This window comes from Urtica dioica, chromosome 9 (genome assembly GCF_054948205.1).
Source record: "Urtica dioica subsp. dioica isolate 48M chromosome 9, U.dioica_male_clone48M_v1_H2, whole genome shotgun sequence".
Taxonomy (NCBI): domain Eukaryota; kingdom Viridiplantae; phylum Streptophyta; class Magnoliopsida; order Rosales; family Urticaceae; genus Urtica; species Urtica dioica.
In genome coordinates, this window is record NC_142764.1 from 8006915 (window position 1) to 8079003 (window position 72089).

The window sequence follows — 72089 nt, forward strand, 5'->3', positions numbered from 1 at the left end:
TGCTCCTTTCAAATAGCACAAGATTTGTTCTAATGCTGCCCAATGGTGAACTGTCGGAGACGCCAAGAACTGGCTTACTATGCTAACAGAGTATGCAATGTCTGGGCGAGTTACAGTGAGATAGTTTAGTTTGCCGACCAATCTTCTGTACCGTTCAGGATCCTCCATTGGTTTTCCCTCCTTCGTAAGATGCATGTTGGGAGCCATTGGGGCACTACACGGCTTGACCCCTAATTTTCCTGTCTCGGAAAGCAAATCAAGTACATACTTCCTTTGTGTTGTCAATGGTGCCCACAAGAAGAGTTGTAATCTTTATTTTGTACATTTGATGTAATAAAGTCTCATGAAGACTCTTGCTTGTAATTGCCTATTCATTCATTAATAAAGTTGAAACGTTCATTCATTCTTTCCTTGTTTGAAGCTTTATGATAAAACCTTAGTCTTTTAGTCCACAAACAAACTTAACAACTTACGAAGAGACAAATGTAGATTTGCATGAACAAACTCCTCGTAGTTTGCTTAAAACGATATATTCGCAATCTTAGGGTCAAAGGACTATTGACCTCAGTACGATTGTTAGAAGAATCTATGATGTCTGGTTATGAGGCATTGAGAGTTGGAGACTCTATAGTTCTTCTAGGTATCTTCCGAAGGTACTGAATTGACCAGTGCACTTCTAGAGACAATATAAGAACAAACCATTTAACCTCTTATGTCTCGAAGTCACTATGTATGAATTGCATCATGCTTACCTTAATCCTGAAATGAGACATGCCATTTCACACCTTAGTATTCTCATTTGAGAAAGTCAAAGTTCGGACTCACTATGTGATTCCGAACAAGGCCTACTGGTGAAGTACTAAGTTGTGAGTATGTCATGAGTAACTTTGTGAAGTTCTCATAGATATGGAATTCATGTACAAGATTGCTGAAATGCAATGTATGTCACCTCATGCTTTGTTCCTTGGAGTGTGAATAAATGAACTGGCCAGTGTCCAAATTGAGTCCTGACTCTTTTGGATGAAACAATGTGACTTGTTAGCTCCTCGTCAATACATTGTTTCTAACTTATTCACAAGCGACAAAGGAGTTGAGGAAATAACAGCTAGAAGGGTAAAATGGTAATTTAGTAAATCCCGACTAGCTGATGACATTCATGAAGGGTAGCATAGATAATATTCAGTGGATCCGCTCATCATAATTAGGTCGAATTCTTGAGTAGAAAATAAATTCATTTGAACCGAGAGATTTTCAGTGTCAACTCTTTAGTGGAGTCAGTTGGCATTAAGCTAAACTTGGAAAAGGTTTGTGAACTTTTGAGTCCAAGTGTTTAGCTCAAGCTTTGTTCATTTGGGTCCATGAGGTCACTGTCACGAATCACATCGATAGGAATAGTTAAACTGGAAGCTAAGTCAAAACAAGAACGAAAATAGTCAAAAGGGTATTTTTGTCTTTTGAGACATAGGATGAAATGAATGTCAATAAATTTTTTGACAAGTTCATTTGATGACTTGATGTCACTCGGGCATGACTTGATCATTGGGCCTTGTGAATTAATTTCATTTCATAAGAATTTTATTGAAAATTCTTAATGGGCTTTTCTCATGTTGTCATGAACAAATGAAGAAGCTTCTAGAAGCTCCTTCTAGATGAGAGATGGGCGCCCAAAATACCCAAGAGAAAGAGAATATTTTGTGCATAAATGTATCAAGATACTTGCCAAAAGAAAAAGAGAAAACAAATTAGCATATGGATGCACATGGGATTTCGGCCAAACAAGCCAAGAGAAAGTCAAAGGCATGGAATAAAAGAGGAAACTAATCCCTTGTGGATGTGCATGAGGTGGGCGCCTATGTTGATAGGAATGGGTAATAAAAGATTGCTCATAAAGGCTTGGAAAATAAGAGGAAACTACTTCTTTCCAAGGCCAACCCCTCTCCTATAAATAGGACCCTCATTCCTCTCATTCTAGACATTCAACATAAGTTAGAGATTGAGAGACTCTCTCTCTAGACATTGTTGGCCGAACTCCTCTCTCTCTCTCTTTCTAGTTTATTTTCGATTTTCTTGTTTTGGCACCTAGGTCCTCACTCGACCTAGTGTTTAGCTCTGCGACTTCGAGACTCGTTCTTAAGTCGTAGTGTTTAAAAGTGTCCACTCACTAATTCCTTTATTTCGAGTGATTTAGTGATAGAAACTTTCGTGGTTGCTCGAGGTGCCGAGGAAAGAAAGAGAGACGTGCTGCGAGGGGAGACGAGCGTTGCAACTTTCTAAGAGCTTCTCAAAGATCAAGCTTCAAGAAAGGTTAGTAAACTTCTTAGCTCATGTTAGTTTTTAATTACATGTACTTGCACTTGTCTAGGTTAGTAAAAACCGTTTTTACTTGTAAAAGAAAATTTTTAAAATTCCGCCGCTTCCCGAAGCGTTAATTATTTTCTTAAACCCTAGATCGATTCCAACACTTTGTGATAAGTATATACCTTTTCTGCTTCTCGCTACTTTGATGCCTAAGAAGTATTTCAGCGTACCCAAGTCCTTCGTGTGGAACTGATTGTGGAGAAAGGTTTTAAGAGACGAAATGCCGGTAGTATCACTTCCTGTAATTACTATGTCGTCAACATAAACAACTAGGAGAATGACACCGTCTTTCGGTTTCCTAAAAAACACGGAGTGGTCAGACTTGCTCTTTAAAAGCCCAAACTGTTCAAGGGCCTGGCTGAACTTTCCGAACCAAGCACGAGGACTTTGTTTCAGCCCATACAATGCTTTTCGAAGATGACACACTCTGCCATACTCCCCCTGAGCAACAAAAGTCGGTGGTTGCTCCATGTACACCTCTTCATGTAGGTCCCCATGTAGAAACGCATTCTTAATGTCGAGTTTGTGCAGGTGCCAATCATGGGTTGCCGCCAAGGAGATGAAAAGGCGAACAGATGTCAACTTCGCGACCGGAGAGAAGGTATCGGAATAGTCAACGCCATAGGTCTGGGCAAAGCCTTTGGCGACTAACCGGGCCTTCAATCGAGCAAGTGTTCCATCCGGATTCATTTTGACCGTTAAGACCCATTTACATCCAATTGCTCGTTTCCCTGAAGGAAGAGTAACCAGCTCCCAAGTACATTGTCATCTAAGGCATTCATTTCCTCTGTCATTGCTTCTTGCCAACCTGGATGGTCTAAGGCTTCACGAACAGTTTTAGGAATTGTGATGGAGTCAAGGGATGAAACAAAGGCATATGAAGAGGATGACAAAAGATTATATGAGATAGAGGAAGAGATGGGATAGGTACACTGGTGCTTACCTTTGCGTAATGCAATGGGAAGATCTTCGGTCTGAGGTGGATCTGACGATGAAGGACCCGGCGTAGGACATGTCGCTGGAGGATCGATGAGTGTGTGTGGTGTTGGGCGGATGCGTCGAGTGTAAATGATAGGTTGTCGAGGAAGAGGAGGTGGCGCAAGACTGGGAGCAGGTTCGGTGGTGTTCATGGAGTTAGACGCTAATTGAGGGATGACTTGTGGGTCTTGTGGGTCTAAAGGTGGTGAAATGTCTGGTGAAGTGACTGAGTAGACTAAAAGGTCATCATTCTCAGGTGGAGGCAAGGCTGGTCTCTCGGATGTGAAGTATGGTAAGTGTTCCTGAAAAGTTACATCAATGGAAACGTGTGCTACCGAAGACGAGAATACCCCAAAAACACGCATTTTAAAGACTTTGGATCTAATTTTGTGAGACCTGGACGAACATCCCGAACAAAACATGTGCTACCGAAGACTTTTGGACTAACCGGGGAAAGGACTTTATTGGGAAACAAAATTTTGTATGGAATGGCACCTCGAAGGACGGCGGATGACATGCGATTAATGAGAAAACATGCGGTAGAGATGGCATCAGCCCAGAAACATTTTAGAACATGTGTTTAAAATAGGAGGGCACGTGCTGTTTCGAGAAGATGTCTGTTTTTGCGATCGGCCACTCCATTTTGTGATGGTGTATCGACACAAGAGGTTTCATGAAGAATACCATGTTGCGCCATATAGTTTTGAAAGTGACCGGACGTGTATTCCTTGGCATTATCACTACGGAGAGTGCGAATAGAGACGTTAAATTGAGTTCGAATTTCCGCACAAAGAGTACAAAATATTGAAAATAATTCAGAACGGGATATCATTAAAAACAACCAGGTTACACGAGAAAAATCATCAACAAAGGTGACAAAATACCGAAACCCCGGTTTGGACGCAACTGGACAAGCACCCCAAACATCTGAATGGACTAATTCAAAGGGAACACTAGACCGTTTATTTATTCTAGGACTCGAACTAAGACGATGATGCTTAGCAAATTGACATGACTCACAGTCTAATGAAGAAACCGAGCTAAATTGAGGACAAAGTTGCTTGAGGAGAGGAAGAGAAGGGTGGCCTAGGCGACAATGTTCGTCAAATGCGGATGTGACACTTGGACAAGCTATATGTTCGGATGTGTCGAGAATGTAGAGGCCTCCAGATACATGTCATTTACCAATAATCCGTTTCGTCGTGGGATCCTGAAAAACACAAGAATCGGGGAAAAAAGAGATTGAGCAATTTAGGGTTTTTGTGAGATGGCTAACAGATAGGAGATTGAATGATAATTTGGGAAAATGTAAAACTCGAGATAAAGGTAAGGATGGAGTTGGAGTGATGGTGCCCAAGCCAATGACATTTGAAGAAGAGCCATCGGCTAAGGTGACCATGGAAGCGGAAGCATGAGATGTAAAGGTGGAGAAGAGATTGGAGTTACCTATCATATCATCTGTAGCACCAGAATCTATGACCCATTTAGAGGATGAGGACATGAGACACACATTTGTTTTACCTGATTCAGCAATGGTAGCAACATGGGAATCTGAAGACCTTAGTGATTCTTGGTACTGTGAGAACTTGGCAAACTCATCGGCAGGGACTTGAACAAAGTTGTCAGATGATGATGCAACGTGAGCGGAACGGTTCTTCTGATTCTTGTACTGGAGCTTTCGACACTCATCCTTGGTATGGCCCGGTTTCTTGCAGTAGTTACAATGAATCGTGCCTTGCTCCATGGGACGAGTGTCAGAGGCCCGTGAACCCTCTCCCGGTTTGTAGTAGGCCGAGCGCCCCGAACCATATGAGTTTCGAGATAATAGAGCACCACTAACTTGAGTAGTCGGAGGTCATTCGGTACGGAGAATACGACTAAACACCTCTTGGAGGGAAGGGATGTCTGATCCTGAGATGATTTTGTTGTCAATGGTACCCACAAGAAGAGTTGTAGTGTGTATTTATGTACATTTGATGTCATATAGTCTTACGAAGACTCTTGCTTGTAACTGCTTATTTATTAATAAAGTTGATACGTTCATTCAATCTTCCTTGTCTGAAGCTTTATGATAAAACCTTAGTCTTTTAGTCCATAAACAAACTAAACAACGTACGAAGAGACAAATGTAGATTTGCATGAACAAACTCTTCGTAGTTTGCTTAAAACGATATATTCGCAATCTAAGGGTCAAAGGACTATTGACCTCAGTATGATTGTTAGGAGAATCTATGATGTCTGGTTATGGGGCATTGAGAGTTGGAGACTCTATAGTTCTTCTAGGTATCTTTCGAAGGTACTGAATTGACCAGTGCACTTCTAGAGACAAGATAAGAACAAACCATTTAACCTCTTATGTCTCGAAGTCACTATGTATGAATTGCATCATGCTTACCTTAATCCTGAAATGAGACATGCCATTTCACAGCTTACGTATTCTCATTTGAGAAAGTCAGAGTTCGGACTCACTATGTGATTCCGAACATGGCCTATTGGTGAAGTACTAAGTTGTGAGAATGTCATGAGTAACTTTGTGAAGTTCTCATAGATATGGAATTCATGTACAAGATTGCTGAAATGCAATGTATGTCACCTCATGCTTTGTTCCTTGGAGTGTGAATAAATGAACTGGCCAGTGTCCAAATTGAGTCCTGACTCTTTTGGATGAAACGATGTGACTTGTTAGCTCCTCGTCAATACATTGTTTCTAACTTATTCACAAGCGACAAAGGAGTTGAGGAAATAACAGCTAGAAGGGTAAAATGGTAATTTAGTAAATCCCGACTAGCTGATGACATTCATGAAGGGTAAACATAGATAATATTCAGTGGATCCGCTCATCATAATTAGGTTGAATTCTTGAGTAGAAAATAAATTCATTTGAACCGAGAGATTTTCAGTGTCAACTCTTTAGTGGAGTCAGTTGGCATTAAGCTAAACTTGGAAAATGTTTGTGAACTTTTGAGTCCAAGTATTTAGCTCAAGCTTTGTTCATTTGGGTCCATGAGGTCACTGTCACGAATCACATCGATTAGGAATAGTTAAACTGGAAGCCAAGTCAAAACAATAACGAAAATTGTCGAAAGGGTAATTTTGTCTTTTTGGACATGGCATGAAATGAATGTCAATAAATTTTTTTTGACAATGTCATATGATGACATATTATATCACACGGCCATAACATGTTTATTGGGCCTTGTGAATTAATTTCATTTCATAGAATTTTACTTGAAAATTCTTAATGGGCTTTTCTTATGTTGTCATGAACAATTAAAGAAAAACCTAGAAAGCCTTTTTAGAAGGCTTTTGGCCGTCCAACCAAAGTGAATGGGAGACCAAATTTCGTGCAGCCCTTAGTGTGAAAGAGAGATTATTTTGTGCATTAATGTATTTAGATACTTGCCAAAAGAAAAAGAGGAAACAAATTTCCTATACATGGTAATGGGAATTTCGGCCAAGTAAGGAAGGGAACAAAAGAGGAAACAAATCCAAGGGCTTCTAGAAGCCTATTTGGCCGAGTGACTCTAAGGGAAGGAGAGCAATATTTGCTCATGAATATGTGATATTCAATGAAAGAGGAAACTACCTTATGGAAAGTAAAACCTCCCCTATAAATAGAGGCCTCATTCCCTTCATTTCAGACATTCAACATAAGTTAAAGATTGAGAGACTCTCTCTCTAGACATTGTTGGCCGCCCCTCTCCTCTCTCTCTCTCTAGTCAATTTCGTTTTATTGTTTTGGCACCTAGGTCCTCATTAGACCTAGAGTTTAGCTCTGCGACTTCAAGACTCGTTCTTAAGTCGTAGTGTTTAAAAGTGCCCACTCACTGATTCCTTTTATTTCGAGTGATTTAGTGATAGAAACCATCGTGGTTGCTCGAGTTGCCGAGGAAAGAAAGAGAGACGTGCTGCGAGGAGACGAGCGTTGCAAACTTTCCAAAAGCTTCTCAAAGTTCAAGCTTCAAGAAAGGTTAGTAAACTTCTTAGCTCATAATAGTTTTTATTTATATGTACTTGCTCTTTTGTCTAGGTTAGTAAAAACTGTTTTTACTTGTAAAAGAAATTTTTTAAAATTCCGCCGCTTACCGAAGCGTTAATTATTTTCTTAAACCCTAGATCGATTCCAACAGATTTGAGTCCTTGCCGTCTCGAACGTTGAAGGTAGTCCCGCAAGAAAGCCCATAATAGCCATTTGCTCCCGTTGTTGTTGTTGAACTTTCACATCGGGACTGAAGGGCAGCAACATATTAAGCTCCTCGTAGGTCTTCTTGTACTCCATGAAGTAAGCGGTGAGTGATTGGTCTTGTTTCTCAGCCCTGTAGAAGGCTTTGCACACATCGAATATGCGAGAAAGGTTTCCTTTTCCGGAGTAAAGGAATTCCAAGTAATCCATTAACTCTTTAACAAACTCACAATGGTTGACGAGACCAATTACCTCACTGTCAATGGAGTTCCTGATTTGTAGGAAAAGACGAGCATCATCGTGAAGCCATGTTTTCCGCGATTTGTCATTAGGAGCAGTGTCGGTCAGGTGGTTGTCTTGGTCGATGCTTCGGAGGAACAAACGAATGCTCTTGCTCCAATCGAAATAGTTCGAACCATTTAACTTGTGGTCCGTAATCTTCGAGAGCATGGGCACCATCTCTGAAACACCGACAATCTTTCGTTCAGTCATTCCGATTTCGAGAGTTGGGCAGCGGGTTTTGGGGGCAAGCAGCGAGACTGAAGACGATGCGACGACGATGCAAAGACGGAGGCAGATGCAACCGGTGAGAGAAACCACCAAAAAATTGGTCAAACAGGCCGAGGAGAGGTCGACGAGGCGGTGGGAAGCGGTAGAACTGAAAAACGGCGCCTGGAGGATGGCGCGTGGGCTTCACGCGCGGCGCGTTTTGTCAGCGAGTGGTGGCGCGTGGAGGAGCTTCGGCGGCGCGTGGGCGAGTTTCCGGGACGGCGACCGGCACAGACTTGGTTGAAACACGATGCTCGGGCGTTCTAGCTGGGTGGTGAGATTAAAAAATCAACGAAATAGGTGTATTTGAGTTGGGATTTCAAAACCCTAGAAAAATTGGGAATTTAGGGTTTGTTTGGGAACAAAGTCTCGGCCGAGGGATTCAAAATTCGAACCCAGAACTTGGGAAGGCTTAATTTCGGATTTAGAGAGGCTGATTTCGGATTTTAGGCTCTGATACCATGTGAAGAGGTATTTGGACAAATTTTCTGATATTTTATTCATTAGATTAGCATGGTATTTATATACAAGATGAATGCTAATAATAGTAAGTATAAACCCTAGTAATTAATACTAATTCTAGATTAATCTATAACACTAATTCTAGAATAATCTGTAACACATTTAAATGTCTTTCTCTTTGTCTCTCTTCCTTTCTATTTTAATAATTCAAACTTGAATTAACTTTGTATATTAACAATAAATTGATTGGTAATGAGACATGACATATTGTACTTATTTTCATTACTAATTTCGAGAGAAAAAAAAATTACACATTTTTTTGTTTTTCTTTTTTACGATTTTTAATATAAAGTTACTGTTCATGGTGATTTATTTTTATATCATAAATTTAATAAAATAATATATTAACTAGAAATCATAGATATATTATATATTAACAATTGATTTTTTTCTACACAGAGCCTGCTGTGTATATATGAGGTATTCGTATACACTAGTTTTGATATCGTGCTCCTAGCACGGTATCTTTTATTTCAGATCATATGCATATTTACATAAATAAAAATAATAATTAGAAGTAGTTTTGAAAATATATTTTTATGGTCTATTATTTACATTTAAATGTCTTTCTCTCTGTCTCTCTTATTTTCTATTTTAATAATTCAAACTTGAATTAACTTTGTATATTAACAATAAATTGATTGGTAATGAGACATGACATGTTGTACTTATTTTCGTTAATAATTTCGAGAGGAAAAAAATTACACATTTGTTTGTTTTTCTTTTTTACGATTTTTAATATAAAGTTACTATTCATGGTGATTTATTTTTATATCATAAATTTAATAAAATAATATATTAACTAGAAATCATAGATATATTATATATTAACAATTGATTTTTTTTTTCTACACAGAGCCTGCTGAATATTTCATTTATATTGTTCGAACCAAAACAACCATAGATAAGTCTAATTGCTATATAATGTGTAATATATGAGGTATTTATTAGGGCGGCACAGAAAAACTAATAAAACCGTAAATCGGACCGGACCGTTGGTTTTTAGACCATTGGCCTGGTTTTAAATGGTTTAAAACTTCACCATTTCGATCCGGTTTGAACTTTTAAACGGTCCGGTCCGGTCTAAAAATTTTAAATTGTGGTTTAGACTGGACCGGACCGGTTAGTATTTGAATAAAAAATATGTCTAAAACGGTTCGGTCTAAAACGGTCCAAAACGGTCTAAAAGAGAACCGGACCGGTTATTATTTAAGAAAAATATAAATAAAAAATAGGTTAAAATAAAATGTCCGATTTAAAAAGGTCTAAATCGGTCTAATGGTCCAGTCTAAAACGGTTTAAACCGGATCGAGCCGTTTTAACCGGTTCGGTCTGGTCCGGTTATTTTCTTACTTGGTCCGGTCTGGTTTAATTTTTTTAAACCGTTTAAACTGGTTTGATTTGATTTTTTGACCGATTTTATACCGGACCGGACCGTGCACATCCCTAGTATTTATATGTACTAATTTTGATGTCATGCCTCTTGGTGCGCGGTATCTTTTGTTTCGGATCATATTTATATTTACATTATTAAAAATAATTAAAAGTTGTTTTGAAAATATATTTTTATGGTCTATTATTTACATTTAAATTTCTTTCTCTCTCTGTCTCCCCTCTTTTCTATTTTTTTTTTAAATTAAACTTGAATTAACTTTGTATATTAATAAGAAATTGCTTGGTAATGAGACATGACATGTTGTACTTATTTTCGTTACTGATTTCGAGAAAAAAAAAAACGTTACTAATTTGTTTTTTTTTTTTTTTTAACGATTTTTGAGATAAAGTTTATTGTTCATTTTTTTTAGGGAGATAAAGTTATTGTTAATTGTGATTTATTTTTATATTATAAATATCATAAAATAATATATTTGATATAAATCATAGATATAGTATATGTTAACAGCTTTTTTTTTTTTTTTTGCTGAATATTTTCTTTATTTTTCTAACCAAAACATAGAGAAGTCTAATTGCTATATAATGTGTATATATGAGGTATTTATATATACTAGTTTGATGTTGTCTCTGGCGCGATTTGTACAAAAATAATTAGAAGTTATTTTGAATATATGTTTTTATGGTCTATTAGTTACATTTAAATGTCTTCCCTTTCTGTCTCCCCTATTTTCTATTTTTTAATTTTTAATTCAAACTTGAATTAGCTTTGTATATCAACAATAAATTGCTTGGAAATGAGACATAATGTGTTGTACTTATTTTCGTTACTGATTTCGAGAAAAAAAAAAAAAAAAAAAAGCGTTACCGATTTGTTTTTATTTTATTTTTTTTTACGATTTTTAATATAAAGTTATTGCTCATTGTGATTTATTTTTATATTATAAATATAATAAAATATTATATTAACTAGAAATCATATATATATTATATATTAACGATTGATTTTTTCTACAAGGAGCCTGCTAAATATTTTCCCTTTAAATTAAACAAAAGAGCCTGATTAATTGTTGTTAGGTCTTTTTTTTTTGCTTTAAAAAAAATCCCAGCTTAAAAATGACTCAACCACGATCAACAATTTTTTTGAAGGGTTTTTTTACCCAAACTTAAATTAATCACTGATCATGTTTTAGATCACCGTTTGAACTTAGAAACATGTAATTCAATTTAATACGGATGTTATGGATGATATTTGTAATTGATTATAATTAGAAAACAACTTACTAATCAATGAGCTAATAAAATAACTTTTTTTATTATATTCAATAATCATTTCTCTTCATTATCTTCACCGGGCAATATTCTTAATGGCCCAATGAACTATTCTAGCCTTTTGAAGATCGTTTTTGTTGTTTAAGTGCAATGCATAACAATTGTTATAGATAAAAAAGGCTCAATATATAGCTTATTAGTGGCCTAAATCTTGGATATCTCTAATGTTTAAAACCTTTACTTTATGTAGTGTTATTTACCTTTAAAATCCTTCTTTAATATCCATGTGGGACTTTTATTTAACTTACTTTTTTTTTTTAAATAAAATCATAACTTTTCATTAAACAGGCAAGTTCGCCTCAATTAAGGAATTCAGCCAGGGAGGCCCATAACAGTTCCAGACTTTAAAAGTATCAAACTTCGAAGAAAACTTAGCCAAATAATGGGCAGGGATATTGCTTTCCCGCCGAATATGAGAAAACGAACAACTCTGAAACATCTCGCTGTAGTGCCGGATTTCTTCAACAATCAAACCTATCTCGTTCACCTGAGTCTTCTGGTTGTTGGTCAGCGAGATTACCTGCTGACAGTCAGACTGAATTATAACATCTCTATTGCCAAGTTGAGCCGCCACTTGGATCCCATGGAGGACAGCTCTCGCCTCTGCTTCCGGGGGTCGTAACAGCTGCGAAATGGCTTTAATCGCTGAAGCCACCAGGCTACTATCGCTTCGTCACAACACCATACCTATTTTACACCTCGACGTTGCCATGTCGATAGCAGCGTCCATTGTAACAACCACGAAGTTCTCGGTCGGTGGTGTCCATTTCCTCAATCTGTCTTTATCCAGCCCTTATCCTCGCTTCAATTTATTACTATTAGCGAAGTCCATCAGATAAATAGCGCACCCCTCCACTAGTTTCGCTACCGACCATCTCTCACATTTCATCACGACATTGTTTCTATTGTTCCACACATGCCAAAAAAGCATAAGGAACACCTCCAGCTCCTCTCTCTTCATCTCCCGGGTGAGTCTTGCCATCCCTTCGATGATATCATTCGATTCGCATATTTGTATCCCATTATTTAACCCCGCAAGCTTCCATATTTTGTGAACATCCTTACAACCCCACAACGCGTGAAAACTCGTTTATGATTCTCGTCCGCATCTTGGGCAGTGATCGTTGCTGGCGACTCTCATATGCTTTAGGTTGATGTTCGTTGGAATCTAATTATGACACAGTTTCCACATGAACAACTTCACCTTAGGTGGGATAGGCAGCTTCCATAAACACTTCCACCAACTAGATTCCGTGCTTGTGTCCGATGAACCGGCCTCCCCTTTCCAGCCTTGAGCTACCCAATAACCACTCTTCACATTGTACTCTTCGTCTTATTTAACTTACTTTTCAACCTCAACCAAAACATATAACACTTGTTTTGGATATTTATTTATTTTTAATTAATCAATATGCTTAAAGTCCCATACTATTTTTTTAAAATAGTTGTGTACTTACATTGTATATAACTATATATATATATATATATATATATATATATATTTACATAATTTGTTACTTTACGTGCATTATTTCTTTTTTGGATGTAGATTTCAGTCGGGCAAGACTCTTAAAATCGCAATCTGCAACAAGTGAAAGTCGGCGTTTCCGCTTACGATTCGTTTAATATGACAATGACTGTTTACCTGCACAAATGAGTAACCTCACAGTATTTACGATTAATTGAAGTACACTTTTCATCTTTTTATTGTAGAAATTTTTTAATTTACTTTGCACAAATTTGTAATATAAGTCTTTGACTTTTATCGATATATTTCTTTGAGCAACCCTTTATATATAAAAAGGTAGAGATATATATTTATATTATATAACTTAGAAAAAGTCGTTGTAACCAAGGATTTGAATACTGTTACCAATATCGTACCAAGACTCAGATTTTACTGGGTTACCGGGAGATATCCTTGGTTTACCGGGGTATCCAGTGAAGATAAAGGTAAACCGTACCGGTGAACTTACCATTATCTACGTGATTTACCGATAAATATCAGACTTACCGAGATGGTATTCAGTGAACAAATATTTATAAAAACTCGTACATAACATAGTAATGAAATAGTTTCATTATATTATAACACATGTCATATATATATATATATATATATATATATATATATATATATCTTAATAATAATAATATGTATTAAATATTAGTAATATCTAATCTATTATATTTAAATACTTTTATCAATCTTTTAAAGTTAAATTATCACACATGATACATTTTTTTATTTTATGTTTGATAAGTAATTATTATATTGTTAAATAATTAGATAAAAAAAAATTAAAAGTTTATAACAATTAAATTTGTAATTGTGAATAATACTCAGCCAAATTAAGAAAAATAATAAAAATTAATTAATAAAAGGAAATAAATATTTTCAATCGCCCGCGGACATGGCCCAGGCCCAAAGACTTCAACTCTCTTCTCGAATCCTAAAAAAGACTACAAATTCTTTCCTGCCATTTGATAGAGATACCAATCCTTGGCAATCAATTTTTTTTTTTACTTTATTTTCAACCATTAGATTAAGCATAATCTTACGGTGTACAAACATTTGAGAATTGAAATTTGAAAGTATGAAGAACCTACTCTGAGTCACGAGTCAGAGTTTTTGACAAATAAAGAAAATCAATTATGTTCTTTCCATAATCTCCGACAGTTCGGATACGCGCAACGCAGCCGGAGGCGACAAAGAGGTGGCGGAGCCTCTCAGTACTAGATCTCTCCATAATCTAGAGATCGTCGCTGTCAATTTTCATCACCATCCTCTTCGATTTCAATATCTATCGTCATCGATCTCCGTCGAAGATCGCCGTCTATCGTCATCACCACCGCCATCTTCTTCTTCTTCTTCTTCTTCTTCTTCTTCTTCTTCTTCTTCTTCTTCTTCTTCTTCTTCTTCTTCGGTTGGAGTATTTTTGTTATAGAATAGTGGGTTAAATATTTTGACACTTCGTTGCCTTCTCGTTGCAGATCATGACTGGACTTCAAATATTTTATTGCATGTTTAGATGAGGGATTCAAACTTGATTTGTAGCTAGGTTTTTTTTTTTCTGCTATAAGTGGATTAAATTTTTTGAAGGCACGATTACAATTTTTGAAATCATGTACTTTGACTAAAATCATGTAACCTATTTATGTGTTTTAAAACTGGATTAACAAAATTGAAGGTATGATTAAATTTTTTGAAATTTTGTTGCCTAGCTTTGACGATGGAATTAGTTTTAAAGCTATTTGGTAAATATAGAAAGTGCATTAAAAAAATTAGTGGATGATCTAGATTGAATATTTTGAAATCCTGGGAAAACAAGTTTACCAAAACATTAAGGGAATATTAGTATTTTTACACTATAAGTGGTTAGACTGCACTCACTTATGAAACCTTGACTATTTTACTAAACACTTAGTTTGGATTGGCTAGTTCGTATAAAAAAATCATATTAAAAAAACAACTCAACTCATGCCTACGTCTCCATAATATGACGCATGCATCTTGCTTGAATTTGGACTATTTTCTTAATTTTTAGAAATTTTGATTAAAATATTAACGTAAGAGGTTTAGATAAGTTATATTATTAATTGATTATATCTAAATAATTTACAATAAAATGAATTAAATGAGTATAAATTTTATACTCTTCATAGTTCATATATATATATATATATATATATATATTATTTTATATGAAAGTTATCGATATAGCAATCGATATTCGGTATACTTGTGATTTTGAATCGGTATAAATATATAGCGGTATTAAAATTCTTCGACACACATGTTCTCAAGGCGGACCCACTTTGAGTATGGGAGCGGCTCAGACCACCCTTTATTTTTTTTTGGGAAAATATCTATAAATACCTCATTTTAATATGGTCATTTTTAGAAGGAGGAATTAGATCAGTAGCCCAATAATATATCATTTTTTTTGAAAAAGTAGCCAAAAATTCATTTTATTAAAAAAATAGCCCATTAACGTGCAATAAATTAAACTAACTAAAGAGTATAATTAATGGAATAATAATAATAATAATACAAATATAGAATAATGGAATTATACAAATATGTAATAGTACAAATTTAAGGGTAGGTGGTGTTAACAATATTAATTAAATAGTATTTGTGAAAGTAGGAAGACAGTTTGCAATTATTTTGATTATAAAAATATATAACAACGAAAATTAAGAGCGTTTAAATTATATATATAAACCAATTTTTCTAACTCGTGATAAGTTGCATCAATTATTTTTTTATGAACATTCGAGTGTAGATTTTACTGGTTCTCTTACAATTTTTATGTGATGACTAATTACGGTCAACCTATTATTTTTTATCAAGTGTTTAATTAATCGTTCGATTCAAATTATCACGAATCAAGACAAATGTTCGGTCCCAAATCCGTGTCTAAATATTTGTGGACCATTCAAAACTATTTGAAAAATAGATAAATTGTACAAAATAAAAAATAAATTAAGGAAGATCAAATCGTACTTTTAGATCCGCCCGTTCGTTTTGTTCCGAAAGCATATTGTTTTGAATATATATATATATATATATATATATATATATATATATATATATATATATATATATAAGAAGAATTTTTTGCAACTAACCAATCCCCTAAATCCTTATAAGATTCTAGCCAAAGTTTTCTTTTATTAAAAAAATAGCCTGCAGTAAATTAATTAACTAAATAGTAAATTTAATTTATTTTTTAGTTAATTTATTTATTGCGGGTCTGGTGGGCTATTTTTAAAACAAATAACTAGGTAACTAGCCATATTTACACTGTCACATTATTATATAGCCACATTTTTTTATAAATACTAGGTAAATGGCTACAAACATGACGTGACATTCTTGATTTGCCATTTCATTGTAATAAAATGGTGGAATATTTACGTCTATTTACGCGTGTAAATATATGGACGTGATCATTTATCTAGTATTTACGAAGGTTGGCTATATAGCATGAAAGTGTAAATATGGCTATATACCTAATGAACCATTTTTTGTTTTGTTTTGTTTTTGTTTTGTTTTAAATAGACCTTAAAAGAGTTTTTAAAATGAGGGTTGGTTATTGGGCTATTAGTTTAATTGGCCATACATTTTACTTTTTAATTTAAATAGATAAATTTATTATATGATTTTTTTTTTTTATATATTTTTGACCATCCTCAACTTGAATTCTTGGATCCACCCATGCATTTTATACTTAACTTTTTTGTTAGAGGGACAATGTGTTTAAGTGTTTGTATTTTTAAACGGTCTGGTCCGATCTAAAAGTTTTAAACCGCAGTCAAGAACAGACCGAACCGGTTAGGATTATGTCTAAAACGGTCCAATAGAGGACTAGACCAATCATTATTTAAGAAAAATATAATAAAATAAGTAGAAAACGGTCTTTCTAAAAGGTCTAATAGTATGAAACAATCCAAAACCGTCCGATTTAAAATGATCTAAATGGTCTGAAACGGTCTAAACTGGACCGAACTGTTTTAACCCGTATGGTCCAGTTTGATTTTTTTTTTGTTATTTGGTCTAATTCACTTTAATTTTTTCAAAACTGCTTAAATTAGTCAGATTTAATTATTTATTTATTTATTTATTTTTTACTGGTTTTAGACCAGAGACTGTGTACATCCTCTAATTATATGTATCTTAAGTTATAATATTGGGTAATTTAGTAAAATAGCTAACTTAAACGTTGAGAATTGCTAAATAGCCAAGGTTTGGTAAATATTAAGTAAATAGCCAATTTTATATATTTACAAACGTAAATACTAAGTAAATAACCACTACCATATTAAGCCACATCATCATTTATGGCTATTTATCTAATATTTACCAAACCTTGGTTATTTAGCAATATCAAACGTTTTAAGTTGGCTATTTTTCTAATTTTTTTTTGTATAATATTATCATTTTCATAAAATTGAGGTACAACTACTACGAAGTACAAACACAACACTCTGAAAACTAAGGGCATGTTTGGTTCTCCTCTCAAAAACTGTTTTTGAGTTGAAAAAATTGAAAACAAAAATTGAAAACATGTTTGGTTTAAGTTTTTGGAAAAAATTTTCAAAATTTTTTGAAGTTGTTTTGGAAAAAAGTAAAGAAAACTGAAAACAAATAAAAGGTGTTTTTGAAAAAAAATTTCTTCTCTTCTCTCTTCTTTCTCCTCATCTTCTCTTTTCATTCTTTCAAAAACAAAAATGAAAACTATACCAAACACTTTTTTCAGTTTTTTCACTTTCTCAAAAACAAAAATGAAAACTGTACCAAACAGCTTTTTGAAAATAACTATAAAACAGTTTTTCAGTACAACTACAAAAATTAAAAAACAGAAAACAAAAACTTTTTGAGTTAACTAACAAACACAACCTAAATGTACACAACATTCTACTTAAACCCAAGGTATACTATATATACGCTTATTTTCCCTATTTTGGAAGGAGGCCAAATGTATATCCCTGTTGTAGGTTTCAGTGAAGATTTCTATTTATTTGGTGTTAATATCTCAGTGTGGTTCAATCTTTGAGTAGCATCTGAAGATGCCTTCTTCAAAGGGGAAGAAACAATCAAAGAGGCCGTCAGAGGTGTCGGGTTTGGGACCATGTTCATCGCCTCGCACACCATCAATGGCACTTTCCGTGGATTTAGAAATCAGCGATGAGTGTCTTCTGCAAAACCTCGAAATGGCTTCCGATATATATCCTTCCCTGATTGGGAAAACTGCTTTCGTCGGCCGAGTCACTGATATCGGACACAACTCTAGAGGAAACACGATTTGGCTCTCCGAGTCCGCCATGGTCTCGTCTTCGTTCACCCATGCTTCCTTGGTCTCGGTAATATATAATCTTGGCCCTTATGTATTTGGAATCATAAATTTAGCCCGGCTTATCTGAAACATTATAATTTTTGTTTTATGATTAGAAGAAACTCAATAATACATTATATATGAGCTTGTATATGAGTTGAAGGAGCTCAAACTGTTTCACCTAGCGGACCTTGTTCAAGACTGGTCAAGCATGATAAATGTTTAAGTGTGGTTCAAATTTTTATTTTATAATAGCTGATTTAGCTCTGCAAATCACTTTGCCTTGTTCGAATTCTAGCTCAATCACTTTAATCTGTGAAAACTTCTTAATGTTTTTAACCCAGACATTTTTCTCTTTATATGATAATGAGCATTAAATTATTTTTCGCTATATTGATGTCCTTTCTTGATACCGGTCACAATACAGAAGTTTACTTTGCAGGTCTCATCTCCCTCGAATAGTAAACTTCCAGGCAGCTTTCCTCTCAGATCATTATCTGATGGATTCGCTAAACATATTGGCGTTCATTTTCTTGACCGATTAACTGATGAAGCAGGGAACTTTTTTGCCCTTGCGAAAATTTGTTCCTCTATTAAGGTTTGGCTGACATTATCTGCAATACTTTTTGGTCTTCTTATAGTATATACCACCTTTCTTTTTCCTTCACAAAAAAATGCAATGAAATACAGTACTTCAGTGCAAAGAAAAGAATGAATAAAAAGGTATTTTGGACGTAATTGTTTTCTATTTTACTCAAACAAGCAGAAGCGTATTTGACCTTTCGCCTTTCAAATTTGATATCTTATCATGCATAGAATTATAAAATATAATGCCCAATGTGTTTCATTACACTAAAGTTTTGTCGCGAGCCTAACTATTATTTTAACAGAATTGAGTCCTTCGGACATTTTTTTCACTAGTAGATATGTCTCTTTTGTTTATATATAAATACATAGTAGTTCTAAATTAGCATCATCCCAGGTTTCCAAGAATGAAGTGAGATTATCTTCAGACCTGGCTAGCACAATGGGATATCCTACTCTAGGTGGTCCTGTATTTGTATATCCCGTGCACTGTGAAAATCTACTCATCACCAAGGCTATACCTCTTTCAGTATTCGAGTGCGGTGAACTGTATTTAGAGCTAGTCCACTCTCAGGCATCAATAACGACCAACGTTTCTTCGAGAATTTCATCCGAAACATCTTATGGCCTCGCAAATGGAGCAGTTGGATCTGCATCCCCCAGGACGCCGATGAATCAGATAAAGGCTAGCTCTTCTGTAAAAAGGCAGTTAGCTTCACCCATCGGTGGAACTACTGTCAGTACGCTACCCAATTCAAATGGGCAGTCTATCGATTCGTCTGACATCACGAAGCTATTAGGCGACGACGGTTCTGCTAAACAGCTTCTCGATAGATGTGCCGCTCATTGGTTGTATAGTCGTTGTCTACTTCGTGGAAATCTTGTCACAATACCCGTTCTTTCTGAACTGTGTACTTTCCGAGTGGATGGTGCTAAGAGATTGTTAAAAGAGAGAGCAAAGTATAATTTAACGTACGGAAGTGAGAGCGATTTGCCACCTGAAGTTTCTGAACCTCCCAAACAATTTATTGATTCATTTGTTGTGCAACGTGAGACAAAAGTATGTTTAGCATTAGAAAATCCCGAAAAACAAGGGCCAGCCCGGGTTCACTTTGATATAACTGATGATAAAGCTGACATTGGAGAAGAAAACTCGAAACTAGGCGGACTTTCTAAAGAATATGGAATACTGCAGGATATTATTGTTTCCTTGTCAACAAACTTTTTTTCGAGGTATGTTATATTTCTTGTATGGCATCTAGTCATCTCAGATTTCTGCCGTATTCAGTTTGTACTTAAATTGTTACTTTTATATTTTATTTTATTTTATCACTGGGGTGACTATGTAGTTATGGTCTCCGGAACACGAAGGGAGTTCTTCTTCACGGCCCGCCGGGCACTGGAAAGACTAGCTTGGCTCAATTGTGTGTCCGTGATGCCGGTCTCAAGATTTTCCCCTTATGTGGGACCGAGCTTGTAAGTAAATATCACGGAGAAAGTGAGCGGTCCTTGCATCAAGTATTTGAGGCAGCTCACAAAGCTGCACCAGCTGTGGTAAGTCCTCTTTGTCCCTCTTACTATTCTATATCTAGTGTGACCATCACCACCGTGTAATTAAACAAAGTCTTTCATTTCTGTTGCATTTGGTCTTTTGTTTTTTGTGTGCACAAGCCTCTAGTACAAAATATATATGATAGAAACATTATTGATGAATTCTTGTGGACTTTTAATTTATTTTTTTATTTGTATTTTATTTTTCCCTTGTTTCTATAGTTGTCTGTGAGTGAATTGTCAATATTTTTCTTTAAAGCCTTTGTTCTGTAAAAATAATAGCGGAGAGTCAAACCATAGTTTTTTCGTTGAAAGAACTTGAAGGAACAGTGATTGGCTAATATATCGTTTAAGCCCTCATTACAACGAATTGACGATTAGATTGTTTCTTTTCCTACATTTTATTTACTTAGTTCTCAATTTTTTTTTTTTTTTTTTTTTTTTTTTTTTTTTTTTTTTTTTCTCTTGAGCCTTTACACTTTCGAGCCCTAAATTTGAAAATGTTTTTATTTTTTTCCGTGGATATGACTACTGGATTGAAACAAAGTAAATAAACTAGCTCTCTTATAAAATCTTTGGTAAAAGTTCCAGAATAGATTGGATAGTGATACATATGAACACACACTAAATCTCAGATCTGAAAGAAGCATCACCTAGTGTCGAACAGTACAATGAACCTCTGTTCAGAAACTCTGAATTTGGCCCTGGAAAACATCTGATTACCATTTGCTGCTGTCAAGTTGTTTGAACCACTGTCAGTTCATGCATCAGATGTATTCTTTATTAATAGGTTTAATTTGCAGGTATTCATCGATGACGTGGATGCCATAGCACCGGGAAGGAATGAAGGAGGAGACGAACTATCTCAGAGAATGGTTGCGACGTTGTTGAACCTTATGGATGGGATTGGTACGACTGAGGGTATACTTGTAATTGCCACTACCAGTAGACTTGATAGTATTGACAGTGCTCTTAGGCGACCTGGAAGATTTGACAGGGAAATTGAAATAGGTGATTTTCAGCCCCTTCTTTGTTCTATAATGATCTCAACAACAGACAATTTCGAGGAACAAAATCTTAATATACTACTAAAGAATCTCAAAACAAATTCAAATGGAAGATTTTATCATATTTCCCTTAATTAACTCAGAATATTTTGAGGAACATTTTTCATTCATAAGGATTCTCAACACTTAATGTATGACTATCAAGCTAATATTATTTAATCTCACACTTTACATACCCTTAATGTGATTTCAGGTGTTCCATCTCCAAAGCAGAGGATAGATATCTTGCGTTCTCTTCTAGATGATATGAATCATTCCCTTTCAGAGAGTCAAGTTGAAAATCTTGCTCTTACAGCGCACGGTTTTGTAGGCGCCGATCTGGCCGCTCTCTGCGAAGAGGCAGCAACGATTTGTCTCAGACAGTATATTAAATCCCAGGAAACATCAAAAGATTCTGATGTCGTAGACGGGTCTTATTGCTTAAACGATAGTGGAGACAACTTAAGTTATTACTTCGATTCTTCATCTTCATCAATGTCAAATGGAATGACATCATATGAGAACATTAATGGTGTTGCAGAAGAATTTATGTTAAAAATAGGCTTTGAATGCTTTGAGACTGCCAAAACGAAAGTGATCCCCAGTGCAATGCGTGAGGTATGCTAAATCATTGCATCTTTAGTCATCTAGCTAACAGTTACATAGGTCCATTTTCCAATTTTGTTAAAGCAACAATTTTTTTTTGTACCGCTCAACCATCCTACCATTAGTAGCATATTAATAGTTTCACTGGGATTACATTCCATTAACTGTGAATTACTGTTTGCCTAAGTTTTTTCGAACAGGAATATAATATATTTATCTCTTAATGATGCCAAATTTAAATGGTAAGTTGGTCTCTTCATTGCTTCCTACCTTCACTGATATGATATTCATCGCATTTGATTAAAATAAATTTGATTTTCTTTCTACCATTGACAGTGTTATCTTGCTAATATTGACATGACATAATTGCCACAAACAGAAGACAAATGAACTCTCTGTACATCATATTTGCTGAGCTACTGAAATTCAGAGAAGCTTTGGTGTATGAATGTTAACATAGAATATTGTTCCTCATACTTCAGGTAGTTCTTGAAGTTCCAGAGGTGCGTTGGGACGATGTGGGGGGTCAAATAGAGGTAAAGAGACAGCTCATAGAAGCAGTGGAATGGCCTCAAAAGCACCGGGAAGCTCTGAAGCGGATAGGGACTAGGCCTCCAAGAGGTGTCTTGATGTTTGGTCCACCTGGGTGTAGCAAGACCCTTCTTGCAAGAGCCGTTGCTTCTCAGGCACGCTTGAATTTCCTCGCGGTCAAGGGCCCGGAGCTCTTCAGCAAATGGGTTGGGGAATCCGAAAAGGGGGTCAGAAATCTCTTTGCTAAGGCCAGGGCAAACGCACCTTCTATCATCTTTTTCGATGAAATCGACGGTCTTGCTTCTATCCGCGGCCACGAGAACGACGGGGTTTCCGTGCCAGATAGGGTTATGAGTCAATTACTGGTTGAAATGGATGGTTTGTTACGAGAAACACCGACCTCCTTGTCGCTCTCTTTGTCTTTTATTCTGATTGGAGATTCTGTTTACTTCAGGTTTGCATGAAAGACTTGATGTAACTGTCATCGCTGCAACAAATCGGCCGGACAAGATTGATTCTGCTCTCTTGAGACCAGGTTTGTTTTGGTTGAGCTTTTGTCTACATCTTTCAACCCGGCAGCTGTAGTAAATGACATGTTTGTTATTGGGCAGGGCGTTTTGACCGGCTTCTCTACGTGGGACCTCCGAACGAGGGTGACCGTGCCGAAATATTTCGCATACATCTACGGAAGATACCTTGCAGTTCCGATGTGAGCATCGAGGATCTCGCTTCTCTTACACGAGGCTATACTGGAGCTGATATTTCATCTGTCTGCCGTGAAGCAGCTTTTAACGCTATGGAGGTTGGTTTTTCTTGTCATTTTACATCTCTTTTTTTATTTTTATTTTTATTTTTTTGAGTCATTTTACTTGGATTTTTTCAAAGAGAAATTATCCAATTTGTCACCAATTTCATAATATTTTCCCACTTTCCATCAAGACTAATTTGGTCCAAAATACCACCGATATGTCAACAATGTTGACATCTAATAGTGAAAGGCAAAAATTAGACCTGTACATCGGGTTGAGTTATTTGGGTTTGTACATTTCATGAACCCGACCCGAAATCTTCGGTTTGTCATTTTTACAACCCAACTCAAACCATTTATGGTACTGAAAACAAACCAACCCGAACCGATATTAATTGGGTTGGTTTGGTTGGATTTATTTGGGGTGGTTTAAGTCGGGTTGTTCGGGTTAATTTGTCACAACAAATGTACAAAATAGAATAGTTGAATCAAATTCATAAAAAAAAAACCATGCAAATAAATTATGTCTCATCTCAAATTTAACACCATAAAAATCTAGACGTGAAAAATCTGTAAAGTAATAAAAAAAAAATGAGTTGTTGAAACTAATAAAGATATACGTACAAAATAATTAATTAATTTAAAAATGTATTTATATTCTTATTTTAAAACCATAAAGCATATAGTGTATTTTTTTTTATTTTACCTTGATAGCATTTTTCATTCTTTTAGAGAATTTTATTTTAACGGGATCGGATTGGTTTGGTTCAACCCAATCTCATGACGATCAAAAACCAAACCAACCCGAAACACTTGCGGGTTGGGTTGGTTTTAACCCAAAATTTTTCGGATTGTAATGGGACGGGTTAGAAAAGAGTACGGTTTGGTTTGGGTGATCGGATTGTTTGGTTTCTGTTCTCATGAACACCCCTAACAAAAATAGATGTCAACATTGTTGACATAGATTGTGACATTTTTGGTCAAATTAATCTTTTGGTGGAAAGTGAGAAAATATTATAAAACTGGTGACAAATGGGACAATTTCTCTTTTCCAAATGTCCCTTTTGTGATCGTAGCATTTTGTCAAAATGCCATAAATCATAAAATGCCAGGACCTATTTGCGCCAAAAACCCTTGTTATTTTATTTTATTGTACTCTCTCTCTCTCTCTCTCTCTCTCCTGATGAATGAGGTTTTATGCTACCAGGACAACGAAAATGCTTCAGAGATAACAATGCAGGATTTGAGGATAGGTATAGAAAAAGTTCTGCCATCGACGTCTCATATTTCATACCCGGAGTTATCAAAAGAATTTGAAAGGCTTGTTCTTTCCACCTGAGAATATGCATATAATTTTGGTTTCTGCTGACTATAATTATTTTGGTTTCTACTGAGTTTATAATTATCTTTACAGTTACGTCATTGATGCTCTCATTTATTCAAGAAAGAAAGAAGGAAAGATAGAAGAAATTGATATACGTTACTAATTTAGTTATCTAGGTTTGTTTTTAGGGAAAGGAGTTTCAATTACGGAATTAGGGTTTTAAATTATGCAATTAGATCTTTGAATTATGCATTTTTATTTTTCAGAATTTAAATTAATTAATTAGGGTTTATTTATGTATATATGGTTTTGGGCCGGTTCCATTATATTGTAAACTTGGATCTATTTAGGAGACCTTAATCAATTACCAAAAATTTACAAAAATTTAGTCTAGATTGTCCCGGTCCTAACAATATGGTCCTAACAATATAATAATTAAAGTCTAAAGTCACAGTCATAGTGGGTATTTATTTTAGGCTACCTATTATGTTACTCCGACATGAAAACACTGTGCCAGCTTCAAATTGAGCTGAGCCGATTGTAAGGCTACTTCTAATAACTTGCTGCTGAGGAGAGGTCGGCAAGTGTGAAATCCAATGGCGCCACTGGTAGCTGTGATAGACCCTTCACATAGGGGTAGATCACTAATTACTGTATCAGTTTTTTTATTATATATATATTTTTTTTAGTTTCTATGTAGGATGGCAATTTGGTCCGGACACGAAACACGAAACGGTTACGACACGATTTAAAGCGGATTTGGATCTCAATAAATGGATCGGTTCTTAATTGGGTCGAACACGCTAACCCAATTAAATAATGGGTCAAAATGACACGATTACGATAACACGATTAAAATCCGATTAATACGATTATTAAATGGTCGACACGAAACACGATTACGACCTGCACGAATATGACCCAATTAATACGATTACGAGTAATAGTACGATTACGACCCAGTTAAACATGATTAATATTATGTATGTAAAATTATTAATTTATAACTATAAACATAAAATCAATATTCAATTAGTTGTTTTCAATTACTGATTTAACTAGTATGTCTAATGGGTGTTCTCATAATCACAATTTACGATCACAATAACAATAGTCTCGTAAAAACATATCGTATTCCAGTTTATTCGATTTAAATTAAATTCAATTTATGTCGGACAATTACAATTCACATACACAATAACAATAATCTCATAATAATGTTTTGTATTCAATTTTATTTGATTTCAATTCAATTATTATCGAACAATCACAATTCACAATAACAATAATCTCGTAATAACATATCATATTCAATTTTATTTGATTTTAATTCAATTCATATCAAGCAACCACAATTCACAATCACAATAAGAATAGTATCATAATAATGTATCATATTCAATTTTATTTTATTTCAATTCAATTAAATTCATATCGAACAATCATAGTTCACAATTCACAATCACAATATCAATAGTCTAATAATAACGTATCATATTCAATTTTATTTAATTTCAATTCAATTCAATTTATATCGAACAACCACAATTCACAATCACAATAACAATAGTCCCATAATAACATATCATATTCAATTTTATTTGATTTCCATTCAATTCATATCGAACAATCACAATTCACAATTCACAATCACAATATCAATAGTCTAATATTAATGTATCATATTCAATTTTATTAGATTTCAATTCAATTCATATAGAACAATCACAATTCACAATCAAAATAATAATAGTTTCATAATAACATATCATATTCAATTTTATTTTATTTCAATTCATATTGAACAATCGCAGAAAATAGTCTCACAATAACATATCATATTCAATTTTATTTGTTTTCGATTCAATTCATATCGAACAATCACAACTCACAATTCACATATATACACTAACAATAGTCTCATAATAACGTTTCGTATTCAATTTTATTTGATTTCAATTCAATTTAATTCAATTAAATATCGAACAATCACAATTCAGAATTCAAATTATCCTAGAAAATTTATAAATTCACTTTACATTACCAATGATATTTTTGTATGTAATTAACAAAATATTATTATTTTATATAAATATAAACTTCTATTATTATTTCATGTAACTATGAATTTTTAGATAAATATTAAGATATTATAACCCTCCATAACATTCCCTCCTTTTTTCCAATGAAATTTCAATCTAATATTTTTATTTTGTTTTACCTCTCTTACTTTCCCTAATTTCAATCTAATTTCGCCTATTGGAAGTTAAATGAATGTCGATATCCTATCGTTGCGGCAATGGCTCGTGATATTAGCTGTTCCCGTTTCAACTGTTGCTTCAGAATCTTCGTTTAGTACCGGCGGTAGAGTTTTGGATGCATATTGTAGCCGACTTATTCCTAGCACGGTTGATGCATTAGTTTGCACTCGTGATTGGCTTTATGGTAATTACGTTTTATTTTATTTTATTTTATCATTTTAGTTTTATTAGTCTTGAATTTATTTTTGTGTTGATATATTTAACTACTTATAAAATTTATGTAGGATCAAATGGAGAAGCCGATGTTTTCATAAAAGACGTTTTGAAATTTAAGTTACATGATGAGGATGTAGAATCCGAAGGTTCAAATATTCGTATTGACTAAAACTAATCGTATGTCTTTTTTATTTGTTTTTGTGAAAGATGATTGTACTTTGGAGTTTTATTTTCCTACGACTATTATGTTTATGCTAATTTTATTTTGTTAAGAGTATTTCTTTTTCTTTTGACTATTACGTTTTTTTTTATAATTTAATCGCAATTAATTGAGTCCGAATGTCTAAACATGATTAAAACACGATTAAATAATCCATTTAACACGACTATTAAATGGTTTAATTTAAATGGTTATGAATCTGTAAAAAAAAATAAACGGTCGGATTTGGATCCAGACTTCAAACACGATTAATAAATGGTCGGATTTGGTTCTAACAATTATTTATGCAAGCATGATTAACACGATACGATTAGACTCAGTGACGGAGCCAGAAAAGCCCATCAGAGGGGGGCTAATTTGAAAAAAAAAATTCAGAGGGGGCTTGATTGTAAAAAATTTATAAAAATTGGGCCAAAAGTATAATTTTTCAAAGGAAAAAAATGTAATTTTTTTAAAAATGGGCAAAAAGTGCAAATTTATTTTTTGAGGGGGGCTTAAGCCCTTGCTGGGCCTATACTGACTCCGTCACTGACGATTACGACACGAACACGAAATTACCAATTCTTCTTCTATATTTTTATATAGTAGATCGACATAAATACATTGTGTTAATGTTATTTATTATCATGAATTTTTTGTTAATGCAATTGTTAGTTGGTACCACCAAATTGTGCCGCAACTTTACGTGATACACACTATATTTAGCTATTTCGTCCAACAAATCCATGGCGCGGCATAGTTTACATGACATAAATTCTGTAATATTACAAAATTTATCATCCTTTTGAATGCTTTTATTCTTTTTTCGCTTAATCCCAGTGATTAGGGATTATATATATATATATATATATATATATATATATATATATATATATATATATATATATATATATATATATATATATATTTGCATCCAGGATTTTGACTGATGTGGTGCATACTAATATATATGGTATATCCTTAAAAAAAAAAAAATTATATACTGTCCGTTCCGTTATAAAAACTAAACTAGCTTGTGGTCATGTTGTCTTCCTGTATTATATTTTAATTTAATCATGACTACACTAGTCATGAAGCTGGAGTAGCTCAGTTGGTTAGAGCGTGTGGCTGTTAACCACAAGGTCGGAGGTTCGACCCCTCCCTCTAGCGTTTGTTTTGTAATTTTAATCAGATTTTTGTTTTTCACTTCCATAATCCATACAATATACCATATCCGATTATAAGAAAATAAAAACCACACAAAGTCAAGGCGCGAACAAAACGTCCCAAATATCCAGTTCATATTTCACACAATATCCTTCACTTCACTGACACTTCATAGCTGGCTCGCTTAAAAAATGGCAACTTTTCAACTCAGCTCTTTAGCTCTATCATCGTCATCTTCATCTTCTTCTACTTTAAAAACCCTTCGATTCCCAAAGCCAACGATCAGGTTCTCTAGAGGGAGAAGAGTCACTATCAGAGCTGTGAGCACTGTCCCTGATAGCGACTCTGAATCTGCTGTGGAACCAAACGAACCGCCTATTAAATTAGTATTTGTTGCCGTAAGGTTTCATTGCTAACAGCTACATGTATTTAGTACTGCTTTTGAACACTACACATTTGCTCATATTAACTGATTATTTTTTGTAAAAACATTATTATTATTATTATTATTAATTATTATTGTATTTTGTTTGGTGTGCAATTTCAGCCTGTGCTGCTCCCAGATGGGAGTCTAGATATGCAGCATAGAACAGGATGTAGCGGCCAGAATCTGAGGAGGATAATGTTGGATGCAAGTATTGAGTTGTACGGACCATATGTAAGATTTCATAATCATATACATCTTTAAATTCTTTCCGTTAATTACCCCGTTATATATATATATATATATATATATATATATATATATATATTATATTACATTACAACTTCAGTATTGTTTGAAACTTATAATCTTTATCACAAAAAAGTTTTTGAATTGTTATTTTACTATCATGCTGACAATATGGTTATTGTTATGTATAAATGTGTTTTTTTTTTTTTTTTTTTTGGCGTCATACAAAATGGTACTCAGTGATTGCTTTATGGCAGTTTAGTGTTTTTAAAAATATGAATTTTTTAAAAATAAATTTATCGCTTAAAGAAATACAACATATTTTTTTAAAACTTAATTACCTGTTAATTTTAGAAAAATAAATTAATTTCAATTGTTTTTAATAATTCAATTTTACATCATACATCGTATCATTAATTAGATTCAACATTTAAACACAAATTACAAGACATACTCATCAAACCAATATTTCGTAGAATCCTTGCTCTCTCGCAGAATAAGTCACTTCATAAGCAGGAGGACTTGTCACCCAAACTAAGTCATTGAAGGTTAATTAATTTCATTTTGAAGGGGAACCTTTTCCAATTCTAACTAGAAATCACAAGCTCAAATGGGTATGCCCAAGATTGGGTATGCCTATATGTGTTAACCACTTAAGCCACCGAACTTAAAATTCTAACACACTAAAAAAAATACCGTTAAATTTTTGGAGTAGATTTTTTTTATGATGTGCTTCTAAATTATTCATAAGTAATGTCTTTTGGGCGTTGAATATATATAATTTTTTTTTTTGGATTTTGTTTAATGACCATTTTATTTATGAATATCGGCCATGTATGTCGTAACAACATGTTCAATGCACAATAAACTCTTAAAAAGGATTATTGGTTATAAAAATATTCAATGTTTTCGATTTGTTGCAGTTTAACACTCATTATTTAAAATTTGTGGGAAAAATACTTAATGTTACATTATCCTTTCTCCGTTTATAGCTGTCCGTTAAAATAGATGGAAAAACACATGTAAGCCATCTAAATGAGCAAAATTAAAAAAATAAACTTAATTTTTTATCATGTTAATAGTATTTTATTTATAATTCATTTTTATGATTTTAATGCTTTAAAAAATAAATAAAGTGTTTATAATTCTTTGTTTATTGCCTCTTACTTTAATATATATGTGATTTATTTAAAAATAAAGAGTATTCAAATTTTTTCAGTGAAAAATAGATACTAAATTAACGAAGATGCGTTGGAAAGATGATTCAGGCCGAGAAAGAGATAGAGCAATTTTCTTAAATATTCTAAAAATTATGTTTTTTATTTTTAGATTTTTATTTTGCTTATCTAGATGGCTTACATATGTGTCTTATCATCCATTTTTATGTACTAATGGAGGAAGAATATTGTAACATTGAGTATTTTTCTAGCAATTTTTAAAGAAAGAGTATTAAACTGCAACAAATCGAAAACATTGAGTATTTTTGTCGCCAATAACTCTTTTAAAAAGCCAACAATCAATAACTCTTTTATAAAGCCAACAATAACGAATAGAAAATTTATCGGCTTAACAAGTAAGCGAGTGGGTAACCTTATTTTCCTCGCAAGGAACTCACTTGCAAGAACCACCACGCAAGTTCTTCAACATCCTAAATCTCGTCAACAACGTACTCCACGATAATCGGAGGATTGTTCCCGGTCATCGCGACAAGGCAATCGCTTGTGATCGCCTTGATGATCAGACGGTGCATATTTATAAGAGAACCCCGTCCATAGCCAAGACTTCAAAGAAAAAAAATCTGTGAGACGTCTTCGTCGAGATGCAAACTGCACCTATAGCCAAAACCCAATGCAGACCAATCATCACATGCATTAACATGCAACTTGAGTATGCTCGGGTCTAGCAGCACCCAAACCACCTCTTCTAAACGCTGTTTTGGTGTCATAGCCCGTGTCAATGTTTGCCCAGATTGAAAATCCAACAACCTAGTGGATGCTACCTCTAAGACTGAGGGCAAGCCCATGCTCTCTGAGACGGGAAAAAGACACGTAAAGTAGCCTCATTAGCTCCGCAAAATTGCAGTCTGCCATACCTCTAACTCATTGTATGATAGCAAGATGCAAGCGGGTGGTATTTGTCCATAACACGCCAAAGGAAAACCCGGACATTTGAAGGAACATTTAGATACCACAATCTATCTTGTTCAGATGATGCCAGTAAAAATAGTCAGTCGTTAGAATCCAGTCTATACCTAAATTTGATAATGTAGTTGTTGTGATAATCATATTGCCCTAAGGGGATCATTGTGAGGAATGCTCAAATCCATTGGAATATGCATCGTCATGAAAAGCCCTTCGAGTTTTCATTCGTTCCAATTTCTTGTAATGTGATCAATAAAGTTGGCAACCAAAAAATTCTGATTGTCCGGTGTGGGGTTAGTAATCGGTAGAAACGAGGGAGCTCGCGGAAGCCATTGATGTTGAAAACCCATATAGATTCATCATTCCCCACGTTCCAGCTAATACCATTCTCTTCTACATATGAAGGAGCACCAACATTGTCTTAATCCTTGGTGTGAGAAAAGTCTACGTCGAATTATATTTAGACTTCAACACCCCACCCGAATCAAAAGGGAGTGACGTCGAGTACTAAGAAGTTGCTATCCTTGCTTAGGCAACATGAATTGGTTCAACAAGTCAAGCTCTTTGAGACCCAACCTAGCTATGATTCTTCGGTTTATAATTTGTGGTTATTTGAATATTCACCCACTTAAAGTCACAAGACTTTCAAGGTTCTAAAAGGGATTTTGGAAGCTTAAATATACTCATAATAAAGGTAGGGATAGCTCAGGTGACAACCTTGATGAGAATCCGTTGAGCTGCTTGATTGAAAGGACGACTGATCAACGTAGAGAGTTTATTTCATTCCTTTTCCCGATTAGATGGGAACTAAAAACCAACTCTCTAATGTATCCTTTATTTCCTAGACGATATTAAACTTCTTTGTAATGACTTGATCATGTCGCATTGAACACAAACCCAAATGATTCTCCAAAGGAATTTCCCACTTTCGTCATAGTACAATTTTAGTACGTCTATAACATAATTCCCAAGGACAGCCATCCTCAGTGCAAAGATTTGTAATGCATGAATCTAAATCCATATTTTTGGGAACAGAGAATCGTCTTCTCCGGGTCCACTACGTAGCCAATCTTAAACTTAATTTTAAGGAAGTAGCCAACGTTTGGTTTATTTTGTAATCTTACCATTTGCAGAAATAAAGGATTATTAAAGACAGAAATACCCTTAATTAAATAAACAGTTACCAAATATAAATTAATTAATAGTTTTAAAAGAAATAAATAGAAAAAAAATAATAAAACACTATAAAAAAGAATTCTTTCTATAATTGACTACAAAAATCCCTAAAAAAATGAAAAAATATATTTAGATCTTCACTGCTGATTTGACGACTAAGAGAGCTTCACCGTGGTGTTCAAAGATTGCCTCGTAGTCTCACAAATTTATTCAGGTTGCGGTTATGTAACAAATTTACTGATGTTAACACAAATAAACATAAATGCACCGACATTTAACACAATTTACGTAGGAATTGATACAAATTTACATAAAAATATCGATCCGATTGAATAAACACATATACAGTCAAATTGAAATTCCAATTCTAACTTCAATTGCAATTCAATTACCAAGTAATTATTCAGTTCCACCAAAAGAAACCAAATATACAGTCTCAAAACAAATAGAAATTTGAAATTCGCAACACATAACACAGTTTCATTAAAAAAAAAACAGAACACATAACACACCGACAATTGGTTAAATTTCGATTTCTAATTAGACAAACAAAAGATAAACACACGCAATATTCTGCAATTCAAGCAATAGCAATAAGAAAGTAAAAGTTGAACCCCAAAAAACAACTAACGTGGAGAGAGAGAGAGAGAGAGAGAGAGAGAGAGAGAGAGAGAGAGAGAGAGAGAGAGTTGTACGAATCAGATTTTTATTAGAGAGAGAGAATAAATGAATATCTCATATATATATTCAGAAGCCAATATTTTTTATTTATTATTTATTTTAATTCAAATGACTACTTAGCGCAAAAAGGGCAAAATCGAAATAAAAAAATTGATTTAATTGCCATGTTATCAAAATTTATTATTTAAACAAAAATCTTGAAACCTTGGATAGGTTGCAATTCCAATATGTCATATGGCTTAGATCCGTGGAATTTTTCTTATTGAAAGTCCTTTTTTGAAATGTCATGATTCGTTGACGAGAACTTGTTATTTATCTGCTTGTTCCGCAAAATTATAGAAAATAGAATTCGGAGTCCTTTGGATGATATCCACGCCCGTTTTTGATTCGAGAGGCTTGTAAAGAGAAAAAGTTATTATGAATTAGTTTGAGGGTGAAAACCTACCTATAAGGTCAAGAGAGAAGTTCCTCTTCTCCTTCAAAATCAAATCTTGTTGAGCTTCACAACTACTACTTCGTTTTGAATGAGCAGTCCCACTAGTGTCTAATAATGTCCTTCATCAAGTCTGGTAAAGGCAAGCGTCTGGGAAAGAACTACTTAGGCAAAAGAAGACGCTTTTAGAGAGAACCGTAGAGAATAAGAATAATTGTATGTTTTGGTAAATCTTTGTCTTCACACAAATATTGGAAGTCTATTAAAGATAAATATTTATTTGGAGCAATTAAATCAGTAGTCCAATAACCTACCATTTTTTTAAAAAATAGTTCAAGTTTCATTTTTATCAAGAAAATAGCTCACAAGACCGAAATTAATTAAATTAACTGTTAAGCTAATTAAATTAACTAGACAGTTAATTTGATTAACTTCGGCTTAGTGAACTATTTCTCTAATAAAATGAACTTGAACTAGATCTTTAAAAGAGATGGATGATTGATTTGCAATAAATGCTTGTATTTATTTTGATCTTTAATAAATAATTAAATTTATTTAATTTAACAAGTATAATATTGAGCACTCTAGCTAAATAGTCAATGACAAAAATACCCTTATGGTTTACTAACCCCTATTTTTCAAACAAACTGTTTTTTTTAAAAAGGCACAAGTTTATGAAGGAAAATAAATCAATTTAGTAATGAGACACCAATAAAATATTTGACTTTTTTTTTAAAACAGAAACAAACAAATAACATAACAACTTCCTTTCACAAACCCTAGACTGAATCAAGCGTATTGAAAAATGAGATAGCTCGAATGTCATGAGGGATCCCATCAGTTCATCAAACTTCAATGTCTTAAGGTCATGGACCTCCTCTATGACAGTGATCTTCATCTTGAATCTTGGGCTTAATTCCCTCAAGATTTTTCTGACTAGGTCTTCATCCGTCATAGGTTTGCAGAGAGAGTAGGACTCATTTGCAAGATCTCGAATACACATGTTGAAGTCGGCAACAGATTCATCTTCGAGCATGGGAGCGCTTCAAAATTCGTAGTAATGTACTGAAGCTTCTGCTTGCGTACTTTAGTGGTCCCCTCATAAGCAACACAACGATTTCCCAAGCTTCTTTGGCGCTCGTGCATGTGTTTATTAACCTGAAAACATTTTTATCAACCCCATTAAAAATAGCATTGAGAGCACGAGAATTACCCAGGGCTGTCTCATCTTCTGTGGGACTCTAGTCCTTCTCAGGTTTGGGACCGGTCACTGCCCCTTTATCATCAACAGTTACAAGGGCTTCCCAACCATGGATCACAACCTTCCAGATCTTGCTATCGAGGGATTTCAAAAAGGCGCTCATACAAGTTTTCCAATAACCGTAGTTGGTTCCATCAAGAACTGGAGGACGATTCACAGACCCTCCTTCTCTGGAACTATCCATCTCTGGTAAATAGAATAAAATACCAAAAATCTAGGTGCCTGCTCTGATACCAATTGAAATTATGTTTGGTTAGAGAGACAAGATGTCGCACACAATATATAGACAATGTGTCTGACAACTTGCTTAACACAGATAATGGATAATCAACAAGAAGTGCAATAAAGAAAAGACACACAATATGGTTACCCAGTTCGGTGCAATGTCACCTACATCTGGGGGCTCACAGCCAGTGGAAAGGAATTCACTATCTCGTAGTCAATAGTACAAGCAAGGTCTTATATGATTACAACAACAAATCAAAGCCCTATAAACTATTACCACGAGTGAATACCAAGTGCAGAGACTCCCCCTGAATTTGAGACCCCTCTCAATTCCACTCTTCAAGCAAACACTAATGCTTGGACGACTTCAGTCTTCAACGGTCGTGAATCTTCAATCACGTAAGCACAGAACCCAAATCACTCAAACACTCAATCTTCTCGAATAGTATTTGATGAATGACACCGCTCAAAACAATCCAACTAGTTTCCCAATCCGTCAATCTTACACGTCTAGGAACCCTAATTGTTTTTTCAAAAGCATCAAGGCAGCTAAGGGTGGAGCACTCGGCTTTTATAACAGTCATACAACTCTGGAAGACAATCTAAGGTTTCCTTACCCATCCTCGCAAGAATGTCACTCAATAAAGTCACCAGCGAGGCAATCTGGCAAATCCGAAAACTTGCCAAAATAACAGTCTGCGCACAAGAGGAAAAATGTCTAAACAGAAGCTAGAACATGATGACCGACATCTTTCCTCACAACTTGCGCTAAAAAATAAAGCCAACTTATAATGTAATAACAACTAATATTAACATTATGATACCTGCATCTATGTTCATTGGAAATTAACTATACAAAAACGATATTGTAAAAATAGGATCCAGCCAAAAAGAATACGAAATACAACATGAAATATCATGTCCATGATATTATTTAACAAAAATAAATTGAACCATATTCTTTTAGCCAAAATAAACCGAAAGATTGAAATCAAATCAGTATGTATGCCGAAATTAATCAAGTTGAATTAACACAAATTAACAAAAATATATTGAAATTAACACAAATTTACATATATATTAACACAAAGAAATACAAATATACCAAACGGAGACGCATAGCCTCGCTCGATTTCATCACCTCAGCTTTACGCACTCCGCTTAAGCAGCGATTCTGAAGGAACGTGCAAGCTCTCCACATCCGAATCGATCCGCCGATTCTTCGACCGAGGTACAGAGTCTCCCTCGTTTTCTCCACGTCCCAAAGCAGCCACTCCGTAAGTAAGAACGTGCAATCTCACCGCCTTCGACTCGAGCCGTTGATTCGCCAACTGCAGACGCAGAGGCTCTCTTGCTTTGTCCGCCTCCGCCTCTGCCAGCCCGAAGTAGCGACTCCGAAAGAATGCACAGGCTTGCCGCCGATTCTTTGATAAGAGACGCATGGCCTCCCTCGCTTTCGCCGTCTCCACTTCCACCCGCTCAATCCGAAGCAATTACTCAATAAGAATGTCAGGCTCGCCGTTAGCCCGGTATTTGCGAGGGAGAGGCAATGGTGTAGCCGGGAAATTTATGGAATTTTTCGCATCGTCGGATTTTCCAACTCCTCCATCGTTGCCAATTTTAGATCTGGAATCTTAGAGAGAGAGAGAGAAAATATTTTGAAATGAATATTTCCATCGATGTGTATATTCGACAATCAATTCATAATATATTGGGCAATCAAATATCGTCGGGAAGTTTTACTTGATTTTCATTCATTAGATTTTTTATTTTAAAATAAATATTCAAAAAGGGCAAAATCGGAAGCAAAAAAATTGTTTAATTTTCACATTATAAAAGTTGACTATTTAATAAAAATTGTGAAACGTTGGATAGTTTGCAATTTCAACGTGTCACTTGACTTAATTCGCGTAATTTTTTTTAATAATATTTAGTATTAAAATAATTATTTAATTTTCCCTCGATTGGCGTGACCTAACTCTCTCAAAATGGTATAAATATTGTTTCCCAACAAATCGGATAAGGGTGCAACCGTCACCAGGTTCTCATCCATTTCGTATTTTATATATTTTTCGCGTCATTAACCGAACATCCCATATGTTATACCTGAATTGTTATTAATATAGTGTGTTAAATTGGCAGGCTAGGATTTTGTTAAATTGTGCAGGAGGAGGATGTTGTGCGACCTGTATGGTTGAGGTATATATATATATATATATAACTTTAATCCTTATATTATAAATCAAGCGATACGCTTATTTTAAGGCATTAATTTTTTTCTTACAACAATCAAATTATTTTGTGTATTGCTACTTTGCTAGGTGGTTCAGGGAAGAGAGTTATTAAGTCCTCGCACTGACAAAGAGAAGGAAAAACTCAATAAGGTACTCTCTTTTTTTTTTTTTTTTTTTTGCTCCAATCATTTTAAAATCAGATTTGTAATTTGTTGTACTAATAAAATTATAGATTTAAATTTAATAATTAGAAGTATGAAATATGTATTATTAAATAAGATTTAAGAAAACGTGAAGATAGTAGTATTTAAACGAATGAAAGATAAATTCATACAAATAAAACAGAGAAAAAATAACAACATAAGAGAGGAAAAAGCAGAAAAAAGAATAGAAGAGAACAAAACTATATATATATAATTAGACAAATAATCTAATAGCCCTCTCTTTTTTTAAAAAAATAGTCAAAAAATTATTTTATTATGAAAATAGTCCACTAAGCTCACAATAAATTAATTTACTGCGGATCTGATGAACTATTTCTTTATAAAATTAAACTTTGGCTGAAATACTAAAAATATTAGGATATTGGTTAATTTCAACACATTTTTCATATATATATATATATATATATTGAAACATGTCGGCGAGAGACAAGTGAGGACGTGATATAATAAGTCTTACTAAACATGTTATGGATTACATTAAAAATATAATATTGAAATATCAGATGTCTAAAAAAAAATCAGATTATGGAAGAAATATAATTGATATTGACCAAATAAAATTTTATTAAAAAATATAAATTGGAGAGAGAAATTTATAAAGAGAGATTAAAAAAGGAAAATAGAGAACGATAGAGTAAAATGATTGACAATTAGCGAGAGAAGAATGTATATAAAGAAACTATATATCATAATTAAAATAGTGAAATTATTTAAATATGAAAAATATAATCAAACTTATTCACAAGTCTCTTGTGGTGCGAATGAGTCATGTTTTTAGTTTGTATTATTTTCATTATTATTAAATAGTAATGCTAGAATTTTTTATAAAATAACTATCATTCTCGTTTAATTATATATGTTATAGATAAAGAATTGGCCCATGTCATACCAACTTTTAAGGGTATGCCTTTTAATTTGGAAAATTTGAGAGGAAAAAAAATCCATTTATTTTCTTGTATGGTTTGAATTAAATAAAATTTGAAGAAAAATGTATAGCTTCTTTGTAATTAATTTTCCTACGAAAAAGAGGTGAAAAATGAAAATTTAAGAAAATTAACACATGTGAAAGTAATATGTCTCTCTCTCTCTCATGGTTTTCTTGATCTTAAATACAGTAGAATATTTTTATTTCCGTTCACCGATTTTTTAGATTTTTATTTTTCATCGTAAACTTTGAATTTCAAACATAGCTGTGAGAACTAGACTTTTCAAAAATTTAAAATGAAAGAAATTTTTTTTTTGGTATATGCACACATGCATATTCTAACTTAGCGCATCTTTAGTGGTAACATTAGCTTAATATGTCACCTAGATTTTTTCTAACTACAACTCATTCAAGCAACAATCATCTCCAATGGTTAAGTCAATCTCTCTCTCTCTTTGCTCTATGTATCACACATATAAATAACATTTCATTAAATTTTTACTTAATTCTCATTGGTTCAAATGAATGTGGGGTCCATTATTTTTGCTAGAGTTAATTTGCTCTATAGAGCTAATAGTGAAGCTATTAGCTCCAATCTTTTATAATTTACTAGCAAGTCCTTATGATAAACTATTGGAGTTGCTCCATCGAATTTGTGCAGAAACCAAGGAATTGGAGACTTGCTTGCCAAACAACACTTAAAAAACCAGATTCGGATAATACGGTAATTGATATTTCTTCCTCTTTATGTATATGGTTTGCTTAGCTATCTTTAAATTCTTCAAAATTATTGACAGCTATTTCTATATTTTATCTGGTATATATATATAAAAAAATATACCTTATGGACATTATTTTGCGCAGGTTGTTATCCAACAGATGCCTGAATGGAAAGGACATGAATGGACATACAAAAGAATAGACGGATCAGATATTGATAGGTTTTATGAGGACAATTTTTCATGAGCCCGTTGTAAATTGACACTAAAATAATTAAGATGATATTTATATTATTTGATTGTCTTCATGGTTTCTTTATTTAACTCATAATATAAAAGGTCCTTTTAAGTGGTAGCTCCATTTCTTCCACATTGAAAAAGAAAAATTTCATTTTCTAGACTTAAAAATCTTCAAAATATTTTAACTGGACCTCCTATCTTCATAATATCTTAAACTAGATTTTTGTCCATTTTCGGACAAAAATACCCTTGTATGAAGTTTAAAGACCATTTTCAACCTTTTTTTTTATCTTACCAATTCTCTCTCACTATAAATCTCGGATTCTCTCTAAAATCGTAGATTGTTCAAAAAAATGAGAAAGTTATCTTGTTTTACATTTCGAATAAGTTTAGATTAGGTTGTATTGATATTTTTAGTTAGGTTAGATTTAATACTAAATAGTCTGGAAATTTTTGGAACATTTCAACGGTTGGCAATGGTTATAGATGAAATTTTTGACTTTTTGTGACAGTATTCATAGAAGGGTTGCAAGGGTTTGAGATAGTTTGAGATAGTTTGAGATAGACTTTGCGACGGGTAGAGATGGGTAGAGACAGTTTACGATGAAAGCGTTAGATAGCGATGGGTAGAGACGGGTTGCGACAGATAGCGACGGATATAGACGGTTTGCGACGGGTAGAGATGGTTTGCAGCAGATAGAGATGCCTAAGATGATTATTCTATTTTTGTGATCAATAATATCATTTTCTTGTTTTTTTTTTTTTGCAATGTTTGTCTTATTTAACGAGACCTACATGAAAGAAGATCACAAGTGATTGTTTACAGATACTGTGACCTTCGCGTTTGATGTTTCTAAAGGCGTTAGCTACGTGTAATTGGTGGATACGCTATATGAGATAATTGACGTCTATAGATTTACGTTTGACTTGAAGATTGAAGTTCCTCAATGGAGACTATTCCAATGGCTACTACCATAGTAGAACGACGCTCATGTTGCCTATTATATGAAGTACAAACATCGAAAGAGATTTTCATTATGTGTAAGCTTGGAAGCTCATGGAACAAGTTGTGTTAAGTGTAACACAACAATGAGTAATTTTTCACTAATATAAAATTCCTTTCACCCACAAAAAAAGAAGAAACAAAAGCCTTAAAAAATCAATACCTAACTAATATGTGAATCTAATAAAGAATTAAAGTATATAAAAATTTATTTAGGTGATTTGCATGTGATTAGGCATCTTAGCCGGTATCAAAACCCACATAACAACGCTAGTTTCATAAATCAAAAGTCTCATATGAGACATAATCAAACTCAGATCAAAACCCCTGAATCAATCCTAGAAACAAACGATTCTTATTAAAAGACTTGTATCAATTTCAAAAGTCAGCAAGACTTCTCACGCAACTTTTCTCATGGTTGATAGTGTTTAGGTGGTGAATCGGTTGTGGTCGTGAATGAAGTGTGTGTTAGGAATATTGCCCACTGAAGATAATAAATAAACATGAACGATTACTGAATTGGATAAGAGGTTTACTTTATTAGCATCATATGATTAGTGGGTTATTTTCTGAATCAGAATCAGTAACAACTATCATCCATAGTCTCCGCATTAAACTGAATCACATGTTGGACATCTGAATTCGGGCGGTGAGCTAAAACATGGCCGATGATTGATACATGCCTGGATAGCTGTATCTAAAATCATATATATATGGAACACAAGTGAAGGTTGATCACTTTGTAGGAGCATTCTGCACTTATGGTAAATGTACGATCTGGACAGACTTTGGTTGTTGATGTGATGTTTAAGTACCGTTACGACACACTAGCTAGGGTCGCTATGATGGTCACAGTGAGACTTGATCTAAATCCTGAACTGATCATGGACTTCTAGGTCATATCACTGGGTTCTTTGACTCATTCGTCTAAGGCTATTGAGATGCTGGGATACTTATGTCTTGGGAGTCGAGAATGTGATCTGAGAAGAAAATGGTTGACATATATGGAATCTAACCTTCCTGAAAGAAGGTCAATGTTCACTCACCTAAGGGTTGATTCCAGAACCGATAGATTGCTAGCACTTTCGTAGTAAGTAATGTACGAAAGAATCTTTCGCTGGGGAAGGAACGACGCTTAGGATATATATGTATCGAGAAAGGTATAACATAATAATTGACCTTACTCGATACGGGTTGAACCAGGAGGATTTTGATCACGAACTGACTAGATTAGTGAACACTCGTCATGATGAGTAAATATGATTCTATTAATAAGGAGAGTGCAGTCTTGGATTACTTTGTGGAGTACTGAACAAGATTGAACGAATCGATTGAAAAGAGAAAAGATTATTTCGTCTTTGTAGGAGCTTCTGTTACTTGATCCATAGTCTCCGATTCGTTTCTGACTAAGGCGGACAAGAACTCTCTAGTAATATATATATGCATTGCATTTTCTCTGATAAATCAATTCAATTCAGTATCTATCAATAAAATCGCACTACTATTTCAACCACACTTTTCGACTATTATTTGATGTGAAATAATAATCTCTCTCTCACTCTCAATATGCGGAAAAGAAAAAAAGAAACGAACGATGAGGAATAATTGTGCGACAAGGAACACACATCACCAATTCGTGCAATCTGATTGAAAAGCAAAAGTTGACAACAGCTAAAAGATTTACAACAACAATAGAATCTTTGCAAAGGAAGATTTCAGACAGATAAACAAAAACAAAAGAAATTAGATCAAAAAAGATGATCTATTCTTCTGTTTACACACAAAATTTTAAAAGCAGATTAAAAAAAACCAAATATCAACCAAATGAAGAATGCTCAAAACAATTTCAGTCATCATCAGTAGTCACTGCCGGAGAGAGGAGCATGGTCGGAGCTTTGGATGAAGACGTTGTTGTAGACGAGTCCTGCGACTCCGCCGCCGACTAGCGGGCCGAGCCAGTAGACCCAGTTTCCGGAGAAGTCTCCACTGACGACAGCGGGGCCGAAGGAGCGAGCGGGGTTCATCGAGCCGCCGGAGAAAGGGCCGGCGGCAAGGATGTTAGCTCCAACGATGAATCCGATGGCGATGGGCGCGATGACTCCGAGAGAGCCCTTCTTGGGGTCGGCAGCGGTGGCAAAGACGGTGTAGACGAGTGCAAAGGTGATCACGATCTCCATCACCACACCTTCCACCACTCCCACTCCGGCGGCCAGGCTGTGCACCGGTACAGCCTGAGCAAACAATATCAAATTATTATGGAAAAATTGTACAAAATAGTCATTTGAAACTTATTGATTAGTAAAATAGTCAAAGTTTCAACTTTTCAGCATAGTAGCTAAATTTACGTTTTCTAGATTAAATTTTTTTACGATTGTTATAAACAATTTATCACTTAAAAAAAAATTAATCTCAGGGTTAAAAAAAATTTTGAAACCAAATTACTGCACATTTTGACTATCTCACTAAATTAAGACAAATTTTTACTATTTTGCAAATTCATAACATCACTTATTATTATAGTAACGCATGACTCTACACGGCGAAAATAAAACATACAAAGTAACCATTTGAAATCAGTAACTGATTAGCAATATATAAGTGTTAAGTTTTAAGTTTGTAGCAAAATTTATCAGGGTTTTCAGTTCTTTAACAAATAATTTGTCAGATTTCCAGTTATTCAGTAAAAAAAAATCAAAATTTAAAAGTATAATATTTTCTACACTGCATAGATGGTATAATCTACGTCTATATAAATTTATCGACAAAGGTAAAAAAAAAATTGTGGCCTACCTATTTGTTGTTGTAAATTTAGACTATTTCACTAATTTAGACATATTGCAACTATTTTATACTATTTAGTTAGAAGAGCCAAAAGTTTTAAAAAGATTAATACAGATAAAAAAAAAAAAAATCATTCATGTTTTGGAAGCTTATAGTACTAACCAGGTCAATTGGTTGGCTGAATACAACAGTTCACATGCATATTTTAATATTAAAATAAAAAGTTCTTGAATAATAAATTGCAGCTAAACAAAAGGTACTATTTTTCAAGAAAATGTCCAAAAGACTTGTTGCAACTTGTATCATAGTATTAAAATAACAGCAAAGGAGGTGTGGGGTATAGGAATCGGATGTTTTAGACACATAAATGCAATTATGATGAAAAAAAGGACAGATAAATGCAGTCACTAATATTTAACTTTAAGTCGTCATTTGACCAATTATTTAGGATCCCAAATTCGATAAACGTGCAATATTAGTTAGGTGATTTACGTGACACAAAAGTTGATAAATTGAATTGTATATTTCTTAATAGTAAAAAGTAGGAACGTGTTAACCCGGGATCTAATTTTTATCATTATACATAACCTATTGGCATAAATACTAGAACATCAGTGAAATATACATAATTGGAGAACGTCGATAAATTGAAATGTATATATGTAAAGGATATATAGATATAGGCATACCAAGCCTCCGGTGACAACTTTGAGGAGGTAGCAAGCAACAATGGAGCCAAGAAGCTGGGCGATCCAGTAGAAGATGCCGGTGAGGATTGTGATCTGACCACCCAAAGCTAGTCCGAAGGTCACAGCTGGGTTGACGTGTCCGCCGGAGATGTTTGCTCCGACCGCCACAGCCACAAAAAGAGCGAACCCGTGACACACCGCTATGGCCACAAGCCCCGACGGGTCCAGAGCCGCATCGCTCTTCAACTTGTCTGCATCAACCAAATAAAATGTGTCAAAAATGTGATAATTTCGAGAGAATTATGAAACACTAGTTTCATAGCCCTGCATGTTAAGAATATTAATATATATATGCATGGTCTATTGATTTTCAGATGAGGGATAATATTGGATCTTCACACTACGTGAACAAGGAAGAATGTGATATTTTCATGTTTTGTGATAACATTAATGGATATAAGGAGAGTGAGGATTGAGGTACTGACTGAAGGCAATGGCTGAACCAACTCCAGCGAAAACAAAGAGTAAAGTTGAGATGAACTCAGCAAGATAAGCCTTAATAGAGGCCATGCTAAAAGAATCATCGAAACGACCGAATGCGATTCCTGCCATTTTTTTTCTTATAGGAAATGAAATGTAGAGAGCTTTCTGAGAACTCCAAATAAATTAGATAGAGAGATAGAAAGGCAAAGCTAGCTTCATATATTACAAAACTCCTTTTCTATGTGCCCTATAAATAGTCATTACAAGTACAACATTGTAACGTCTATATCCTTAAAAAAATAATATGGATTTTTTTTTTAGTATTTTTATTTTTTGAGCTTATTTGTGTAATTTGTTGGTTTTGGATAAACACGTTGAAGGGATTCAATAATACACGATGTAGTATATATCAGCAGAGTGGGCGCTTATTTGGCAGATAATCAGATAGAAGGAATATGCGTAAGGAGCGAAATATCCATGCATATCCGGCTGGTTATGTATTTAATTTATTGAATTTGTTGCCCTAGTCTTAGCTGTCAACTACAAAATATACTTTAATAATGTGGAAGTGTCCGGAAGCACATCAATTATTATTCTTTCCATGTGACCTAACCCCTTTTGCCAGTGAGAGTGAAAGAGAGTGGTGGGCTTCGGTGGGTCACACATGAAATTATAAATATATAAATAATAATAAGCCATTATAACTTAACTAATATTCACCCTGATATACGTTGTTATATGTTAATTAACATGGATAGATAAATGATACAAAATAGCTATTTGAAACTTATTGAAGCGAATAGTCAAAGTTTAACTTTTCAGTAAAGTAGTCAAATTTATGTTTTCAAAATTTTTTTGGCAACCAAAATTAAAATTTTAACGATTATTATAAATAATTTATCACTTTCAAAAAATTAATCTTGGGTTCAAAAAAATTTTGAAATCAGATTACTGCACATTTTGGCTATTTCACTAAATTAAGACAAACCTTAGCTATTTTACAAATTCATAACTCTAAATTGGCTATTTAGCTACACCAACCGTTTAACATTATCAGTCACGAAATATTCAAACTATTTCCTTATTAACGTCGCTACAATTAAGATAATATTTAGAAAATATACCCGATCGTTTACTGGATATTGACGTGATATTAATCATATTTTTTTAAATCTCAAGATTATTTACAAAATTAGCATGAAGTTCAAGAAAAAAAAATTCGATCAAAACAGGAAACAATGAAAAAGTTGTTTTGAAACGGGATTACTACTATAAATTGTGGATTTTACAACACTTAATTTTTTTTTTGTAAAATGATACTACAATACTTCTATACCACTGTGTAATCCAATATTGTAGAAAGCTTCTACAACACTTAAATAATCGTTGTAGAATCCCGGGGATTTTACAATACTTAGCTAACCGTTGTGTAATCCCGAGTATTTTACAACGGTTAGCTAGCGTTGTAAAAGATTCTACAACGGTCCTCAACTATTGTAAAAATCGTGGAATTTGTGGCGTGCTCGCCGCGGCGACATGTTGTGTTCGCCGCAGAGAGATCTTCTACAACGAAAAAAAATATTTGTTGTAGAAGATCTCATTGCGGCGAAAATTACACGTCGCCGCGGCTAAAAAACGGATAGACAAGAGGAACTCCTCGCCGCGGCGAGATCTTTTACAACGAAATAAATATCCGTTGTAGAAGATCTCGTCGCGGCAGTAATTACACTTCACCGTGGCGGTAATTACATTTTATTTATTTTTAACATAAAGTTATATATAATTTTAATTGGGAGGAGCTATTTAAAATAATGCGTGTATTGTATGTATGTATATTTGAGAAATGAAAATGTTGTTACATTATAATATCCATGCAAATTAAATTACAAAATTGTAAAAGAGGACGGCAAAAAAATAAATAAATTAAACGAAAATTCTAGACACCAATAAAGTTGCGATTCCTTGTGATTAGGTTAGGGCCGGAATGGAAACCGACCATGCTATAAAAATAGGATAAAAGTGATGGCATTTGATAAAAAATGGTTGGACGAGGATTGATTAATGAAATTCGTTTGTCATGAATTAACTGTTTGGCGGTCTTAATATAAATGTTTAAGCCTTTATTTATAGAGGGGTTTTATTTGGTCGGTTAACTAATTGATTGGTGATGATAACGACATTGGTGCCGATGGTAATATAATGGAATCCCAATGACTCTTTTGGCCACGTTTGCTGTTGGACTTATTCAATGTCTTGATAAAGTTTCTGGCGTTAATATTTTCCCACCACTTTTTGTCGAGTAATCCATAAAGAACATAAAAAAGCACTCTTACAAACATAATTATTTCTACCCAAATCTATGCCCCTTTCTTCAATGGTTGAGAGAAGAGAGTAATTCATCAAACTTGAAAGGTTTTAGTCATTTACGGTCAAGCTTGGAACTAGCCAATTAATTACTTCGAGCCAGATTTATAAACCCTATCTCTGCACGTACTAGATCGAGTCTTGGTCTTTGTGGACATTGTCAGTGTAGCTTTCTTATGGGTTGTTTCCACTACTTGTCATGACCGACCATAGCTTATTAAAATGTATTTTTAGACCACATCCTGCGCATTTTTCTTTAAAATTTAAAGGGCTTAATTTAAGTTTTGATCAAAGTATCCTCATTAGGATGCCTGTGACTTCTTCAGCTGATCCTCAATTATGGCTCATTAATTAATTAGTAAATTAATAACCATATCTATTATCTGTGGGTAGTGATGTATATGTCAAGTAAAATATTTCTATATGGATACTACATTTGCGCGCAAATCAGATGTACAAGGTTTGTAGGTCAAAATGTGTGAGATAATTCTTATACACAATAATTTACTTTTTTTTTTTCAAGTAATTAAACAATCTTAAAAATAATGTATAAGGTCATCAATCTCACACAAGCATTAACTAAGGAATTAAATCAAATAAAAGATGATGAACACAAAAAATACTTCAATTAAACAATTAAATAAGTATCACTCTCAATCATTTTCAGAAAAAAAAAACCATCACACTCATGGAGATTAGTTCATGGAGATAAATATGGAGAAAATTAATAAACAAAACCCGTAACAATTAAACCAAAACAAAAACATAATAAAAACGGGAGTTCCAAAGATAAAGAGAAGAAAATAAAATGCTGAATCGATGGTGGTGAGCGGTGGTGATTAACGGGTCTTCTTCTCCGGCCTTCCTGCTCTCTTAACTAGCGAAACAAGATAATAAGACCTAAAAAATAAATAAAAAAACATGTGTATTTAGCGGCTCAAAATAAGTAGGTTACAAACGTGTTTTCAGAGCTAGATGGGTTCTTAGATGGGATCCGACGGCTCAAAGGTGCTAAACTCGCGAATTTCAACATTGATGATCTTATGTGCACAGCGTGCAGATATTAGTGTGTGGCGCGCGGATGATTCTACTAGCATGCCCGCGGGCTTGGTCATAACTCCTTGCCTCGATGTCCGATTTTTGTAAATAAATAATATAAAAAACAATCAAGAACGCGCGACTACTCAAGCTCGAAGATAGGCGATTAACGCGTATTAAGCGCGTCTATCGAAGACGAGATGGACTACCTAGAAAGGAAGAAAGCAAGACACGACGCAACAGTCGCCTCTGATTGTCCCTCCAAAAAAGGGATCCATTTAATATAGTATGCCATTGCACGGGTTAGCGTAATAAAGAAGACGGTGAAACCAGAAGGCATACTTAGCCCCTCGTGGCTCAAAGTCAAGACCCCTCGTGTTCCGGACATATATGGCCTCTCTTGGCTCTACGTCCCGATCTCTCGTTGGCAAACTTAGCCCTTCGTGACTCGAAGTCCTTATCCATTATGGTTCGGACGAACATGGCCGCTTGTGACTCAAACCTCCAACCCCTCGTGGTCCAGATAGACTTGGCCCCTCACATGTTATGGATGAAAATGGCCCCTCATTGATACAGTCCCGCCCCATCATGGTCTTGATGAACATGGCCCCTCATGGTCTGGGCGGGGAAGACCCCACATGATCCCGAAAAACTTGGCCCCTAGTGCCTCAAAGTCCCTACCCCTTGTTCTCCAGACGAACATGGCCCCTCATAGACCAACGTACTGACCCCTCGTGGTTTGGAAAACTTGGCCTATATCGGCCCAAAGTCATGATAGCTAGTAGACTGCTTGGTCCCACGATAAGGGAATCCTTGGCGCCCACGTACAAGAAACTAGGAGATAAGGGCCTAGCTAAAAAAACGACACTCCTACTAAAAATATGAACATAACTTCTTGAAAGCAGTGGGCTAGGCCTAAGAGATAAGGGCCTAGCTTCACATCACAAATTTGTGGTAGCTGAGAGGTCTATAAACAGAATAGTAGAGCATATATCCATGGTACTCTCATAAATAATTAATATATTAAATATTTGATGTGGAGATTTCTCTTACACACATCAAAAGTGTATGAGTGTCATCAAGTAACATACGTACTTAGAGCACGATTTATCGATCCCACGAGGACTAGATACTTCGATGTCTAGAAGCAACTAATTCCTTTTCTTTTTTAGTGTTAAAATAAATCAATAAAAGATGGGGGTTTTGAATTATGTTGTAAGAATTCTTATCAAACAAGTAAATGAAAGAACGTTGTAAAAAACTATGATAAAAACAAGGGACATGACTTCGTTGGTTCAATGATGTGGTTCGTTATTGGGCTCATGTGTAGATCGGGTTAGAACGCGAAAACCTAATCTCACCTCTCTAAAATATCCACTAATCTCTCTGAGTTTTTAGGGACCTAGTTGGTTGACGAACTTGAACCTCTCGGCTTGGGTCATATTAAAACAAACAACAACAATACACTTAGGATTCAAACGGCTACAACGGTCCCTAGTCTTTCTATAGATCTAGGTAGATTTGTGACGGGAAGGGTAGAGCTCGCATGTTTATTACCTCTCAGTTTCAAAACTTGCCAAGAGATTCAATCATTAGTTAGCTACTCTAGCTAGAGATGTCACACGCCTACATTCTCATAGATTCCTTCTTCTTTCCTACATGAAAAACAACTATATTCCTCAGGCTATGATCCAACCATCATTAAATCACCAACTACACCTTGTCACTCTAAAGATCTAGCTACTCATGATTGAAATTAAGCAACGCAAGATGACAATAGGTAAAAGCAAGAGAACTACATAGTAAAAAGACATGATATTCAAAGGCAAAATCAATAGTAAAACTCAAATCCAAGATCCAAAACTCAAGAACACTAAGAACAAGCAAGAAACTTGGAAAAAAAAAAGTTCTACAAAGATGAAAATAAAGAAAGACTAGAGGACACGAAATTCCAAAGAGTGAGGTTGATGATGAGGATGAGGAGGGTGTCACTTCTTCTTCTTCTTCTTCTTCTTCTTCTTCTTCTTCTTCTTCTTCTTCTTCTTCTTCTTCTTCTTCTTCTTCTTCTTCTTCTTCTTCTTCTTCTTCTTCTTCTTCTTCTTCTTCACTCCAAGAGTTTTCCAATGGCTTCTCCCTCTAAAATATGGGTGTATAGATCTAAAACTATGGAGTATTATGTAATGTATGAGATAATAATGAGCTTAGACCACATTAGGACCTTAAGGTATCCAAGGCGATATTATCGGAGCCTTCTAGGCACTTAGATGGGATCCAAGGGCTGAGATTAACTCTTGGATGACCTCTTTAAGAAATTGTCTTCGTCACCGCACGCGTCAGGTGAAGGCTTCGGTGCGCCGCTTCCTGCTTAGTCACGTCGCGTGGAGATATGCTCATCCAACGCCTTAGGATAAAAGAACCTTGGTGAAATTCACGCGACGTGTTCTTGGTCTCGCACGTTGTGTGTGCGCGCTTCTTCTGGGCGCGTCACGCTCTAGGCATTCGCGGCGTGTGAGGCTTATGTTGACTTTTCTCCAACTTTGACTTTGACTTCCGAGGGCCGTTTCTTGAGTATTTAAGCTCGGATTTTTCTCACCATAGCCTTTCTTGCTCTCTTTACAAAAACAACCAAATAACCTGAGAACAAGCATTGATTCTCGTATTAAAGGATAATGATAAGTGTGATTGAATTGCACTGATCAAATACCCCCAAACCTGAACTGTTACTTGTCCTCAAGTAACAAAACAACTATACAGAACAAACTAGCAAATAAAAGCATGGAAACAAAAGAAGCTAGACTAATAAAGAAGCTACACTAAACTATAAAAGAATTTAACTTGTGAAATAAGTTCAACTAAACTAAGCTAAGAAAGTTGAGTTTTGATCGTGAATGACTTTTGGACTTGCTTGAACATCTCGCGTAGATAAAATTGACTCCAAAATTAAGAACATCCATAATTAAAGCCTAATGAATATAAGTGATCGATCAATTTCCTCGTGGCTTTACCTTGTTAGAGAATCCATGTGTAGTAAATTGCTTTGAGCCCAAGTCAAAGTGTGTTGGGGACTTTCTCACCCATTCCCAACATGCAATGTCGAATAGATGTTTTCAATGTAAAGCTTGAAGAAACTCGAAGAACCATAAGGCTTTTCACCACTCTCTCTCCACTCGATTAAAGCAAGAAAATGATAGTTCAAAAGTCTTTTGTTAGCTTGTAATGTTCGAGTATGGTAAACGAGTAGGATATGGAATTTTAGAAATGCAAACACTCTCACTTTTCTTGTAATATCTCCTTCTCTTTCTTGCATAAAAAACAAAGCTTCATCTTCCCCCAAACATAGACTTTTCTCATTCTTTAGTCTAAACCGTGTGCTTAACTTGTCAAACAAGATACATATCACCGCGCCAAACTAAACGAAAATAAAAAATGAAAACAAATGAAGTTAAATATTGTTGTTACGTTATGTGTAGGCTTATTTTTTACTGTAAGTTGCTAAGGAAAGATGTCGAACAACATGCTTCAAGATTTGTAGAGACATCTTTTTCTTTGTGCAGAGAGTGGAATTCTGGCAAGTTTCCTGTTTTGCCAGGTCTTATCGCTGAAGACTTTCCTTGATGATCTTCACGCGTTTATGGGTAAGGAAACCCTAGATTGACTTCCAGACTTGTATGACTGCTATAAAAACCGAGTGCTACCTCATTAGCTATCCTTGACAGTTTTGATCAAATAATCAGGGTTCCTAGACGCGCTCGACTGGTGGAATGGGAAACTGGTTGTATTGATCTTCAACAGTGTAAACCTCTAAACACATATTTGAATCTGAGTGTTTGAGAGGTTGTGGGTTCTTGTGCGTCCGTGATTGAAGTTTTCACGGAATGACATTGAAGGCTACCAAGCATATGACAGTGCTTGAAGAGTGGAATTGAGAGGGGTCTCAAATTCAAGGGGAGTCCTTGTTTTGGTAATCACTAGTAGTAATAGACTTAGGGCATTGATATTTGTATTGTTCATATGAATCCTTGTTTGTGTTGTCAATGGTGCCCACACGAAGAGTTGTAGTCTTTACTTTTGTACATTTGATGTAATAAAGTCTCAAGAGACTCTTGCTTGTAATTGCTTATTCATTAATAAAAAGTTGAAACGTTCATTCATTATTCCTTGTGTGAAGCTTTATGATAAAACCTTAGTCTTTAGTCCATAAACAAACCTAACAACACATGAAGAGACAAATGTAGATTTGCATGAACAAACTCTTCATGGTTTGCTTAAAACGATATATTCGCAATCTAAGGGTCAAAGGACTATTGACCTCAGTACGATTGTTAGGAGAATCTATGATGTCTGGTTATGGGACTAGAGTTGGAGACTCTATAGTTCTTCTAGGTATCTTCTGAAGGTACTGAATTGACTAGTGCACTTCTAGAGACAAAATAAGAACAAATTATTTAACCTCTTATGTCTCGAAGTCACTACGTATGAATTGCATCATGCTTACCTTAATCCTGAAATGAGACATGCCATTTCACAGTTTACGTATTCTCATTTGAGAAAGTCAGAGTTCGGACTCACTATGTGATTCTGAACAGGACATATTGGTGAAGTACTAAGTTGTGAAGATGTCATGAGTAACTTTGTGAAGTTCTCATAGATATGGAATTCATGTACAAGATTGCTGAAATGCAATGTATATCACCTCATGCTTTGTTCCTTGGAATGTGAATAAATGAACTGGCCAGTGTCCAAATTGAGTCTTGACTCTTTTGGATGAAACAATGTGACTTGTTAGCTCCTCGTCAATACATTGTTTCTAATTTATTCACAAGCGACAAAGGAGTTGAGGAAATAACAGCTAGAAGTGTAAAATGGTAATTTTGTAAATCCCGACTAGCTGATGATATTCATGAAGGGTAAACATAGATAATATTTAGTGGATCCACTCATTAAAATTAGGTTGAATTCTTGAGTAGAAAATAAATTCATTTGAACCGAGAGATTTTCAGTGTCAACTCTTTAGTTGAGTCAGTTGACATTAAGCTAAAGTTGGAAATGGTTTGTGAACTTTTGAGTCCAAGAATGTTAGCTCAAGCTTTGTTCATTTGGATCCATGAGGTCACTATCACAAATCATATCGAGTAGGAATAGTTTAACTAGAAGCTAAGTCAAAACAAGAACGAGACAAGTTTTACGAAAGTTGTCAAAAGGGTAATTTTATCTTTTTGGACATAGCATGAAATGAATGTCAATAAATTTTTGACATGGTCATATGATGACTTGAAACCACTCAGCCAAGTTAAAATTATTTGGGCCTTGTGGATTAATTTCATTTCATAGGATTTTATTGAAAATTTTTAATGGGCATTTCTTATGTTGTCATGAACAAATGAAGAAGCTTCAAGAAGCTCCTTCTAGGAGAAGTGGCCGCCCAACCCAAGACAAGAGAGAGGATTTATTTTGTGCATTAATGTATGAAGATACTTGCCAGAAGAAAAAGAGGAAACAAATTTCCTCCAAGAGGAAATGGGATTTCGGCCAAGGCTAAGGGGGGAGCAAAAGAGGAAACAAATCCAAGGCTTCTAGAAGCCTTATTTGGCCGTATGAATGAGGAAGGAAGGAGAGCAAATTTTGCTCATGAATATGTGATATTCTATAGAATAGGAAACTACCTTATTGAAGGTAAAACCTCTCATATAAATAGAGCCCTCATTCTTCACATTTCATTCATCCCAAGTTTTAGAGATTGAGAGCTTCTCTCTCTAGCTTGGCCTCTCCTCACTCGAGTCGTCGTGTTTAAAAGTGCCCACTCACTAATTCCTTTCTTTCTCGAGTGATTCTTGTGATAGAAACTTTCGTGGTAGCTCGAGTTCCCGAGGAAAGAAGAGAGACGTGCTACGAGGGGAGACGAAAGTTTCAAACCTTCCGAAGGCTTCTCAATGTTCAAGCTTCTAACAGGTTATAAATTTATAATGCTCATTGATGTTTTAAATTATATGTACTTGCTCTTTGTCTAGGTTAGTAAAATCGTTTTACTTGTTTTAAAGAAAATTTTTAAATTCCGCCGCTTTCTTGAAGCGTTAAACTTTTTCTTAACCCTAGATCAATTCCAACAGTTTGTACTATTGACTACTTGATAGTGAGATCTTTTCCACTTGCCATTTGCCCCCAGATGTATGTGACGTTGCACCGAACTGGGTAATCATATTGTGTGTCTTTACTTTTACGCACTGTTTTATTGATTATCCATTATCTGTGTTAAAGCAAGTTGTCAAACATGTTGCTACTACATTGTGTACGACATCTTACCTTTCACTTTAAACAGAATTTCATTTGGTATCAGAGCGGGCACCCAAGTCCTTAGGGTGGTTTCCTGTGTGTCTAATCTATTATGTTTGAGATAGATAGTTCCAAGGAAAGAGGCTCAGTCAATCACCCTCCGGTACTTGACAGAACTAATTATGGATATTGGAAGGTCCGCATGATTGCTTTCTTGAAGTCCATGGACAGCAAATCTTGGAAGGCCATCATCAATGGATGGACTCCACCATGATTGTTGATGATTAGGGTGTTGAGACTAGTTTTAAGGAAGAGAAATACTGGAGTGCTGCTGAAGATGAGGATGCTCTTAGTAATGACGGAGTGAGATACTCAGAGGTATTGGACATTTAATGGTTGTATTTCTTTCATATATAAGAAACATATATCATAATCATAGTTGGAGTACCGTTAGAGACAGTCCCAGCATATAGCGCAATGCGTCTGTATTTTGTATTAAGGGCTAATTCTCATGCTCTCAACGCTATCTTTGATGGTGTTAATAAAAATATTTTCAGGATTATTAACACGTGTATGAGTGCCAAAAACGTATGGGAGATTCTTGCCGTTGCACATGAGGGAATAGCTAAGGTGCGAAACTCAAAGTTTCAACTCATCACCACTCAATTTGAAGCTCTAAACATGGCTGAAGAAGAGACTATTGCTGAGTTTAATGTTCGTGTACGGGATATTGCCAATGAATCATACTATCTCGGTATTCCTATGACCGATGAGAAGCTTGTCCGCAAAATCTTGAGGTATCTTCCTCTCAGGTTTCAGATGAAAGTCACATCTATTGAGGAGGTTCACGATCTGTCTATCATGAAAGTTGATGAATTGATAGGCTCTCTCATGACTTATGAATTGTCTCTTCCCAGAAATGATAAGAGACACAAGAGTCTTGCCCTGAAAAGCTCTTTCTCTGAGTCTAATGAGTAGGCATACTCTGACTCTGATGAAGATATTAATGATTCCATCGCTCTTCTTTCAAAGAATTACAACAGGATCATGAAGAAATTCAGTAAGCTGCCAGGAAGAAAAGCCCCACATGATGTCAGAGATAATTACTCGCAACAAGTGTCTCAAAAAGGAGGAAACACTCAAAGAGCAGGGCGTAACAATGACATGAACAACTACAATAGTGGGAACAAAGGAAAAGGGCATTCAATGTCATGAATGTGAAGACTTCGGACATGTTCAAAATAAGTGCCCAAATTTCCTGAGGAAGCAAAAGAAGGAATATGTTTCCACTCTTTTAGATGATGAGGATGACAGTGAATCTGAACATATTAGCAATTTTGTTGCTTTTACTGCCTCTATTACTAATCCCCTATCTGTTTGTACTGATTCATCAGTTGCTGATGACAAAGTCAGTTGATGTTGATGAACTCCCTGATGACGCCCTTAAAGATGCTTATAATGTTCTTCATACCAAATGGGTAGAGGAATCTCAGGTTCTTGTAAGAAGAATGATATGATTATCTCTCTAACCAATGACAAAACCAGGTTGTTGGGGACTATTGTGGGATTAAAACACGAAGTTCCTTGTGTTAATAGAGAACTTGAGAAGATGACAAAGTTTGTTAGGATGGTGAACTTTAGCACCGATGACCTTGAAAATATTCTTACTCTTGGTAAGTCAGCCAAGAATATGAAAGGTCTTGGATTCACTCATGGTGCCTCCACTTCCAAGACCACCTTTGTGTCTCCGAAGAATGTTTCTCAGTTAAAGATGACCCCATATATGTACCAGACACCTAGTCAGAAAAACTTTCCTCAGCGTTATCAGTCTCATCATAATAGATCTGCGAGGTCTCCTGTCAACAGACCTCGCTAGATCTGTCACTATTGTGGACGTCGTGGTCACATCCGTCCCTTCTGTTATCGTCTTTATGGAAGAAATCTTCATCAGCATCAATCCTTCCACATAGATCAAATGAATCAAGCTCCTAAGCATCAGAAAGTCTAGAGAATAAAGGGAGACTACATAGCCAACATCACTTACACCTCTCTTCATTCCTTAGCCCACAAGGATTAGTATTTTGTCAATGGTTGTTCCAGACACATGACATGTGTCAAGAACTATCTCTCCAATGTCAAACCCTATTCCAACTGCTATGTCACATTTGGAGACGGTGTTAAAGCCAAAATTATTGGCAAATGGGAGTTGAATTATCCAGGTTTCTCTTGCTTAAAAAAAGCTCTTCTAGTTGAATGACTCACATTTAATCTCATTAGCATCAGCCAACTCTGTGATCTTAATATCTCTGTCAACTTTACTCATGATGAGTGTTCTGTGTTTGACCATTAGTAGGATTTGCTCATGAAAGGTCTCAGGTCGAAAGGTAATTACTACATGTGGTCTTCAAGCGGAAATTTCCCTCTTAACTCCTGTCTAATTTCTCGTATTGATGAAGCTAAACTATGGCATCAAAAGCTTGGCCATCTGAACCTTCGGAGTATGAATAAAATTCTTAGTGAGAAAGCTATCACCAAAATCCCTGATTTAAAGATTATTGAAGGGAAAAATCTGTGGGGAATGTCTGATCGGTAAACAAGTCAAGAAGTCTCAGAAGATGGTGCAACATATTAATACTTCTCGTGTTCTAGAACTGTTACACATGGATTTGATGGGTCCGATGCAAGTTGAAAGTGTTGCTAGGAAGAAATATGTCTTTGTCTGTGTTGATGATTATTCCAGGTATACATGGGTTGATTTCATTCGTGAAACATCTGACACTTTTGCTGTTTTTGAAGCCATTTGCAATCAAGTTCAAGGGAAAAAGGTGAAAGTATTGGGAAAGTTGTCAGAATCAGAAGTGATCATGGAAAGGAATTTGAGAATTCTAGCTTCTCTAGCTATTGTACAGAAGAAGGTATCTCTCACGAATTCTCGGCTCCCAACAAAATGGGATTGTTGACAGAAAGAATCGTACTCTTCAGGAAATGACGAGAGTTATGATGGTTGCCAAAGACATTCCTCTACACTTCTGGGCTGAGGCTCTCAACACAGCTTGCCATATTCACAATCGAGTTACCATTCGCCCAGGCACTGCTGTATCTCATTATGAGATATGGAGGGGGAGAAAACCAAATGTTAAATACTTCCATGTCTTTGGTTCTGTGTGCTATATTTTGGCTGATCGTGATCCTCGTCTGAAGCTTGATCCAAAGAGTGACGAAGGTATCTTTCTTGGCTACTCTAGAAACATTCATGCTTATTGAGTCTATAATAAGCGCACTAAATCCATGATGGAATCTACAAATGTGGTTTATGATTCCCTTGGTGTTTCTGCGAGTATTGATGATGAGGATGAAATTACGCCTAGTAGCTCAGATGTCAGGACAGATGTTGCTGACAAGTCCAACGACGTTGGGTCTGAAGATGAGCTCCCTTCTGATGAACTTGCCTCTGACAAGGACATAGAAGCCTTACCAGAAAGACGGGCCTCTTCTAGGAGAATTTAGAAAAATCACCGTGTTGAAGAAATAATTGGTGATGTTGAAGATGGGATACAGACTCGCACGAAAAATGTTACTAAGGCTATTGATGATGAATACTGGATTAGTGCTATGCAAGAAGAGCTTGTGCAATTTGAAAGAAATGAAGTGTGGAAATTGGTTCCTAAACTGGAAAATGTAAATGTTAGTGGAACTAAGTGGATTTTTAAGAATAAATCTGATGAACATGGCAATATAACTCGGAACAAAGCTAGGCTTATGGCGCAGGGTTACACACAGGTGGAAGGGGTGGACTTTGATGAAACCTTTGCTCCTGTAGCTCGTCTTGAAGCCATCATAGTGTTACTTAGTATTTCTTGTCATCTTCATTTCATACTATTTCAGATGGATGTCAAAAGTTCATTTTGTTGGAGAAACAGAGGTGGTATCAAACACAAACAATCAATCTGATACCACTTGTTGGGAACGAACGAGTGGTATCGGACACGAAAAATCGCTCCAATACCACTTGTTGGTGACACACGTAGGATATCAGACATGAACAATCACTCTAATAACACTTATTTGAATTACAGAGTTGGTATCAGATACGAACAGTCGCTTCGATACCACTTGTAAGGAAACGAGGGGAGTATCGGACACAAACATTCGCTCCAATACAACTCATCGGGATTATGTGCTCACCTTGAAAACCATATAAGTTGCGGAATAAATTCATTGCACTAACAAGGGCTAATTAAAAGGATGGTTATCTAACAAGATATAGATGTACTTTATTAATTAAATAATGAAAGCATTCAAACATGTCAAGCAACCAATAAGATCACAGATCAAGGCTTATAGAGAACTTACGGATCGGGCTCACGAATAGAATCTTCTAGCTTTCACAATCCTTCTTCAATTGCCTTGAGCTTCTTCTTCAAGCTTTCAGATCCTCGTCTTTGAATACCTTGATCTGCTTCTTCAAGCTTCTAGATCCTCATACTTGACTGCCTTGATCTCCTTCTTCAAGCTTTCAAATCCTCGTACTCCTCTTGATGACACCGTAGTCTTCCGAAATGTAATCTCCGAACGAATAAATAAATGCGGCGTGGGACTACACTCTTTAATCTCACACGATCAAGAAACAAATATTGTTTCAAGAGAAAATTTAAGGCACACGATGATGTGGGTTTGGCGCAAATCCTTGTGCCCGAAACCCTAAAATTCGTCCACCTCATTTAGTGCGAGGCCCAATTGCTTAAAACCCAATTAATTATTTATTTACTTGGTGCAACAATAAACAAATAAATAATTGATTAATTATTTACTTGATCAAACAATAAATAATTAATACTACCATAAATAATTATTTAATTATGTAAATACCTATATTTCAGAATTGATGTTGTCAATCACAATTACAGCTTGTGAGATTATAATAATGAAACACATTATTATTAGAGGTTCTTTATTCGTCTTATTGAAGTTGAATCGGGGACTATGGACCTAGTAATAGAATCTTAACAAATCCGATGAAAAGACGAAAAAATTCATTTCTCTTTTCCACATCGATTTTTCTAATCTTGGTCAGACTCCACCTAGGTAAGCCAAGACTGAACTCTCCTTTATACTAGAATTATATTTACTCATCATGATGAGTATCCACTGATCTAGTCAGTACGTGATCAAGATCCTCCATGTTCAACCTGTATCGAGAAAGGTTAATTAATCTGTTATACTTTTCTTGATACATATATACCATAAGTATTTTGCTTCCCCAGCGAAAGATTCTTCTGAACGTACATACCTCGGAAGTGTCGGCAATCTATCGGTTCTGGAATCAACCCTCGGGTGAGTGAACATTGACCTTCTATCAAGAAGGCTGGATTCCGTATCTGTCAACCACTTCCCACTTGAATCATGCTCTGAAACTCCCAAGACATAAGTTGTGATTAGCATGATAGTAGCCTTTTAGCGAATGAGTCAAAGAGTTCGGTAACATGATCTAGTGTCCATGATCACTTCAGGATTTAGATCAAGTCTTATTGTGACCATCAAAGCGACCCCGGTTAGTGTGTCGTAACAGTACTTAAATGAAACATCTACAACCAGAGTCTGTCTGGGTCGTACACTTACCACAAGAGTAGAGTGCTCGCACGTCGTGATAAACCTTCACTAGTGTTCCGCATATATGACTTTAGATACAGCTGTCCAGGCATGTATCAGTCATCGACCATGTTTTAGCAAAACCGCCTGAACTCATGTGCCCAACACGTGACTCAGTTTAATACGGAGGCTATGGATGATAGTTGCTATTGATTCTGATATTCAGACCTCAACCCACTAATCATATGATGATAATAAAGTAAACCATTATTCTATTTAGCAATCATTTATTTATTATCTCTCGTGGGCAAGAATTCCTAACACATTTTTGAATGGATATCTGAATGAAGAAGTTTACGTTGCACAACCTAAAGGATTCGTTGATCCTAACTCTCCTCAGCATATGTACAAACTAAGAAAGGCTCTCTATGGCCTCAAATAGGCACCTCTGCTTGGTATGATAGACTAACTCAATTTCTTGTGCATAATGGGTATGTTCGAGGAGAAATCGACAAAACCCTATTCATAAAGAAAGAAAAAGGAAATTCATGATTGCACAAATCTATGTTGATGACATTGTGTTTGGAGGAATGTCGAACAAGATGTTAGACCTTTTGTGCGACAAATGCAATCTGGGTTCGAAATGAGCATGGTTGGTGAGCTCAATTTCTTCTTGGGTTTTTAGATAAAACAGATGGATGATGGTATCTTTATTTCTCAAAGTAAGTATGCCAAAAATATTGTGAAGAAGTTTGGGCTTGAGAAATCTTCTCACAAACGCACTCCGGCTGCCATTCATGTGAAACTTACTAAAGATGATCTTGGCGAATCTATTGATCAAAGCTTGTTTAGAAGCATTATTGGAGGCCTCACATACCTCACTGCCAGCCGTCCAGATATTGCTTACTCTGTTGGGGTGTGTGCTCCATATCAAGTCAATCCCAAAACTAGCCATCTTTCTCAGGCTAAGCATATTGTAAGGTACATCTCGGGAACTACTGACTTTGGCTTATTGTACTCTTTTGATACCACCTTTAATCTTATGGGATACTGTGATGCTGACTGGGCAGGAAGTGCTGTTGGCAGAAGAAGCACTTCAGGTGGTTGATTCTATCTTGGAAACAATCTTATCTCTTGGTTCAGCAAAAAGCAGAACTGTGTTTGTTATCCACTGTAGAGTCAGAATATATTGCAGTAGGGAGTAGTTGCACTCAATTGTTATGGATGAAACAAATGCTTGCTGATTATGGTGTCGGGCAAGATTTCATAACATTATTCTGCGACAACATCAGTACTATCAATATCTCTAAGAATCATGTTCAACTCAGCAAGACTAAGCACATAGAAATCAGACACCACTTTAATCGAGACCTTGTGGAAAATAAGAAGATCATACTCGAGTATATTCACACGGAAAAACAGCTTGCTGACATCTTCACTAAGGTTCTGGATGCAAATCGCTTTAAGAATCTTCGGTCATCTCTTGGTCTATGTGTCATTGACCAATAGAAATTACTGGGTCCTGGCCAGTCTTATGCTCTAAAGACTCCTTTCTATTTTGGCGACATTTATCTGCTTTATTGTTCTTGGAAGTATGTTCGTTCTTGTTCATGGGCCCGTGTATCTGGTTGGCCCATTCGACATGGTTACAGGGCTATAATACCTTTTTGTTTAGTATTGTTGGGCTTAAGGTGGCCTACGGCCCAATTTATGATGCGTCGTCATTTTATGTGTTGTCAACTCCCTAAACATGCAATTAACGGTTTGTTTTTTGAGAAAGGCTGGGAAGTTACTCTTTTTCAAAAATCTTCGAGCTTGAAATTCCCTATTTTCTCGCCCTTCTTTATTACGGTTTCTCTGATTCGTGTAACCACCTCTCTTTGCGATAATTTTTGTGGTAGTTATTTTGATATACACGTCAGGATGGTAGGAATGAGGAGTGGAAAACAAACCTCTTCCATGGCTAAGAAGAAAGTTATCGCTAAAGAAGGATCTGATGTCCAGGTCACCCAACATGAGGTACGAGTCAAGGGAATGTCTTCAGGGAAGAGTGCCGATGGTGAGGCCGGAGGTACTCAGCCCAATAAAACTCTCCCTACCAGAGAGAACATTCTCGCTAAAAACAAGGAAGTGAAGTTTGAACCAAGGAAAATTGCTCTGACTATTCAAGACATCACTGGGTCCGTCTCGTCCCATGATTCCTCCGAGACAGAAGATTGTGCTGACGATACCAACAAGGAAGATGCTCCCTCCAAGACACGAAAGTCAGTCTCTCCGGTAGAGGCTCCGCATATGAGCATCAAAGTTACTACTGGTTCTGTCCCTCCTCTTGTTGATGTTGAAAGGGAAAAAGAATCTGGGAATATGCAATTGAGTAGTGTTATTTTAGATCCTAGAAGCTTGAATGAGGATAGTATTGAAATGGATTCAAACAATTTAGGATCTCTTTTTGTTTCCACGGATCCTCCTCATGCAGATGTGATTAGTGGAATTCTTGGATTATCACACAATCTGGTTGTAAACAATCCTAGTGGTGACAAAGATGTTGCTCAAGATGTTGGAACTTCTGTCAAAGAAAGTGAGGGTGTAAGGATGCCTCCTAGCAATGATGCTATGAAGACTGAAGAAAATGTTACTGCCTCTGGGAAAATAAAAGAGATTGGTGATGATGAGACCTTGGCTACTCTCATACCAAGAGGGAAGAAAAAGAAAATTGTTGCTAAGAAACCTATGAAGGACAAAGCTCCTGTGGAAGAAGAGGAACCAGTGAAAACAAAAGTCCCCGAGAAGAAGAAGAAGAAGAAGAAGAAGAAGAAGAAGAAGAAACCTGTGAAAATAGGTTTGAATAAGAAGAAGTTACGAGCGAAACCTGTTGAGGAAGATGTCTCTGACATTTCTGATAGACATGGAGGAAGAAGAGGAAGAACTTTCCCGTCTAGAGAGCATGTCTCTTGCTTCTAGTAAATCTGTTGGGGTCAAAAACTCCCAAAAGATATTCCTTCTTCTCCTCTGGATAATATCTCTGTTGGAATAGATCTAGGGTTTAAGGAAAGTTTTATCGCTTCTAGCAAGCTGCGGAATATTAAAAATTTCTTTAAAACTCGTAAAACGATTTTACAACCTAGACAAAGCGCATGAACATATAATTTAAAATTTTGAAACTACATTTAGTTTTTACTCGGTACCAACCTTGAATGGAGCTTGAACGTTGAGAAGCCCTAGGAAGGTTGAAACGCTCATCTCCCTACTCAGCTCGCCTCTCCCACTAGTCTTCTTGAACCTGTGAGCAACCACGAAAGTTTCTACCACTATGACTCAAGAACTAGTCTATGAGCAAAATAGCTAAAACAAACGCTAGGTCTAATGAGGACCTAGATGAGGACCTAGATGCCAAAAAAAAAGAGACAAGAAGAGATAGAGAGAGAGAAAGAGAGAGAGAGAGAGAGAGAGAGAGAGAGAGAGAGAGAGAGAGAGAGAGAGGGTGGGTGGCTACAAGTTCTAGAGAGAAAAGCTCTCAATCTCCAAAATTGTGTGTTGTGAATTGTGAATGAGGTGAGGTATTTATAGGAGGAGGTTTTTCCTTGAAAAGGTAGTTTTCTCTTTTCCATTGAACATTACATATTCATGAGCAAATCCTAGTTTCGTGTTTTCTATCCTTGGACGTGCAACATAGGGCATTCAAGTCCTTTGGATTTGTTTCCTCGTTTGTCTTGCTCTCTCTTGGCCGCCCATCCTATTGCTTCTAGAAGCAAATTTGATTCCTCTTTTTCTTTTGGCAAGTATCTTCATACATTAATGCACAAAATAACTCTCTTCCTCTATTGGTATGGACGGTTTTTGGCCTTCTAGAACAAGCTTCTAGATGCTTCTTTATTTGTTCATGACAACATAAGAAAAGCCCATTTAAAATTTTCACATAAAATTCCATGAAATGAAATTCAATCCTAAAGGCCCAATATACTAGTATGGCCTTGTGGTTTAAATTCATTTTCATCATATGAAAATGTCAAAAAAACTTATTTATTGACATTCATACTATCTTATGTCCAAAATGACAAAATTACCCTTTAGACAAATTTCGTAACACTTGTCTAGTTCAACATTTGAACTTGTTTTGATTTAGCTTTCATGTTTAACTAAACCTACTCTAATGACTTGTGATAGTGACCTCATGGATGCAAATGAGCTTGAGCTAGCATACTTGGACTCAAAAGTTCACAAACATTTTCCAAGTTCTAGCTTAATGTCAACTGACTCCACTAAAGAGTTGACACTGAAAATTTCTCGGTTCAAACGAATATATTTCCTACTCAAGAATTCTACTTAATTGTAATGAGTGGATCCATTGAATATTATCTATGTTTACCCTTCATGAATATCATCAACTAGATGAGATTTACAAAATTACCATTTTACCCTTCTAGTTGTTATTTCCTCAATTCATTTGTCGCTTATGAATAAGTTAGAAACAATGTATTGACGAGGAGCTAACAAGTCACACTGATTCATCCAAAAGAGTCACAAAACAATTTGGACACTGGCCAGTTCATTTATTCACAATCCAAGGAACAAAGCATGAAGTGATATACATTGCATTTCAGCAATCTTGTACATGAATTCCATATCTATGAGATCTTCGCAAAGTTGTTCATGACATCTTCATAACTTAGTACTTCACCAATAGGTCTAGTCTATATCACGTAGTGAATCTAGAACTCTGACTTTCTCAAATGAGAATACGTAAGCTATGAAATGACATGTCTCATTTCAGGATTGAGGTAAGCACGATGTAATTCATTCGTAGTGACTCCGAGACAGAAGAGGTTAAATGATTTGTTCTTACAATGTCTCTAGAAGTGCACTGGTCAATTCAGTAGCTTCAGAAGATACCTAGGAAGAACTATAGAGTCTCAAACTCTCAATGTCCCATAACCAGACATCATAGATTCTCCTAACAATCATATCAATAGCCCTTTGATCTTTGGATTGTGAAAATATTGTTTTAAGAAAACCATGAAGTGTTTGTTCATGCAATCTATATTTGACTCTGTTGGAATAGTCAGCCATAACTGAGACCCACACCCACGCTTACTTGCTAGGGGTTGCAGTATCCGTAATGAGCTTAGTGTTATGGAGATCACGAGCCATGTGAAAGTCAGGCTGCCCATGGCGTGTTCAGTCTGGCAGTGTCAATCCATGTGGTACATCGCAACCAAGTGACAAAATGCATGTTGGAATAGATCTAGGGTTAAGAAAAATTTTATCACTTCTAGCAAGCGACGAAATATAAAAAATTTCTGTAAAACTCGTAAAACGATTTTACAACCTAGACAAAGCGCAAGAACACATAATTAAAAATTTTAAAAGTACATTTAGTTTTTACTCGGTACCAACCTCGAATGGAGCTTGAACGTTGAGAAGCCTTTGGAAGGTTGAACCGTTCGTCTCCCCACGCAGCACGCTTCTCCCACTAGTCTTCTTGAACCTGTTTAGCAACCACGAAAGTTTCTACCACTATAGTCTTAAGAGAATGGTTGGATTTAGTGTGTTAGCACTTTTAAACACGATGCCTCAAGAACAAGTCTTGGAGCCAAATAGCTAAAACAAATGCTAGGTCTAATGAGGACCTAGATTCCAAAATAAAGAACAAGAAGGGATTCTAGAGAGAGAGAGTAGGGCGGCAAACTTAGAGAGAGAGGCTCTTAATCTTAAAATTGTGTGTTGTGAGTTGTGAATGAGATGGGGTATTTATAGAAAGAGGATTACCGTCAAAAGGTAGTTTCCTCTTTTTTATAGAATATCACATATTCATTAGCAAATATTTGCTTCCCCTTTCCTCATCTCACACGTCCAAGCTTCCTTCTAGAATGCCTTGGATTTGTTTCCTCTTTTGTTTGCTCCTTCCTTGGCCGTCCATGAGCTTTCCTTCTAGAGGAAATTTGTTTCCTCTTTTTCTTTTGGCAAGTATCTTCATACATCAATGCACAAAATAATCCCTCTTTCTCTCCTTAGGTTGGACGGTTTAGGCTTCTAGAAGGAGCTTCTAGATGTTTCTTCATTTTATCATGACAGCATAAGAAAAGCCCATTAAGAATTTTCAAGTAAAATTCCATGAAATGAAATTCAATCCTCAAGGCCCAATATTCTCAACATGGCCATGTGACATCTTTCATTTGTCATCATATGACAATGTCAAAAACTTATTTATTGACATTCATACCATCCCATATCCAAAAGGACAAAATTACCCTTTAGACAATTTTCGTAAAACTTGTATAGTTCTTGTTTTGACTTAGCTTCTAGTTTAACTAATCCTACTCTAATGACTTCTAGTTCAACTGACTCCACTAAAGAGTTGACACTGAAAATTTCTCGGTTCAAACGAATATATTTCCTACTCAATAATTCTACTTAGTTGCAATGAGTGGATCCATTGAATATTATCTATGTTTACCCTTCATGAATATCATCAACTAGATGGGATTTACAAAATTACCATTTTACCCTTCTAGTTGTTATTTCCTCAATTCATTTGTCGCTTGTGAATAAGTTAGAAACAATGTATTGACGAGGAGATAACAAGTCACATTGATTCATCCAAAAGAGTCATGACTCAATTTGGACACTGGCCAGTTCATTTATATTTATTCACATTCTAGGGAACAAAGCATGAGGTGATATACATTGCATTTCAGCAATCTTATACATGAATTCCATATCTATGAGATCTTCACAAAGTTACTCATGACATCTTCATAACTTAGTACTTCACCAATAGGTCTTGTCCATATCACATAGTGAATCTAGAACTCTGACTTTCTCAAATGAGAATACGTAAGCTATGAAATGACATGTCTCATTTCAGGATTGAAGTAAGCACGATGCAATTCATTCGTAGTGACTTCGAGACATAAGAGGTTAAATGGTTTGTTCTTATTCCTTCTCCAAAAGTACACTGGTCAATTCAGTACCTTCAGAAGATACCTAGGAAGAACTATAGAGTCTCCAACTCTCAATGTCCCATAATCAGACATCATAGATTCTCCTAATAATCATACTGAGATCAATAGCCCTTTGATCCTTAGATTGTGAATATACTATTTTAAGCAAACCATGAAGTGTTTGTTCAAGCAAATCTATATTTGACTCTTCATTTGTTGTTAGGTTTGTTTAAGGACTAAAGACTATAGTTTATCATAAAGCTTCAAACAGACAAGGAAGAATGAATGAACGTTTCAACTTTTATTAATAAAGACTAATACTCTTCTTGTAGGCACCATTGACAACAGACTCTTCATGTGTTGTTAGGTTTGTTTAAGGACTAAAGACTATATAGTGTATCATAAAGCATCAAATAGACAAAGAAGAACGAATAAACATTTCAACTTTTATTAATTATTCAGCAGTTACAAGCAAGAGTCTTCGTGAGACTTTATTACATCAAATGTACATAAGTAATGACTACTACTCTTCTTGTGGGCACCATTGATAATAGTCTCTTTCCATGAGGAAGATTGTGTCAGAAAATGGAGGTATGTCTTTCACAGAACTGTGTTCCCTGAGAAGGAGTTGTCTAAGGAAGCTCTGAAAATTGATGTTATCATGGAGCTCTTGCACGGTGCCCAGCTCATGAAGACTGTCTCTGGGATCGGTCCGTACTATCCCAAGCTTGTGAAAGAGTTCATTGTGAACTTACTAGCTGTCATTGATCAGCCCCACCAACCAGAGCTTTGCAAAGTCTTTGTTCGTGGCCACTGCTTTGATGTCTCTTCCTCTGTGATCAATGATTTCTTAGGACGAGGAAGAGTTATTAACGCAGATCGCCTTCCTTCCATGGATGTTATTGCCAAAGAGCTTTCCAATGATGAGAAGAAGACGTGGCCTACGAAGGGATCTATCACCTCTTCTAATCTCTCGGCAAAATATTTTTTCTGTACAGGATTTGGGTTGCTAACTGGGCTCCCTCCTCTCATGGCTCAAGCATCAAGGATGACCTTGCCTGCCTCATTTACTAGATAGGTACGCGTGATGCCTTTGACTTTGGGGAATCTGTTTTTAGTCATCTGGTCAAGCATGCCAAGTCCTACGCTATGAAGCTCCTGATTGGCTTTCCCTCTCTTACATCTGGAATGATGCTGGCTCAAAAGATAGATTTACTTAGGGCTGATGATATTGCTGGGAGACCTCCTCGTGAGCTTTCCTTCAATCACAAGTTATTTGAGGGAAAACATGCCAGCGATCTTGTCATGCCTTCTATCATGACATATATCGCTTCTGGTAGTACTCTGAAGGTGGCTCCCCTTTCTGAAGAAGTGCAGAGTGACATTCTTAAGGGGCTTTATAAAGAAGTTGTTGCCCTCAAGGAGATCATCGACACTTCCTCTCACAGAAAGGCTATATGTGAAAGGCTAATCAAAGTAATGACTTCTTCTCTTGGCACAGATTGTGCTTCTTCTTCTCAACCAAGCCAGGTCGGGAGTCCTGCATATAATGGTAATGATGAAGAAGACGAGGATGATGATGACAGTGACTCTGAGGTTTCTGAAGACAAAGGCGATGATGATTCTATCGAGACACCCACCTTTTAGTCGCCTTTTATGTTGGTCTGTAACTTCTGAATTATGGTTTTATTTCTTTTGTGTGTACTCTGGTTGAAACACTACTTGGTTTCTCTATGTGTTCAGCCCCTTCTTCTTCACCGGTTTGTATGTTCAGAGTGTGTTCAGACTATGTTGCTTGATAATATTTATGTTGTTTGCCCCAGTTCTCGTGTGTTTTTTCAGATATTTGCCTCCACTTGTCTTCATTTTGTTGTCAATGGTGCCTACAAGAAGAATATTAGTCTTTATTTATGTACATTTGATGTAATAAAGTCTCACGAAGACTCTTGCTTGTAACTGCTAAATTATTAATAAAAGTTGAAGCATCCATTCCACTACTACAAATTTGGTTTTCTGATGCGCATGACTATCAGGTGCGACTAGTCGCACCTAAAAGTCGCATCTAAATGACTTTCGGGTGCGACTAGTCGCACCAGATTCTCAACCCGAAGTATAAAAAATTTCGCTAAATTTTTTTTTGCTTTTGAGTATCAGGTGCGACTAGTCGCATCTGATAGTTTAAAATTACTATCAGGTGCGACAAAATCGCACCTGATTGTTTAAAATTTTAACCGGGCCAATTCTCCCCCTCATTTTTTCATTCAGTTTTAAAAACAAGGACCACCAGATGATAAGAGAACAAGGAAAAAAAACGCAGAAGAGAGAGGTAGAGGGAGATCAGAAGTGAAAGAGAGAGAGAGAGCTCGGGGAAGAAGAAACGAAGACCGGATCTTGGTTTCGAGGTAAGTGTACGTTCGTCATCTTCTCCAATTGTCTACTTCTTTGCTCTTCATCTTCAAAACCCATACATGAAGATCAAGGGTTTGAATCTCTTTCTTTTTCTCTCTCTCGGTTTTGCTGTCCTTGAAGCTTCTCGGAGTGGTACAAGGTCGAAGGAGAAGGATTTAAGCTCGTATTACCATCTTCAATTCAAGGTGAGGAATTGATTTTTTTCCCAAATTTTGAATCCGAAAATTAGGGTTCTTATTTTTGAATTGGGGCTTTCCTTCTCCGAGCTGTTTTGATGTGTTTTTTATGTGATTGGACTCGAATTCTTGGTGGTTGTACTTGGATTAATGATGAGTTGTGATGATTTCTCGAGTTTTCGTTTGATTTGATAAACTGTTTGAAGAGCCTCTGTAAACGGACGTAGACAGTCCGATATGGTCTGAAATAATTTTTGTGAATATTTTTCATGGATAGTAGACTGTATGAGCTTTCTAAAATGACCAAGAACATGTAAATCCATGGAGTATTGAATGAGTTATGAATTTCCAAAGTTTGTGTTTCGCAGCAGTAAAACGGGATTTCCAGAATTGTAACAGTGAATTACGGGCTGTTTTTGAGATAGCTATTCTAGTTGTATATATGCTTGTAATATCTCGTTAGAAAGCTACATGAGTCTACTTTCATTTGCCGCTAGAATCAATCGATTTCAAGTTTTGTAGCTCGAGTTATGATGGCTTAAGCGCTAGTGGGTCATTGTGATTAGTTTTCAAGTTTTGTAGCTCGATTTCAAGTTTTCAAGTTTCATTTGCCGTGCGCTCGCCTCGTCCCGAGTCTCTGCAGGTTAGTGTTTAGTTTAGAATTTGTGATTAGTTTATCAATTAGGAATTGTAATTAGTTAATTGATTAGTAATTGTAATAATGTGATTAGTTTAAATTTGTTTTTGTTTTAATTAGTTTTGATATATTGTAATTTATCAATTAGGAATTGTTATTAGTTAATGAAATTAAAATTAAGATATATTGTAATTTATCAATTAGGAATATAATGAAATTAGTTTTGATTAGTTTTAATATGCTGATTATATATTGTAATATATAATCAGCATATTAATTTTTTTTTAAAAAGATAAAGAGCATCAGACGAGGATTATCAGGTGCGGACTTTCGGGTTCGACTTTGTCGCATCTAAAGTCGCACCTGAAAGTACTTTCAGGTGCGACTTTTGCACTTTCAGGTGCGAAAAAAGTCGCACCTGATGCTATATTTTGTACTAGTGTTCATTCTTCCTTGTCTGTTTGAAGCTTTATGATAAACTATAGTCTTTAGTCCTTAAAAAACCTAATAACAAATGAAGAGCCAAATATAGATTTGCATATGCAAACTGTTCATGGTTTGCTTAAAACAGTACATTCGCAATCTAAGGATCAAAAGGCTATTGATCTCAGTATGATTGGTAGGAGAATCTATGATGTCTGGTTATGAGGCATTGAGAGTTGGAGACTCTATAGTTCTTCCTAGGTATCTTCTGAAGGTACTGAATTGACCAGTGAACTTCTAGAGTCAGAATAAGAACAAACCATTTAACCTCTTATGTCTCAAAGTCACTACGTATGAATTGCATCGTGCTTACCTCAATCCTGAAATGAGACATGTCATTTCATAGCTTACGTATTCTCATATGAGAAAGTCAGAATTCTAGATTCACTATGTGATATAGACAAGACCTATTGGTGAAGTACTAAGTTATGAAGATGTCATGAGTAACTTTGTGAAGATCTAATAGATATGGAATTCATGTACAAGATTGCTGAAATGCAATGTATATCACCTCATGCTTTTTTCCTTGGAATGTGAATAAATGAACTGGCCAGTGTCCAAATTGAGTCATGACTCTTTTGGATGAATCAATGTGACTTGTTAGCTCCTCATCAATACATTGTTTCTAACTTATTCACAAGCGACAAAGGAGTTAAGGAAATAACAACTAGAAGGGTAAAATGGTACTTTTGTAAATCTCATCTTGTTGATGATATTCATGAAGGATAAACATAGATAATATTCAGTGGATCCACTCATTACAATTAAGTAGAATTCTTGAGTAGAAAATATATTCATTTGAACCGAGAGATTTCAGTGTCAACTCTTTAGTGGAGTCAATTGACATTAAGCTAGAACTTGGAAAAGGTTTGTGAACTTTTGAGTCCAAGTATGCTAGCTCAAGCTTTGTTCATTTGGATCCATGAGGTGACTACCACAAGTCATTAGAGTATGATTAGTTAAACTAAAAGCTAAGTCAAAACAAGAACTAGAAAAGTTTTACGAAAATTGTCTAAAGGGTAGTTTTGTCTTTTTGGAAATAGGATGGTATGAATGTCAATAAATAAGTTTTTTGACATTGTCATATGATGACAATGAGATTATGTTACTCGGCCATAATGAGTTATTCGGGCCTTGAGGATTAATTTCATTTTATGGAATTTTATTTGAAAATTCTTAATGGGCTTTTCTTATGTTGTCATGAACAAATGAAGAAACATCTAGAAGCTCCTTCTAGAAGCCTAAAAACCGTCCAACATAGCTAGAGAAAGAGAGTTTATTTTGTGCATTAATGTATGAAGATACTTGCAAAAAGAAAAAGAGGAAACAAATTTCCTCTAAGAGGAAACAATGTGGGCAGCCAAGGGAGAGAAGAACAAATGAGGAAACAAATCCAAGGCCTTCTAAAAGCATGTTGGACGTCCAAAGAGGGTAGAAAATAGGAAATAAGATTTGCTCATGAATATGTAATATTCTATTGAGAAGATAAAACTACCTTTTGAAGGTAAACCTCCTCCTATAAATACTCAACCTCATTCATAATTCACAACACACAATTTTAGAGATTGAGAGCTTCTCTCTCTAGAATTTGGCCGCCCCTTCCTCTCTCTCTCTCTCTAACCCTTCTTGTTCTTTTGTTTTGGCACCTAGGTCCTCTTTAGACCTAGCATTTCTTTTAGCTCTTTGGCTTCAAGACTTGTTCTTGAGTCATTGTGTTTAAAAGTGCCCACACACTAAATCCAACCATTCTCTTAAGACTCTAGTGGTAGAAACTTTTGTGGTTGCTCGACAAGTTCAAAAAGACTAGTGGGAGAGGCGTGCTACGTGGGGAGACAAACGTTTCAACCTTCCGAAGGCTTCTCAACATTCAAGCTCCATTCGAGGTTGGTACCGAGTAAAAACTA

The 72089-nt window shown here is 35.5% G+C and overlaps 3 protein-coding genes, 1 non-coding gene and 1 pseudogene across 4 annotated transcripts; 3 read left to right on the forward strand and 2 right to left on the reverse strand.

The window, feature by feature from the left end:
- Positions 1-4517: 4517 nt before the first annotated feature.
- Positions 4518-7729, reverse strand: LOC149384790 (uncharacterized; annotated as a pseudogene).
- Positions 7730-17769: 10040 nt separating this feature from the next.
- On the forward strand, positions 17770-24645 carry CIP111 (Cam interacting protein 111). The gene is made up of 10 exons (XM_089626796.1): positions 17770-18184; positions 18599-18754; positions 19139-19974; positions 20091-20295; positions 21096-21303; positions 21553-21956; positions 22427-22853; positions 22930-23010; positions 23087-23277; positions 24431-24645. Exons 1-10 carry the CDS (start codon positions 17891-17893, stop codon positions 24560-24562), a joined length of 2934 nt encoding a protein of 977 aa, XP_089482922.1. The 5' UTR covers positions 17770-17890; the 3' UTR covers positions 24563-24645.
- A 3674-nt stretch (positions 24646-28319) lies between these two features.
- Positions 28320-28393, forward strand: TRNAN-GUU (transfer RNA asparagine (anticodon GUU)). The gene has a single exon. It is a non-coding gene; the product is annotated as a tRNA-Asn (tRNA).
- Positions 28394-28421: 28 nt separating this feature from the next.
- On the forward strand, positions 28422-39437 carry PNSB3 (NDH-dependent cyclic electron flow 1). Its single transcript, XM_089625012.1, has 6 exons — positions 28422-28788; positions 28938-29048; positions 37123-37179; positions 37302-37364; positions 39025-39087; positions 39228-39437. Exons 1-6 carry the CDS (start codon positions 28582-28584, stop codon positions 39327-39329), a joined length of 603 nt encoding a protein of 200 aa, XP_089481138.1. The 5' UTR covers positions 28422-28581; the 3' UTR covers positions 39330-39437.
- Positions 39438-41951: 2514 nt separating this feature from the next.
- Positions 41952-44616, reverse strand: DELTA-TIP (delta tonoplast integral protein). Its single transcript, XM_089627322.1, has 3 exons — positions 44281-44616; positions 43796-44046; positions 41952-42556 (listed from the first exon to the last, which is right to left on the reverse strand). The coding sequence occupies exons 1-3, from the start codon at positions 44405-44407 to the stop codon at positions 42182-42184; spliced, it is 753 nt and encodes a 250-aa protein (XP_089483448.1). The 5' UTR covers positions 44408-44616; the 3' UTR covers positions 41952-42181.
- Positions 44617-72089: the final 27473 nt, after the last annotated feature.

Bases quoted from the DNA above. Each gene is read 5' to 3' on its own strand.
- DELTA-TIP (XM_089627322.1), bottom strand. From the start codon at position 44,407: ATGGCAGGAATCGCATTCGGTCGTTTCGATGATTCTTTTAGCATGGCC. The intron at 44,047-44,280 runs GTCAGTACCTCA...TGGTTGATGCAG, and splicing joins TGGTTCAGCCATTGCCTTCA to ACAAGTTGAAGAGCGATGCG. The intron at 42,557-43,795 runs GTATGCCTATAT...TTGTTTGCTCAG, and splicing joins AAGTTGTCACCGGAGGCTTG to GCTGTACCGGTGCACAGCCT.
- PNSB3 (XM_089625012.1), top strand. From the start codon at position 28,582: ATGGCAACTTTTCAACTCAGCTCTTTAGCTCTATCATCGTCATCTTCA. The intron at 29,049-37,122 runs GTAAGATTTCAT...TTAAATTGGCAG, and splicing joins TTGAGTTGTACGGACCATAT to GCTAGGATTTTGTTAAATTG. The intron at 37,180-37,301 runs GTATATATATAT...CTACTTTGCTAG, and splicing joins GTGCGACCTGTATGGTTGAG to GTGGTTCAGGGAAGAGAGTT.
- CIP111 (XM_089626796.1), top strand. From the start codon at position 17,891: ATGCCTTCTTCAAAGGGGAAGAAACAATCAAAGAGGCCGTCAGAGGTG. The intron at 19,975-20,090 runs GTATGTTATATT...GTGACTATGTAG, and splicing joins TCAACAAACTTTTTTTCGAG to TTATGGTCTCCGGAACACGA. The intron at 23,278-24,430 runs GTTGGTTTTTCT...TTATGCTACCAG, and splicing joins CAGCTTTTAACGCTATGGAG to GACAACGAAAATGCTTCAGA.